The sequence below is a fragment of the Hibiscus syriacus genome, unplaced genomic scaffold (genome assembly GCF_006381635.1).
Source record: "Hibiscus syriacus cultivar Baekdansim isolate YM2019G1 unplaced genomic scaffold, ASM638163v2 tig00111837_pilon, whole genome shotgun sequence".
NCBI lineage: Eukaryota > Viridiplantae > Streptophyta > Magnoliopsida > Malvales > Malvaceae > Hibiscus > Hibiscus syriacus.
The window spans coordinates 4,916,080-4,988,168 of NW_024063194.1; the positions used below are offsets into that span (position 1 = coordinate 4,916,080).

At 32.7% G+C, this 72,089-nt stretch overlaps 1 pseudogene; it reads right to left on the reverse strand.

Annotated features, from left to right (window-relative positions):
- Positions 1-24,360: 24,360 nt before the first annotated feature.
- LOC120171938 lies at positions 24,361-57,542 on the reverse strand (annotated as a pseudogene).
- Between the last annotated feature and the right edge of the window lie 14,547 nt (positions 57,543-72,089).

Genomic DNA, 72,089 nt, shown 5'->3' on the forward strand with positions numbered 1-72,089 from the left:
AAAAATATAAAATACACTCTTATTATACTTACTAACATTTATACAAAATAATAATACTAAAAAATACTATTATTTTTGAATTTTTTTAAAATCCATCCTAACTTTTTCCTTTTTATTCATAATGGGCCCTTGTTATAAATTCTTCAATTAAAGCCCAAATAATCCCAATAATTTTCTAGCATTAAACTTACAATCAAATATCTTAACAATACCAAAATTACCACTTAAGCCATTAACTTACTTAAACTTTACCAACTTTCCAAAATGGCTTAATTTCACATTCTAACTTCAATTTTAGCCCTCAAACAGTAATTTCCAGTAATGTACATTAAATATTAACAAATTTCACAACCATTCACAAATTTTACAAAATTAACGAATTGGTCCCCTAACTTTTCAAAAAATTTAGAATGGTCCAAAAAATTTTCTAAGGCTCGTAACATACTTCCTACATCATTCCCAGCCCTTAAATAATTTTCCATAATTTTTCTCACTCAAATATACCATGGTTGAATGCTTTAACCTTCAAATATAGGTTTTCATGATTTTGCTCGATTTTGATTCGATTCAAGCATGAAATCAACTTCCATACAACTTACAACATCTCTATAATCAAAGCCATAATCAACTCTCATCAAAACACAGAGCTATATAATTTTCTCCATTGGCTGAAAATCATAGAATAATTTCTTGGAAGTTTTAATAGGTTTTAATCATAAATCAAGCTTGAAAATGAATCTACAACCTCAAAAACATCAAGATTCATCATTAATTTCATGAACCCCAATGTGAACACAAACCCTAAGATTTGGGATCTTTGAAATCAAGCTAGTTGAGCAAGCATAATTGGTACCAAAATATAGCGTTTTTCGAATAGATCACTTTTCTATTTCATGGTATAATCTGAAATCCAAATAAAATTGCTCAAAAATGGAAACCAAATTTTTTTATCTTACCTTTGGAAGCTCACGGAAAACTTGGAGAAGATGATAACAATTTGGCATGAATTTTAGATAATTTCATGTTAAATTTATCTTTAATTTAACTTTAATGAATATTTAATTCATTAAATTGGGAAAAAGACCAATTTACCTTTAATGAAACTTCATATTTACCATCCAACCAAGACACCTAAACCTTATCATCTTCTTAAAGTCAAATATGAACAAACAAAATCTTACTTTACCGATTTACCCTTGTCTTTTTCCAAAAATTACAATTTTGCCACTATAATCCAATAATCCAAATTAAACATGAAATTAAATTCTAAAATCCAAAGATTTATATTATTTTCCAACATTTAAAAAATGTGGAAATAATATTTTGAGGTCTAATTTACCATGCTTCATATTTTCCTGAAATTTCTATTCGATCTAATTTACCGAATTTTTCATCAACTTTATTGCTTTATAACTTTTAATACAAAACTCATACTAAAATTATGGTTCCCACAAAAATGTTATTCTTGAGATAAACTATTTATTTATGAGTCCAAAATGTAACTTTTTTAAAATTATAATTTTGGTATCTGATATTTTCTAAAGTTTATATTTTGGTCACTAAACTTTCAAATTTTACATTTTGGTCACTAAACTTTCAAATTTTACATTTTGGTCATTAATAAAATCCATTTATAGAACAAAATTCTTATTGATAAAAATTAACACTTAGGTCTTTAAACTTTCCCAATTTTCTACTTTGACCATCAAACTTTCAAAATTTATATTTTGGCCACTATCTAAAAATTTGGGGGTATTACAACTTTCCCCCTAAATAAAATTTGTCCTCGAATTTTAAGACTATACTTTTTTTCAAAGCACTTTAACTGGAGGAATCTTCTTGCTACGTAATTTTTTGATTTCTCGAGTCAAGATACATACTGGTCTTCTTCATAAGTCAAATCTGGTCTAATCTCAATTTCCTTCGATGCAATGACATGTGAAGGATCCACTCGATATTTTCTAAGCATCGACACATGAAAAACATTATGAACTTTGTCTAACTCCAGAGGTAATGCTAACTGATAAGCTACCAGTCCAAGTCTCTTTAAGATCTCATAAAGTCCAATGAATCTTGGACTAAATTTTCCTTTGTGCCCCAAAATGCAATATCTTTTTCCAAGGTGATACTTTAAAAAAAAACTTTATTGCTTTCTTGAAATTCAATTTCCTTTCGCTTCATGTCTACAAAAGACTTCTGTTGATCATATGCCATATTGAGATTATCTTAATTATCTTCACTTTATCCTCAAACCTCTTTCAATAAATCAGGGCCAACCAGATTCCAATCTTTTAACTCAAACCAATTTAATAGTGTTCGGCATTTTCTCCCATATAAAGCTTCATATGGATCCATCTTGATGCTCGATTGATAACTTTCGTTATAGGCAAATTCTGCTCAAGGCAAATATTTTTCCCATGATCCCTTGAAATCAATCACACATCCCCTCAGTGCATCTTCTAATATCTTAATAGTACTGTCTGACTGACCATCCATCTGTGAATGAAAGATCGTACTGAAATTCAATCTAGTACCCAAAACTTTATGCAATTATTTCCAAAATCTTGAAGTGAACCTTGGGTCTCTGTCAGATATAATCGATACTAGCACTCCATGTAGCCGAACTATCTCCTTTATATAAAACTATGTATATTTATCCAATGCATAGTACATTTGCACTGAAATGAAATTTGTCTACTTAGTTAACCGATCAACTATCACCCAAATGGAATCCTTCTTATATGATGTCAAAGGTAGCCTTGTAATAAAATCCATAATGACTTTTTACATCATGATACATCTTGCTCCCACCTGGATGGAAAGTTAGCGGACTAAAATCTACCTCAGAAAGAATATCTTTCTTCAACTCATTATCGTGTGGAATGCAGATTCTTCCATGGTAATACAAGCATCCATTAAGCTTGACTTCAAAGTCTTTAGTCTCACCTTTTTCCACAAGTGTAAACTTTTCCAAGTATCTTCCATCTTTATTTTGTATCTCTTATATCCGATCTAGGAGCATCAACTATGATTAAGTTCATCTGCTACAACATTTTCCTTCACTGGATGATAATCAATGATCAAATCATAGTCCTTTAAAAGTTCTATCCATCTCCTCTGACTCAAGTTTAGCTCATTCTGAGTCAATAAGTACTTCAGACTCTTATGATCTGTGTAGATGTGGCATCGCTCACTGTACAAATAATGATGCCAAATCTTTAGAGCAAAAGCCATCGCTGCTAACTCAAGATCATGAGTGGGATAATTTCTCTTGTGTGTCCTTAGTTGTCGAGAAGAATAAGCTACAAATTTACCTTCTTGCATAAGTACATAGCATAAACCATTATGAGATACATCATTATACACCATATACTTTTTGCCTGATTCAGTTTTACCAGCAATGGTGCTTCCGTCAAAATCTTCTTTAGAGCTTCAAAATTCTCTTGACACTTATCATTCTAAGTAAATGAAACATTTTTTTTCTCAAGAGCTTGGTCAATGAAGAAGTAATCATCAAAACAAATTTCACAAACCTTCGATAATAATCAGCTAGTCCCAAGAAACTTCGAACCTCTGAAACATTATTTGGAGGTTTCCACTCCACTATTGCTTGAACTTTCTTAGGATCAACTCTTATGCCTTCTTCTGTGACCACATGACCTAGACAAACAACCTTTTACAACCAAAACTCATACTTTGATAGTTTAGCATATAACTTTTTATCCTTAATTATCTCGAGCACAATATAGAGATGAGCGTTATGCTCTATCTTTGTTTTCGAGTATACCATAATATCAACAATAGATACCACTACAAACTAATCTAAGTAAGGCTGAAATACTCTGTCAATTGAATCCTCGATCTAGCAGATATTACCATTGAGCCTTTATTCTCTTAACTCAATTGCATCCGTTTGATACTAACCCATAGAAACATAATCAATGCCCTGAGAACCATAATTCTTGAATTTCACCTATCAGTATGGAGGTAACCCAAATAATTAATCTAAAAAGGCATACAAAAAATCTGGAGTTATGGGAACATCATACGATCTTACTTCAGATACTTGAGTATCTATCAACTTATCTACAAAAGCTATGAACAATCTTATATTATTTTAATCATAACCATTGCTGATATCAAATTAGTAATGATTTTTCTCTTTATCAATCACTAAAATTTCCAATTTCTCCGCATCTTTCCAGATTAATCACTTATTGCGACCATAAACCCAACCATCATGCAGAAACAACCAATCCTTGCTCAAAATGATCTAAAACTTATTAAATGGCAATTCCATCAGATTCATCAGGAACATATGCTCTTGAATGTTTATCGGACATTTAATATATGCCCGACTAACACTTGCATCATGACCCATAGGTCTTCATCCATAATAACACTTGTTATCAAGTCGAATTGAATATATTTACTTTAGAATTCCTTATTTCATTCCTAATGTAATATGTATAACTTTTACAGATCCATATAAATTATTCTCGAGCAGTTGAAACATTTTCCATCTCAAATGAAAGCCTAAATATCCACATCGTTCAATAAGAAAACTTGACAAATTTGTAGCAATAACTTTATAGTAGTTAATGCTAAAATCACACTAGTAAACAAATTTACTCTTTTTCCCATCATTACGAACATGACATGATACAAGCATGCCCTACTCCACTTGGTGAGGTAAGACTTGCACTTTTATTGTACGACTTAGGAAGGCAGCAAGTGTTCCTGAAATAAGAAGACTTCAAAGAAAATGGTTAAGTATGAATGAATAAGTTGGTAAGATAAAAATGGAAACGAAATAAATGAAGATGATGATATTTTTGAAAGGATTTAGAGAAGTATTTTGTACGGTGGAATGCTGATATGGTTATGGTTGAGTTCATGAAAGATAATGGAAGATGATGGATAGTATCTTAGAAAGACCAATAAAGAACCAGTGCTACAATGAGAAAAGGCCCATCCTTACAAATCTCTATAAGAGGTGGTAAAAAATACTTGGACCCACTATCTATAAAGAGATAGGAACCACAAGTATCAAGGTGGATAGAAGATAGGTGACGCCACAAGCACAAGAGCGATATAGTTCTTAAAGAACTAGAAAGAGAGAAAATCTCACAAGTTTTGATTAACCAAAGTTGGTAGATTTACAAAATGAAAGCTAAACTATTTATAGGCCTAAGGATTCCTAGGATACACATATAAGCTTTAATGAGTGAACATTCATGGATCAATGTTCATACTTTAAGTAGATACAAAGCATGGCTTAGGTGAATAAATTTGATGAATGGATGTTCATCTTTTAATGGAATGCATCCTTTGGCTGAATTCATCCCACCTTGTGTGAACTTGTTGATTTGTCCTTTTCTATGGATGAATGTATCTTGGCTAAAATTCTTCCCCCTTGTGTCAACATGACTTTTTGGCTTCTTGCATGAATATGCATGAATGGATGAACTTAAAAGCCTTTGAATAAATCCTTGAACCTCCTTACAAATGTGTTGATTCATTTTAATATACTTTTCTCGTCCATACATGTCTTCATTAATTACTCCCATGCATAAGTCATTTGAAGCAGATGAATGGTTTCAAATCCCGTATTTATTTTCAACCTGCACTTTCTTCAGTAACCTGAGCATATCTAGAGATTCCAATATCGTATTGATACGATTCAAAATGTGTTGGAACGATACGAGATAGGGGATTAAATGTGAAGAGACTTCATCACCCAAATATTCTTGGAACGTGTTCAAAAGTGGAAATCAATCTGACTGACGTACACTGTCCATTAGATTGCCTTGAATGTACCTTGTACTAAATACAAAATGTATATAAGTTACAATTCTCAAGGTAATGAAAAAGTAATAAGTAACATTCTAATGTAACACATGATTCCATGGCTAATATAATAATGCAATTGATATGACAACATAAGTAAGGAATGTGTAACATATGCATGAAACAAGCTAATTAAAGATTTGACATGCATGAATATCATATATGATGCAAACATATGACAATATATGAATATTCAAGCATAGTTTAGAATATCAAATCATTCTTATAACACATATAAAGAATAAATGAGTAAATAAATAATAAAATAAGGTAAGACTCCCTTAGAATAAACAAGGCAGAACGTCCATGAAGTGATCATGTGTTGAAGAAGTTTGGTCCTTGGCATGATCGCATCATCCCCCCTTCTTTAGAGCAATTTGTCCTCAAATCGAAGGATTTTTTCATTGATTGATCCATTGGTGTAAAAAAGGATGAATGAAGATCATTATGCCTATTATGGTATGCATGAATTTCTTTGCATCCTTCGAGTAGGTAAGTCACACCAACTTTAGTCTTTGTACCCTTCCACATTATGAATCTTGAATAGTTGGATAATGCTCTTTTCTTTTCCTTGAATTGATGATCACAAGCAAGAATACTTCCACATAAATGATTCAATGTGCTACAAAATAGAAATAAGTTAGAACATGAAACATCATTAACAATAATGAACGTAAAAGATTCATTAAGGTTCATGAATGTAATTTGGTTCATTGAAACTTCCCTTTCATAAGGTTCATTGGATCTTGAATATGAAGTGAATGTACTTCAAATGTCAAAGAGCACATGCTTTGGAATACCAAATGTTACAACCTTTGGAACTTTAATGGACAAATTTGATTCATCAATTTGCAATGGTATGGAATTTGGAATAACCTGCAAATCAAACGAAAGAATAGGAATAAAATATTGATTAGTAAAAAGTAAAACATCCTTCTCCTCACATTCTTTTCTCTCATGTTCATGTCCTTTTTGAAATTTCTCTTCTCCATACTCCTCTCGTATGCTCTCTTTGCATTCCTATTTTTTTAGTTCCACTCTCACACTCATGTTTTACAACACACTCAACTTCACTCTAAACTCTCTTACTCTCATTTTTGATTACTCCAATGGCCTTCTCACGAAAAATCACACTCTCATTTTCAACTCTAAATGTCTTAGTTTTCTCACGATGTTCTTCAATGTTTTTCTTCAATTGAGTTTGGTCTTCATGCACTTGATTTGGAAACATTGATACCAACTTGATTCTTCTTCCTTGATGTTGGAATGAAAACTCATTGGAAAACCCATTGTAAGTAGCCTTCTTGTCAAATTGCCAAGGTCGTCCAAAAAGAAAATGGCTTGAATTTATGGAAACAACATCACATAATACTTCATCTTTGTATCTTTCGATTGAGAATGTTATAAGTACTTGTTTAGTGGCCTTTAACTCTTCTTCGTTGTTTAACCATTGCAATTCATATGAGCTGGAGTGTTTGATAATTATAAGCCCCAACTTTTCTACCATATATGTGATAGTAAGGTTTGCACAACTTCCACTATCAATGGCTACAAGACATACTTTACCATTTACATGGAAACGAGTATGAAATGCATTCTCTCTTTGCTAAATGTTCTCCATTTCTTGGGAAGAGGAAAGATCAAGTAACATTGTTAGTAAAAAAATTGAAATGTGAAAAAATAGGACCTTACCAAATTCACACAACAAAACCTCACGGTTAATTCAAAATAAATTGTGATGTCACTCCACTCAAGCATATATGAATATTCAAGCATAGTTTAGAATGTCAAAGCATTCTTATAACACAAATAAAACATAAATGAAATAAGATAAGACTCCCTTAGAATTAGCAAGGTAGAACGTCCATGAAGTGATTATGTGTTAAAGAAGCTTGGTCTTTGGCATGATTGCATCATGACACTTTTTAAGTTATTGAGAATCAGTCTCAATCTAAGTAATAATTCATTGTAGCATGAAATGGTTAGACAATCCATTTTTCGCAAATTTACCTTCAAAAGGTAACTCTATCAAGTCCATAAAACTTAATAACTATTATCAATCAAACTCATAGTCATTTGATTCACTAATAACTCAGTTTTCTTTAAACTTTTAGAGGATAACTTACTTACCGCTTACTTATTTCCTCTTACTCAAATCAACAATGATTTAAACAATTTAATGCTTAACTTAAATATTTCTAAATTATTTAAGCTTACTTGAAGAAACCTCAGAGTAATCACTAGATTCAGAAATCTCCTCTGGATCCTCATACGATTCAACTTCTCTTGTAAGCATTCAAACTTTTTAATGGATTCCATAAATGCAGAAACTTCGTTAAATGCTAGGGCATTTCTTTCACAAAAGGGAGGAAAATCCCTAACAACTTAAACTCTTCTAGTACGTGATACTGAGGTCATGTCGGATTCTTTTGGGTCGATTTCGATCTTTACCTTGTTTTCAACATTATCAACTTTCTTGCCTTTGTCTTTAGTTTCCGACATCTGAACACAATCAAAATAATCGTACATTATTAAAGAGTAACTTTACTCCCTAATAAGCATCATCACATTATATATACAACTATCAGAAAAATTTTGATATCATAGTGGCATGTATACATTCTTAACTTAATATATACTCATTCTATGTCTAGAAACAACTAAACATGTATCTCTGATACCAATAAATGTAACATCCATTTCCCGTATACATCCCCATACACAAGTCACAGATGTCACATGACTTTCAAAACAATTCTGTACTTGAAAGCTAATAAATTTTATTTCTTTAAATAAAATAATTTAATAATATAGTTTATAAAACATTCTTAAAATACATATATATAGATATATATAATAATGTTAAAATCCATCAAACAGTAGTTTAAGTTCGAACATAATATATATTAACTTAAATTAATAATAATGGTTCATATTATCCATATTTAAAATAGCATAAAATGATTTACTTTATCCATTACAAACCAGTTTCCAAAATACTTAAACAGAGCTAATAGGACATTTGTATGTACATGCCACTAAACTAAGTCAAAATTACATCATAGGATGTCTTACTGATATTGTAGTATAATCCTTTATGCTTGCAGTTGCTCTATACTTTTTACTTCTAATCTTGGCTTTTACCTACGCGTGAAAATCATCACACACTAAGTATATACTTAGTGATACATAATAATATAAATTAGGCATAATAAAAAATAAGCATATCATAAAATACCAAAATATAAATTTAATCGTATAAATAATAGTAATACATAAAACTGATTTGATAAACCAAATTTATTTCACATAACCAGAGAAACAATATTTAGAATGCCCTGTATATCTATCAATCAATAATTTTCCAAAGTATCCATTTATTTTCCCAATGTATCTCGAATGAGAATGCAAGGTACATGAGTTGCACATAAGTGTTAAACGAAAGCATAGGTTATGTGGTGATAGCAACACTATACTAATGTAACGAAATGATAATTCACAAACTCATTATGAATACCATGGGTGCACACATAGTGCCGAAATGGTAATCCACAAACTCATTATGAATACCATAGATGCACACATAGTGCCGAAAGCACACAAAGTACTGATAAGAAATTGCAACAAATGCATTAAACAAAATCGATCGATAACCATCATACACAAAGTTTGTCGAAATGAACCAACGACTCTCAATTCACATACAATAGGCCTTTAAATCAAATTTTCAAACTAAACATTTATTATGAAACATTGATAGCTATTAAAACAATATAAAATTCATCCATCTATTTGAGGGTAGTTCATACCCTAAAATTTATTCTTAAAATCATTTTCAGGAACTTTATGAAAATATTTAAAAATACGATAAAAAATAATTTTATAAAAACATTCGAGGTTACTCATTGCATGTTGTCCTCATATCATATAAGTACATAATAAATGCAAGTCGTCCTCGTATGTCTCACTATTATGCCTTACTGTAGCCAGACTATTCTGAAACTTTTTCCTTCCCTTTTTGTTTGTTTGTCTCACGAATTTGATTACAATCTTCCCAGCCATCCATATTCACACATACATATATAAAATACAATGTTAGTATACTTACTAACATTTATACAAAATAATTAATACTGAAAAATACTATTATTTTCGAATTATTTTAAAATTCATCCCAACTTTTTCCTTTTTATTTATAATGGGCCATTGTCATAAATTATTCAATTAAAGCCCAAATAATCCCAATAAGTTTCCAGAATTAAACTTACATCCCAATATCTCAACAATACCAAAATTACCACTTAAGCCATTAATTTTCTCAATATTCACCATTTTGTACTTAAACTTTACCAACTTTCTAAAATGGCTTAATTTCACATTCTAACTTCAATTTCAGCCATCAAATAGTAATTTATAGTAGTTTACATTAATTATTAACAAATTTCACAACCACTCACAACTTTTCTAGAATTATTGAATTGGTCCCCAAACTTTTTAAAAATTATAAAATAATCCCCATTTTTTTCTAAGGCTCATAACATACTTTCTGCATCATTTCCAGCCCTTAAATAAATTTTCCATAATTTTTCTCATTCAAATATACCATGGTTGAATGTTTTAACCTTTAAATCTAGGTTTTCATTATTTTGCTCGATTTTGGTTCAATTCAAGCATGAAATCAACTTCCAAACAACTTTACAACATCTCTATAATCAAAGCCCTAATCAACTCTCATCAAAACACAAAGTTGTACAATTTCCTCTTTTGGTTGAAAATCATAGAATAATTTCAAGGAAGTTTGAACAGGTTTTAATCATAAATCAAGCTTGAAAATGAATATACAACCTCAAGAACATCAAGATTCATCATCAATTTCATTAACCCTAGTGTGAACACAAACCCTAAGATTTGGGATCTTTGAAATCAAGCTAGTTATGCAAGCATAATTGGTACCAAAAGATAGCGTTTTTCGAATAGACCACTTTTCTATTTCATAGTATAACTTGAAATCCAAATAAAATAGCTCAAAAATGGAAACTAATTTTTTTTCTCTTACCTTTAGAAGCTTATGGAAAACTTGGAGAAGATGATAACAATTTGGCATGAATTTTAAATAATTTCATGTTAAATTTATCTTTAATTTATCTTTAATGAATATTAAATTCATTAAATTGGGAAAAGACCAATTTACACTTAATGAAACTTCATATTTACCATCGAACCAAGACACCTCAACCTTCATCTTCTTGAAGTTAAAATGGACAAACAAAATCTTACATTACTGATTTGCCATTGTTTTTTTCCAAAAATTACAATCTTGTCACATTAATCCAACGGTCCAAATTAAACATGAAATTAAATTCTAAAATACAAAGATTTATATAATTTTCCAACATTTAAAAATGTGGAAATAATATTTTGAGGTCTAATTTACCATTCTTCAGATTTTCCAAAATTTTTATTCAATCCGATTTACCGAATTTTTCATCAACATCATTGCTTTATAACTTTTAATACAAAACCCATATTAAAATTATTATTCCCACAGAAACATTATTCTTGAGATAAAGAATTTATTTACGTGGCCAAAATGTAACATTTTTAAAAATTATCATTTTGGTCCTTAAACTTTTCCAAAGTTTATACTTTGGTCACTAAAGTTTCAAAATTTGCATTTTGGTCATTAACCAAATCCATTTATGAAAAAAAAAACTATATTGAGAAATATTACCACTTAGGTCCTTAACTTTCTCAATTTTCTACTTTGATCATCAAACTTTCAAAATTTACATTTTGGTCACAATCCAAAATTTTGGGGTATTACAATACCTTGGTAAATTAAATTTGTTAGACTCTTAGGTTGAATGAAACAACCTTAAAAGAAAAAAAATGAGTTGGTGACTTTTCTTGAAATGAACTTTTATGCAATTGTTTTCTTTTGGTGCAAAATTCTTGATTAATGTGTTGATTTGTGTTATAGAGCATGTTACACCTTTGTTTAGACATGTATGAAGTGGTTGAATAGTGTCCAAGCATGTTCCTAGTCCATGATTAATTTTATGTGGGTGATTAGTTAAAAATATATGCATGTTCATAGCAAATCTACAGTTTTTCAGAAAAAATGTCTATCCATTTGGGGAAATGATCGATCCCAAACTTTCTGTTTTGCAAAGAATCGATCCCTTTTCAAAAGGATTGATCCCCCATGAAAAAGGATGAATCCCTTCACTATTTTACTCGAATGAAAAAGGTGGAATTGCATTCGTTAAAGGTTTGAAGTATTATTAAATTCTAATTTGACCCCTTATTGATTTTATGAGTTCAAGTTAACCCATGAATTGATTTGCTTAATTACTTAAACTATTAAATTGGAATTTGATGATATTTGAGTGATCACTTATTTAACACACTTAATTACATAACGTAACCTTAATTGGGTGATTTGACTTGTTGATTTATTATGTATATGTGAAATGACCAAAATACCCCTAAATGTTTAAATGTAAAGTTTGCATGTTGAATTGAGATTCAATTGCACGTTAGATACACTGAACGTTGTATTTTTTGAATAATAAGAGATTTTAATTTGTTTACTTCCACAAAATATTCGTAATGTGGATCCTGATCTGTCTAACACGATCGCAACCTAATGTACGCCAAGTTATCCGGCTTAGACTCTTAGACCGGGTATGGGGCGTTACATCTTCTTCTTGTTGATGATACTCTAAAGACAGAATTAGAGCCTAGAAAAGTAAAAGAAAAAGGGTATTTACAACCTTTGGTCCAGATTTACTAACTTCATTTATCTCTAAGATAAGTGATGTAAACTATATTTATGTTCCTATAGCGCATGTTTTCCTATAGTCAATAATGTCTAATCAAACGACGGAGTTAGTAGATTTGCCCAGATGGTTTAAATTAAAAAAGAAAATTAGAATAGATGGATTAAGCCATAGATATAAGGCAAAACTAGTAGTCAAAGGATTCACTCTGAAATTTGGTATAAACTTCTTCGATGCATACTCTTAAATCATGAAAATCTCAACAATTTGGGCCTTGTTTTTGATAGCTTCCATTCATAAGTTACACGTACATTAGGCGGATGTAAAGACTGTTTTCTAATAAAGATCTAGACGAGGAGATCTATATGGAGTAACCACCGGGTTTTGAAGCACCTGGTTCAAAAGGAAAATTATGTACGCTTAAAAAGTCACTTTATGGCCTTAAACAATGTCCATAATAGTGGTATAAGAAATTTCACAAAACCATTTTAAGTTATGGTTTTATTATAAATGGAGTATATCCAAACGAGTATTCAAGAATATTTCGGACTATTTGTGTCATCATAAGTTTGTATGTTGGTGACATGTTGTTATTCAGTACTAACATCGAATCCAGTAACAAAACTAAAAATTTCTTATCCACTAAATTTGAGATGAATGAATTAGGAGAGGTTGATATTATCTTAGCAGTTAAGATTACCAAAACTGATCAGGGATTTTCTTCAAATCAAACACCATATATTGAGAAGGTGTTAAAGAAATGTGACAGTTTTGATGTCACCCCTATTATAACTCCTTATGAATCTAGTATACGACTCCTTACAAATAAAGTAAGTATTGTTTCCCAACAAGAGTATGTTAAAAACATCGAAAGCCTTATGTTCTTAATGAACTACACTCAGCCATATATTGCATATGTTGTGAGTAAGTTAAGTAGATATACTCATAATCCTAGTGGTGAACATAAATGCTTAATTAAGTATCTTAAAGGTACTATAGATTGAAAACTTTGTTTTTGTTTGATATGCTTCTGTTTTAGAGATATTATGACGCCAACTAGGTTGTCGATAATAGTGAAGTAAACTTTATGAATGGGTATGTTTTCACCTTAGGTGGCGCAACAATCTCGCGGAAGTCTGCTAAGCAAACTTGTATTGCTCGTTCTACTATAGAGTTAGAGTTCATTGCTCTTGAATTAGATGGGCAAGAAGCTGGGTGGTTTAGAAACCTGTTAGAAAAATACCCTTACAGGGAAAACCGAATCCTCTAGTTTCCTTGTTGTGTGATTCAAAAGTTGTTATATGTGTGGCTCAAAACCAAACTTACATTGGTAAGAAGAGACATATTCACATTAGACATAAATCAATGAGACATTTAATAAGGAATGGAGTACTCTCTTTAGAGTATGTGAAGTCAGAGAGGAACATAGTTGATCTACTTACCAATGGGTTAAATTAGAAATTTGTTCTGTAAAGCCTATTGGTTGAGGAATTCATGGTGGATACCCAACTTGGCTATTTAAGTTCAATGTAGTTAAACAAAACCATGGAAAGACTCATAGTGTACATTTTATTACATATCCCTGTGACGAATAATGTACATGCACAGGATGAGCTTAATTCCTCTTAATAAATTAGTAGTCCATTCTTTAGGGGCTTTGGGTGGTCTTATTGAGAAAGACTTGATGAATTTACTAATGTTTTCCTGAATACATATTTTTAATAAGTTCATAACCCAGTGTTAAGTGGGTAGTCCTAATTGCGAAGGACTAGATGAACTTACTGCTAGAGAGGATGAGTTTTATTAAAACTTCTAATGAATTAAAACCCAATAGTTTGGGTTTTCCTATTGAGAAGAACATACTGAATTCACTCATTAATGAGATTTAATATTTATTTTAAATATTTTTTATCCCAGAGTTTAGGTGGTTCATTTAAAATTAACTTCAAGAAATTCAACTTACCTATTGTGAGGATTAGATGTTGAAAAAGATCTTAATTATTTTATAGCCCAATTTTTTATGGTTTATATTGAGATAAACCTGGTGAAATAACCTACGTAAGTGAGAATGACTAGCCACTTTCTATGAAACACATTAGGTCATTTTTCTAATACAGTTACTATAATCCTGAGTAAAGAGAGCTACAAATATATACATTTGTATATATTATTTGTAGACACATCGAGGACATCAGTGGATGAAGAGGTTAGCTGTGTGTTATGAGTTAACCCTAATCTTAGAAAGTTCAAGATTCGTTCACTTATATAAGAGAAGAATTACTCATTATCACTATGTATTAGTTCTAGATACGTTCAGTAGTGCTTAAGCAACTAATCTGGCTATTGCGCTTTTCAAGTTTTAAACTCAAAACCTTTTATTCTTTCGCATTAGTGGGGGAATGTCAGTAATGCTCATGACAGTTTGGGCATAGTATCCCACATTGGTAGAAAATATCCCTTGTGAAGGGTATTTAAAGAGTCTCCTCTTCTCTCATGTGTTGAATATGAATAAGACATCTCCCTTGCGTAATCGGTCACTATCGTCATCGTTGTCCATTTGGTCGACTCGACTCGTGGTCGTGGTAACAAAACTTTAACGCACTTTCTATTCATTTTGGAGAAAATTCGTAAGAATTTACTCATGTTTTCTAAAAGAAACGAAAGGTTTAAAATTTTTATTTTATAGATCAAATAAATATGTTAAATATGAAAGGTCTATTTATTCTTAATAGTATATTTCTCGCTAATGAAATCATTGTAATTGATAGCTAATTAGAGAGAAGTGGTCTGGCTGTTAATAAGGATGTATCTATACCATTTTACAATCTTATATGTTTGTTTAATAATGACAGTTAAAGGCACTTAATCACAACCTTAATCTCTATTGATTAAATAGTTGTTTCAACAGCTAATTTGACTTTGTAACTGGACAGCTTTGAGGGCTAATTTATTTGGTCATAGTAGAGAAATTATAGCTATTAAATTAGCTATTTTTGAAAAAAAATTAAAATCATATTTTATTCCATATTTTTTAATTTAACGATTTTACCCCATTTGAATACTATAAATAACTAATTCAATGCAGCATTTTAAAGCATCCAAAACGAAATTTGTTTTATACTCTCTAAGCTCTTCGCCCTCTTTACATTTCTCTTAAATCCTTATGTTTTATCTATGGTGCTAAGAGAATAACAATACCACCACAGTCCACTCTGATCTTCAGGTGTACGATTATCAAAAGATATCATGTTAACCTTAGGGACGACTGCCTACTGCAACGATTACACACTTCAAAGGGAAATTGTTTTTAATGCAATGATTTCATGCCCTGGTACCATTTATTCCTTGCTATTTATTTTATTTTTATTATTATCCAATCAGAGCTGACGGTCTGATTTTGCATTATTCATTACCAACAACATTAAAGTTTTAACATACGTAATACCAGAATGTGAATGAAAACCAAAAACTAACAAGCAAAAAATAGGAAAAAAATCTTACCAAATAATTGGAGAAGCGACTTGTTAAGAAGATCCATCTCAAAGAGAGCATTTGTTGATTGATTGGTGATGACAGCTTGATTGAGATTCTAGAGTTGCAATATAGTTACATGATGTTGGACCGCTACTTGATGTTTGCAGTAATTCTTCTATTGTTAATTCAAATGTAATTATTGTTTCAAGCTATAAGAGTAGTATTGATATGATCTCGATTATGTGTACCGAGTCATATACGATGTTGACCGATCGTGATTCTAGTAAGAATTTCGTAGTGCTTTGATTGAAGACTTAAAAATGCACAAACAACGTTATAAGAAGGGAAATATGTATATATAAATATGTGTATGAAAGTAATGGAAATGATAGAATGAAGTTTAAGTGAATTGTAAATGAAAGAAGTGTGGTGTTGATAGTGGTTGAATGGATGTAACGAAAATGGTGAAGGATGTTTGTGGTTGGCATGGAGAATGATAGTAATTCAAAGGATGGATTATGACCCTCTAACAATATATGAGTTAGGAACCAACAATATAATAAAGATGGAATCAAAGTGATAGAGAGTGGAATGTGACCCACTAACTATAGTAGAGCTAGGAACCAACGCTATAACAAGATGAAATGGATGAAGGCTTTAAGACCGACAAGAAACCGATAGAGTTCTAATCCAAGAACTAAAATGAAAGCAATCTTTCAAAGTATTTTCATAAATCAAATTTTGTGTACAAATGATCCCAAATGTGCCTATTTATAGTGTTTCTAAGCAGCATATGAAAATACTCAAAAGATGAAAACATTCTCATCAATTTAGCAATAAAATGCACTTTAATGTTGTGTCTTCTTATCTTCAAAGTTGGAAGAATATTCTAGATCATTTTGGGGATGAATATAGACAATTTGAAGCTAAATTTGGCCTTAATTTCGTCCAAGGGGTGGAAGACTCTTGGGCTGCCTTGCTTTGCTTGCAAATGGAAGGAAAGAAGTTAAATGAAGTCATAGGATGAATGTGGACATCCTACATGTCCAAATCAGCTTGTCTCTTCAAATTCCTTGCTTGTTTTATCACTTAATTTGGTGGTTAAATGAAATAATATTAGCCTTGATTGCTTGTTCCCTTAAAGAATATGATCAGCCTTCAAAAGATGATAAAGGCCTTGAATACTAAATTTTGAATGATGGTTATTTGCATGTCCCCTTGCTTGAACATAAATGGCCTTCAATCGGTGATAACATCAACCTTGAATGCCTTGAATTGGTGAATTAAAATGGCCATCAATTGTTTGTCTCTTGTTAGAAGATGAAAGGACTCTTCCTTGGCTCAAACTCATCAAAATCATCCATGCATAAAATTCTCGTAACAAAATTCCAGCCTGCACTGTCTTTAATAAATCGATCATATTTCAAGCTCCTGATATCGGATTGAGGTGATTCAAAAGGCGTTGGAAAGCTAATAGATAGACAAATAATTTCCGATTGGTTTCTGGACCCAAAAATTTCTGTATAGATTCTTGAATTAGAAGACATTCTGCTGATATTCTTACATCTGTTGAGACTGTTCAGCTTCCCTCTTGCTCCTAAACACAAAGATAAACTTTATTCAATCATAATATGTAAATATGCATGGGATAATTAAGAGTTAGTTTGATTAATGAAATAACATTATTTAATGAACTAACTTTATTCAATGAACTAAATGCATGAATGAAGTAGTTTATTAAATAACTAGATGCATAAATGAACTACTTCCCTAAATGAAATACCATCTTAAATGCAATGCATGCTTTAATGAAAAGAAAACTTATTAAATGCAATGAATGTCATGGAAATTCATGCAATGAATGATATCATATGATAAGCATATCCTAAGAGGTAAATACAAACATATGATAAAATATAGTGCATAAATGAGCAGGTATGGGATGAAGTAAGGTATAACTCCCTTTTAATCAGCCTTGGTGAACTTCAATGATTTAATCGGATCAAGAAGAAATTTAGAGCTAATTGGGATCACATCATTCCCTCCCTATTTAAAGCTATTTGTCCCAAAATCGACGCTTGCTACAAAAAGAAACAATCTCGACTTCTTTTTAGCTGAGAACTTCTTCATTATTTTTTTGCACAAACACCATTATTTGGAATTAAGTTTTTCTTTCTTGTGCACTTCATTTCCATGTTGTTTATCAAAATATGTATATGTTCTTTGCACTCCTTATTTTTGTTCCTTTGAATCATCATGAGGGTGGATGGAGAGTCTTGACCTTTGAACTCCTTCAAGTTGGTAGGTTACACCATCTTCTTTAATCTTTTTTCCCTTCCACATTATGAACCTTGAATAGATTAATAATGTTCGTTTCATCTCCTTGAATCGATCATTACAAGCAATAGAAATTCCATGAATCAATGTTCTACAAAATAAATCTAATTTATAACATGGAACATCATTAATAAAATGAATGAACATAGAAAATTCACGAAAGTTCATGAATGGAATTTGGCCCTTGACATTCTCAAGAATCAAATTCATTGAAACTTCCCTTTTATGAGGTTCTTTGAATGGATGGAGTAAACTTGGAATGTTAACGAACACGTCTCTTAGAATTTCAAGCGATTCAACCTTTGAAACTTCAAGTGTCACTCTTTTTGGAACTTCAATGGACATGTTTCTTGAATCATCATTTTGTAAAGGTATGACACTTGGAATATCCTGTAAATCAAGAGGATGAGTAGGAAGAAAAGATTGGTTAGTAGAAAACAAATTTTCCAACTGTTCACTTTATTTTCTCTCACTTTCATACTTCTTTTGAACTATCTCTTCAATACCACACTCTTGTTTTTCAATGTGATCATTTTCACTCTCAATTCTCTTTTCAATGCTCTCAATGTATTTTTCAACTCTCATTTATTCTTCTTTTTTGCAAACACTTTCTTTTTTGTACTTGTTCATGAAATTGTGTTTCTTTGACAAAATTATCAAAACACACTTGAAGATGAGCTAGACTTTCTGGATTGAAAGATGCAAAATTCCTTGGCTCACTTCGCGTTGAACTTTTGACAATGCTTCTTGTTAGAAAATTGGGACCCTCCTTGTAAGATCTTTTGCTCCAATTGGATGTAAAATTAGAAATGGGTCAAGTGCGTCTCTCCTCTTTACTTGCCTTTTGATCTTTGGTGGAGGTGTTTGTGAACAATAGCCTTTTTCGATTATACGATCCAACTTCTTTGAGATTGGGTTGAGATACTTTTTGAGCAAACTCCTCATTTCTTGATTGAAATCTTGAAATTGAGAATTTGATGAAAACTCTCATACGTTGTCTATTGTATAATTATTTGGTCTTATATATTTTGAGACATAATGAAAAGAAAAGATTAATAAGGATGGAAATAAACCTTACCAACACAAAAAAAAACTCACCAATATTCTCCAAAGAAAAATAACTCCCACTCGTGTTTTCACTCAGGATGGCTTTTACCCTTAATGTGCTCTCGTGCCTTTTTCCTCTCTTGCTTTTCTTTTCAAGTTCTTTGAGAACTCCCTCAAGCTTTCAAATGTTCTTGTGGCCTTTTGGCTGAAACAAGTGTGGCTAGGTAGCAAGGATAGTGAAAAGAAATTACCTTCAGGGAAAAGAGATGGTAAATAAAGGTAACAAAATTGAATAATGAAATATAAAGATGAAGTAATATTTTTTTCTTTAAAGATGAAAATAATTACTCCCTCCCTCTTTAAACATTTTTTTCTTTCTTTTGTTGTTTTTTTTATTTTTATTTTATTATTTTACTAACCCGGGAGAGAGAAAATGAAATGATACGCTTACTGAATCAGCTAGTTCTGATACCAAATGATATGATCTCTGTTATGAATTCCGAGTCATATACGATGTTGCCCGATCGTGATTCTAGTAAGAATTTCGCAGTGCTTTGATTGAAGACTGAAAATGCACAAACAACGTTATAAGAAGGGAAATATGTATATATAAATATGTGTATGAAAGTAATGCAAAAGATTGAATGAAGTTGAAGTGGATTGTAAATGAAAGAAGTGTGGTGTTGATAGTGGTTGAATGGATGTAACGAAAATGGTGAAGGATGTTTGTGGTTGGCATGGAGAATGATAGTAATTCAAAGGATGGATTGTGACCCTCTAACTATATATGAGTTAGGAACCAACAATATAATAAAGATGGAATCGAAGTGATAGAGGGTGGAACGTGACCCACTAACTATAGTAGAGCTAGGAACCAACGCTATAACAAGATGAAATGGATGAAGGCTTTAAGACCGACAAGAAACCGATAGAGTTCTAATCCAAGAACTAAAATGAAAGCAATCTTTCAAAGTATTTTCATAAATCAAATTGTGTGTACAAATGATCCCAAATGTGCCTATTTATAGTGTTTCTAAGCAGCATATGAAAAGATTCAAAAGATGAAAACATTCTCATCAATTTAGCAATAAAATGCACTTCAATGCTTTGTCTTCTTATCTTCAAAGTTGGATGAATATTCTAGATCATTTTGGGAATGAATATAGACAATTTGAAGCTGAATTTGGCCTTAATCTCGTCCAAGGGGTGGAAGACTCTTGGGCTGCCTTGCTTTGCTTGCAAATGGAAGGAAAGAGGTTAAATAAAGTTATAGGATGAATGTGGACATCCTATATGTCCAAATCAGCTTGTCTCTTCAAATTCCTTGCTTGTTTTATCACTTAGTTTGGTGGTTAAATGAAATAATATCAGCCTTGATTGCTTGTTCCCTTAAAGAATATGATCAGCCTTCAAAAGATGATAAAGGCCTTGAATACTAAATTTTGAATGATGGTTATTTGCATGTCCCCTTGCTTGAACATAAATGGCCTTCAATGGGTGATAACGTCAACCTTGAATGCCTTGAATTGGTGAATTAATATCGCCATCAATTGTTTGTCTCTTGTTAGAAGATGAAAGGACTCTTCTTTGGCTCAAACTCATCAAAATCATCCATGCATAAAATTCTCGTAACAAAATTCCTGTCTGCACTGTCTTCAATAAATCAATCATATGTCAAGCTCCCGATATCGGATTGAGGTGATTCAAAAGGCTTTGGAAAGCTAAGAGATAGAAGAATAATGTCCAATTGGTTTCTGGACCCAAAATTGTCTGTATATATTCCAGAATTAGAGGACATTTTGACTGATATTCTTACATCTGTTGAGACTGTTCAGCTTCCCTCTTGCACCTAAACACAAAGACAAACATTATTCAATCATAACATGTAAATATGCATAGGATAATTAAGAGTTAGTTTGATTAATGAAATAACATTATTCAATGAACTAAATGCATGAATGAAGTAGTTTATTAAATAACTAGATGCATAAATGAATTGATTTCCTAAATGGAATACCAGCTTAAATGCAATGCAGGCTTTAATGAAAAGCAAACTTATTAAATGCAATGAATGTCATGCAAATTCATGCAATGGATGATATCATATGATAAGCATATCCTATTAGGTAAATAAAAATATATGATAAAATATAGTGCATAAATGAGAAGGTATAGGATGAAGTAAGGTAGAACTCCCTTTGAATCAACCTTGGTGAACTTCAATTATTTAGTCAGATCAAGACGGAATTTAGGGCTAATTGGGATCACATCAAGTATACGGGTATTTCAGGTTAGTTGGGTTCCAAAATCGGACAATTTTATAAAATTGAATACTGATGGAGCAATTTAGTTTCAAGAAACCTGCCTGCTGCTTGAGGTGTCATAAGTGTTGTCGTTGGTTATGGGAAAAAGGGGCAAAATCAAAATTATTTGGTTGGGGCGTTGATATAGTTCATGTGGCTTCTGAGTTAATTTCATGAAGATCTGAACCTAAAGACTAAAAAGGGAGAGAAGAAGTTTTTTATTCAACATTTGTATCAACACAAATAGTGTTCGGAGAAACATGATAGAGGAAAGCTATGTTGCACTGAAACGGATACGGGGACAGGAACGGAGACAAGAAATGACAAATTTTAAAATTATAGGGTACATGGACGGTAAGGGTACGACATATGAAATAATTTTAAAATTATAAATAGATGTAAAAAATTATAAATAAAGTCAAATGTCAACACTCAAACCACAATATTAAGTTTAGAACAATAAAATCCACAAACAAATCACAATATTAAAATGTCAAATCTCAATATTCAAACCACAATATTAACTCTAGAATAATAAAATCCATAAAATCAAACCAATAAAACCATATTATATTAAATTGTCAAATCTTAAGACTGAAACCATAATATTAAGTATAGAAAAATATTAAACAACACAAATCAAACATTGTTAACATCTTCCTAGATTAACCCGCTCTCTAAATCTGCCTTATCAAGTGAGAGTTCGGCAAACTCTAAATATCCAACATCTCCCAATGAATCAAAAGCATCTCCACCAACATCCCACATCTTGGTTTTCTCATCCTCATATTGACTAGAACTCTTTGATAAAAGACGAAGATTGTAGTGGATGTAACCTAAATCTTCGGCACGAATCGGATTAACTTATTCCACTGTATGTTTAGGGTGAACTCGTGTTAACAGTGAAATCCAAATTTTTTTCATATCATTTACTCATTTTATTAACAGTGTCCATTCTGAAATTATATTTACAACCATCCATGCAAAAAATTGCGATATTAACATATATATATATATATATATGTATGTGTGTGTGTATATATATATATATATATCATACTAAAAAATATATTTTTGGTTCAGTCACTACCTGGGTTTTGTGAGAGTGGATTGTCCATGACAAGCTCAGGGGAATTACTTCCTCCATTATTGGGAACATGTAGATCCAGTAGCAGCCGCCTCCTCAATCCAGCATATCTAGATTTCAATAGAAAAAAAGAACATAGATTTGAATCCATAATAGTAAGTTTTTAGTTCATAAAGAGGTGAAGAAAGAAGAAAAACAATCAATTGCAAGTTAATGAAAATTTTTCAGAAATTGACATTAAAAACAGAAGTTTATTATTACCTTCAGCTAGAATCAGCAGTTTCCCTGCGAAGATCATCAAGTGAAGGAGAAGGAGGTTAAATACCCATATTAAGACGCCATCGGACGCTTTTCTGAGAACCAAGGGTACGATTCTCCGCCGAGACAACAGAGGTCAACGACGGCAAAATGGCATCCCGGGGACGCATGTGCTAGTCACATGTTGTCCCCAAAACGTCCCCTGCGAGAATCGAAACGTCCCCCGTAGCGTTCGACCATACCCTGCCATCGTGGCACATCCCGGATACGTACCCCAGTCGTCCTCGTACCGTCCCCGTGCTAGGGACCTTTCAGGTAATTGAAACGGCCTTCCTCTGCCGTCCCCGAGCTAGGGACATTTCGGGTACTTGAAACGGCCTTCCTCTGTCGTCCCCGTGCAACATAGGTGTAAAGCAGTAATGATATCCATGCTAGATCTATAGATTTTGGGGTGACTTTTTGGCTAAATGGACATCGAATTTGCGTATAGAATGATGAGATGCATTCGATGAGAAATTTTGGGAGTCATTGGCGTCCAACAACGATGACCAATGGTGGCCAGAATGACGACCGACTTGATTGTTAGAATCTAGGTTTGTCGAGGTTGACAAAAGGAAATGGAAGAATGAAAAAAAGATGAAAAATGAGAAAATAAAGAAAAATATAATAAATATATATATATACTTTTAGACCAAAACTACATTGTTTTGATCAAAGATACAAAACTATGTCATTTTTGGTGTTAATTATCGACATAACACCGTTAATTATTTTACGACGGATCAACCAAAATAAGAACAATTCAAAAGTTAAATGATTAAATTAAAAACTTTTAAACTTCAATGATTAAAATAAGAATGAGAAGATAATTGAGTAGTTAATGATGTAATTTACCCTAACTATATTCAATATCTTTCTACTAATTTCAAATTACGAATCATCATACTCTGCATATTTTATTAGAGTAGTTTATTTTTATTTTAAATTCATTTATTTAACCGTTGAATCATTCCATTTATTAAGAATCAATAAATTATGATATTAAAAAAAACCAAAATTTTGTGATTTCTAATAAAGATAAAGAACTTCCCTGAATTCTATAACAGGCGGAACATAGAGAAAAGGCAACGAAAATTGCAAAATTCTTAGTGTTGAAAATGTATGGAATTATGATCCTTTTGCATGCATCTAAAGGATAATTTACAAAACTTCCAAAATGAAACTAAACCATGCTAGGCCTTTGTGGAAGTAGAAGATTGTAGAACTTATCCTGCAAAAAGAAGTTCCTTTCCCTTGCTATCCACAGATTTTTTCCATCCACACCGTCCACCATTTACGATCTTCTTAACGTCATTGCTTCCAGTATAGTGTGGATCTAATATTAGAAATGCACACTCTCCAATTGCTTCATTGTAATCAACTCCTAGAAGGGTGTATGCAAGAACACCACCACCTACATCCAACAACAATCATGCTCTCTTACCAAAGACAACAATTCCTATTTTTATTTTTCGAAAAATCTTATTCACTAATTACAGATCATAATCGGTGTTCCTTGAGTTTCGAAATGTAATGCCAGTTCTCGACATCTTTAGGAAACTCAGATCCTGACCTAATGTTTATGACTTTGCAGCTAACCTGTTAAACAAGCATCTTGTCAAATCATATGAACCAAAGTAGTCCCAAAAAGCATAATTAACATGATTCAACTATTCTGAAACACCAACAGTATACTTACACCCAGAAGTTTATCCAACACAAAGCTCAATTCAATTCCACCAATCCATTGACGAGCCAATGAAAGCGGGAACCTTGTCACCAATATCTACAGAGACTGTTGTATTTCCCTAATAAAAATGTGCTATGTTTATTCATAAAATTACATCTCCCGCATTCTAAAGGTATGCAACGATTCCTATAACTTGTCTATAACCGGTCCACACGAAATATAACCATGGCTTCTACTCAGATGCTAATGAGCAAAAAGTCAAAATATGTGAATTGGGACTACCAAAAAGAAAATGGAAATAAAGCTTTAGAATAGAAACCTTAGCTTGCTACCCGCTTCCTACCTGTGTGAAGGAACATCTACGGATGAATAATGTTGTAGTCTGAACCATGAAATGATAGTCTGAAGTGAGCGGTAAGCGCAACCCCATCCCTATGAAGTCATCCATATAAGTCAGTTGAGAACCATGGAACAAATGTGAACCACCATCAAAATCAAAACAAATTTTAATTTAGAACTAAGAATGAACATCATTGATGATGAAATGATTCTTCAAACCAGGAAAACTTATTCACAGCTTGTTGACAACCCTAGAAAATCTAGAAACCATTGAAGAAACATAACTTCTGCTTGCACGACCATGTATGAATTTTCTACATAAGAATTATACTTCTTAGTATGCATATCGTACAATGTTGACTGAATATTCTTACAGCATGGATCCCTAACAGATAACTCAGATGCATGGTAACTCTGTAAGTATATCAACTTGTTGAAGCCATAAAGAGAATTATAAATAGATTCTAAAACAAAGAAGATAGTCTCATACTGAATCATCAAAGCCATCTTGAAGATAATGATAGTATTCATAAGAACCTTGAACTAGAGAGACAACGCCTCCTGATACTGTACGAAAAAAGGAAAAAAGAAATCATCTTTTCTCCAAAATAAAAAAGCTAACCATGATAAAAAGAGGTAAAATGTTTTTTTAAAGAAAAAGACAGATTATAGCCACTAACCCCCACTCCTTGGAATCCCAATATGAACGTCTTTAAGCAAAGAAGAGCCCGTGTTACCCAAAATATTAACTGACAACACTAACACCAGAGGAAACGTAAAGAAAGAAGAAAGGTGGAATAAAAGATGTCCTATATCCATTACGTACTCTATTTCAACAATTACCTTTTATTGTTGAACACCTACTTGAGTTGTCTTTTATTGACAAATCCAGCGAATTGGCAATTCTTAGGAGAGGACGATCAAACGGCAACCCCAGTCTCAGATGTAGGGATCTTCTGGCATCAACTGCCAAACATAAATTACAACTATCAAAAGCAAGATATAAAATAGTAGCGTTGTTTCTCATGAAAAACTTTCTGCAAAATAGTTTACTTTTATATAAGAAAAAAGAAAAAATATTTGATTATACAACAATATTTGTTCCTGTGCAAGGTTGAGAAGGTCAGGGCCAACATCCCATATTTGCAAGAGATTGTAACAACGTACAGTCTTACCTCTCAAGAGATATTGGTTTTATTAAGCGTTATATACACATATAAAGATCCCAAATAATTCAAAATGTACGAGAAATGAAGTAGCTTTATTTGCAGATATGATACTAGATGAGAAAAGGTAATAGTTGTGCTATTTGACAGTACTGAATCTTACATCCTCTGAATAATTATTTCCCAGTGGTAAAGAATTTCTGCTATCTCACATGCAATACACGGATACTTCAATAGAAACGAAAGTTAATATTTATCAAGTACCTTGCTTCATTTCAGTCTCCCCATAATTCAGTTCATAGATAACAGTTATTGGATGTGCTATCCCAGGCGGATTAAAATGATATGGATGTAGCTGCAAAATGCAATTAGTTTCAAGTTATTTGTAGAACAAGGTCAAGTTAAAGAATAAAGATCTCTTTGATAAAAATCTGAAGAACTAAAAAATAAACATTGCAGTAACCCTAATCAATAATTAAAATATAAATTGAATACTCAATCAAAGAGCCTTGCCAACATGAAACTATGTCCTAGCTTTCCCTAAGTTTTATCAAGTACCAGAGCTAAATAGGAAATTTTGCATGTCTTCAGTACAAGATAATGACTTAATATATGATTCTGAGAATGAATACCAAGCTAATATACGAGTTAGCCCGTTGATTGAGGACCTCTTCGATTGTACCGGATCTAGAACGAAGTAAGCAATTCCTCTGCAGCAAACTTACTTGAAAACAAGGGTGATAATGGGGTTGTAGGGTTAATGTTATGGACGAAAATGGCTTAAGAAATGATGAATAAAAAGGATAGGTAAAGAAGGAATTCAAGGTGATGGAAATTTAAGATAACAACAAAGAACAAGGAAGAACCTATACTAACAAGTATAATCCCGAACCTTATATGTTCAATGTTCAAGGACTTGGACCCGTTAGATAGCAATCTAAGAACCTGAAGTATCTAAGGTTTAACACAACAAGATCATACTTGAAATGTCAAGAAAATAGTTCTAAGAAGAACCAAATTGAGAGAAAACCTCACAATAGTTTTAATTCATGAAAATTCTGATTACAAAATGAAATATGAAAACCTATTAATAAAACTTGAAAAGATATGATCCTGCCAGCCCCTTGTGTCTCCTAAAAGACATAACTTAATATATAATTAACATGAAATGCTGGTTTGGTGGTATATGCACTATCTTGGACGTGTATAAGCTTGCTTGAATGGATAATTAGTTTGCAAAACTGATGTAAGGCACTTGTACCTTATCAATTGATTGTGGCTCTAGGAAGGAAGCAAAACAACCTGCATAAGTGAATGGCTCAATACAGATGGTTAAGCGTGGTAAACGTATGAGTGAATAGGTATGTTGTTTAATAAATGAGAGATGAAAGTGGAAGATGATTGATATGGCTATGGGTTTGGTTAACGAAATAATAGGATGGTTTTGAGGATATTATCTTAAAGAAGACTCAAAGAAGAACCAATGCTATAGAGAGAAAAGACCCAGACTTTATATTACTTCTTTAAGGGGTGGTATAAAGGACTTTGACCCACTAGTTATAAGAACTAGAAACCAGAAGTATCAAGGGGAAAGGGGTTGACGCCACAAGTATTAAAAATATTTGATAAGTCGATAAAAGTCACCGGGACTTAAGAAAGAAAATGATCTCACTTATATTAATAAAAAAGGTCTAGTTACAAATGAATTATGCTTTCCGATCTATAGGAAATGGATAGGCATGGCCGAATGATTACAAGGGTTTTCAGCCAGGCCTTGTGCCTTTGTAAAATGAAATAATTTAATGCTAAATAGAGATTAAGGTTCGGTTTAAATGGAGGGTAATAACCCTTGCCCGAATAGCTCTTGTGTCCCTTCAAGTTGGCACCAATTTGGATGGGAAATGATGCTTGGCCAAATAGTGAGAGGGCTCTTTATATTGGCACCTAAATGATACCACATGCAAGGAACACAGGGTTGGTCATATTGCATGCACATGGGAGTTCTAGGGAGACTTGTGGTGCATCCTTGTGCATGAGATGATGGCTGGTCATGTGCTCCATCTTGGTTGTGCATGTGTCTCCTTTAAGCTAGCTTGAGTGTGGAGCTAGCTAGCAAGCATGGGGGCTATTTGTGAACAAGCTACCTAGCCAAGTCCTTGTAAGCTCCATAACAGCATGTTCAGTTACATTCATCTACCATTGATATCACTTTTGGCAACTCAGCTCAAAATAGTCCAACTAGTTGATTTTAGCTAGCCTTGAGCTCCTCCAGCTGAATTGAGCTTTCCTTGGTGTTCCATGAGCTTCCATGTACTTTGTGAGCTTTTTGTGAGCTGCATATGATGTCCAAATAATCTTCCAAACTACCCCAACATGTCTCATACTCCAGTGTACCTACATGTGTAAGGAAACAAGGTAAGTCCATGATATTGAGCTGATATGAGCTAAATACCTTGCTGCCATGTATGATTATGGTAATGTGAGCTATGAGTGAAGGTTATGAGCTAATTATATCATCTCATAATATGTGTGAGCTAATGCATAAAGCCTAAGAGCTAATATGAATGCATATGAACTAATGAAAAGAATTATAAATATGCTGCCTTGATGTATATATGATAATTGTGCTTAATATGATTATAAGATTATTCTAACATGCTTAACATATTAAAATAACAATGTGTATAATGTGTTCATACTAAGTTATTTTTTAATTGCATAACTATTATTCTTATCATGAAATATATTATAATAGCATATAGTATAAAGCTAGTATAAAGTAAATTCAATATAAAGGTGTTCAAGAGTACTCCCTCTCTAGATGAAAACGTGCTTGCATCATCCCCCTTCTTTAGGGCGATTTGTCCTCAAATCGAGTTCATTCTGTCGTTGTATAGCTTAATGGCTTTTTACTAATAGAAGCATCCTTTAAACGTTTGTGTTCTTCCAGTAGGTACCATTTCGTAAGATTTCCCTTTAGGCCTTTCTTTGGAATATGATTTACCAACATGTACCTTTTGGGAGTGATCTTCTTTTAAGGATATCCCTTTTGGAAGTGACCTTTCACATGGTTGGTCCTGAAAAGTGAGGATATAATAGGTTTCAAGTGAAGGGTTACTTACCTTTTGAAGTTTAAGACCCTTGGTGATGAGTTGTGACTTTTAATTCCAACTATCACCATTTATCGTAGGAGACCCTTTATTTTTCAGAAATGAACCATCATATTGCTTCATGAAGAAGTTGGATTTCATGTTTTGTCCTTCTTCACTCTTCATTGATGGTTTGTCTTTGCGCCATGCTTTTATACTCTTTTGCATATGCAATTGATCTTGTTGTACTTCTTTAGGCATCAAAGACATCAAGGTTACCTTGAGTCCATCATGCTAAAAAGTGTATTGATTGTGATAACAATCATGAATGGCTCTTTTGAAATACTGCCATGATCTTCCGAGTAAGATATGGCTAGCATGCATAGGGACAATGTCACAAAGCACCTTGTCCTTGTACCTACCAACTGAAAAAGGAATTAGAACCTGTTTGGTAACATTTAACTCACCTCTTTCATTGAGCCATTGGAGTGTATATGGAGTGGGATGCTTTGAGGTTGCCAAACAAGTTTTTCAACCATAAGAGTGCTAGCTACATTTGTGCAACTCCCTCCATCGATAATCATTGTGCAAACATTGTCCTTGACATGGCACCTTGTATGGAAAATATTGTTTCTTTGAAGATCCTCTTGAGATGTTTGTGATTGTAGGCACCTTTTCGAAACAAGCATCTCGCCATGGTCTGCATTTTCTTCAGTTTCTCCGTCTTGTATTGTTTCAGGTTCCTCATCAAAAATAGGCTTGTCAGAATCTGAGACAATATCTCCATTGTCAAGTACTATCATGGCATTTCGATTAGGACATTGACTAATAACATGTCATTTTCCAAAACACTTGAAACATTTGATTTCTCTGGACCTCTCGAAAGTACTACTTTGCTTCTCTTTACCCTTGCTAGATTCTCCCACTTGTTTAGTCTTGGTAACTTCTATAGGATCCTTTACTTGGGTTGGAATTGGCTTCCGGAAGGTAATAGGCTCTTGCTTCCATTTGGTCGCCGAATTTGGAGTGCTTCGATTGTAGGTTTTCCTTTTAAGTTATCGTTTAATTTGCATGGCCACATGTACCATCTCTTCAATCTCTACATAATATTGAAGTTCAACAAGGTTAGCAATATCAGGATTTAGGCCAGATAAAAACCTTGCTATGGTTGTTTCTCTGTCTTCATCAATATTGGCTTGAATCATGTCTATCTACATTTCCTTGAAATAATCTTCAACGCTCTTGCTTTACTGTTTAAGATTTTGTTACTTATGATAAAGATCTCGGTGATAGTTAGTAGGCATGAACCTTTTTCTCATAATGGCTTTCATTTCATCCCACGTAGTGATGGGGCGTTCACCATTTCCTCTTCTTGAACTCACCAATTGATCCCACCAAACTAGGGCATAGTCCATAAATTCCATAACATCAAGCCTGACCTTATTTTTCTCTGTATAATTTTGACATTCAAAAATGTGTTCGATCTTGATTACCCAGTCAAGATAGGATTCATGATCAGTTCATCCTTGAAATGGAAGAATGGTCACCTTAATGTTGCTGAAGTTGTCATTTTGATTTCGATGAACATCTCTTCTTGATACTGATGTTACTTTAGCCTCCTCTTCCTCGAATTCTTCTTCCATTATAGGGCGATTTACTCTCCGATTTCCTAAAGGATGCTTCAAATTGATCCATACGATCATGCAAAGGTTCCAACTCTAATTTCAATAATCTTGCCATTTCATGCATGATTGCTTGAGTTTGTAAATTAGGGGCTTCTCTTTCAGGGGTTCGTCCTGGACTTCAAGACATGGTTAGTGAAATAAGAAAAGAATAAGATGTGTAAAAGACCTTACCAGAATATACTCTCACAAAGCCTCATAGTCACTCTAAGGAAACTTGAATGTCACTCAATCCGCTCGTGTTTGCACACTAGAACTTTAATGGCTTTTACTTGTCCTCTTCTGTTCTCACACACACTCTAGCCTTTTTCCTCTCAATTCTCTTATCCCAAGTTCTAGAGGACTTTACTCAAAACCGTATTAAGTAAATTTTTACTTGTTTGGTATCGGCTGCAAAAGGGTTAGTAGGAATGGAAAACAAAATATAATTGAAAAAGGTGGCTTAGAAAATAGAAAGAAGAGAACAAAAAGGGTTACTTACACAAGTCACTTCATAACCTTCTATCACCACAATCAATTTAAAAGGCTTACTTGAATGGCTTGGTGATGAGAATTATTGATGAGTGCTTCAACTTTTCTTTTCTTTTTCATTTCTTTTCTTTTTCTTCCTTTTTGAGTGCTTTCAATTTCTTCTTTTGAGTGCTTTGATTTTCTTTGCTGGATTTTTTCTTGATTTCTTTCACTTTGCACTTTACTTGCACTTCTTTTTGTATTTCTGTTTTGTTGTTGTTGCATGTTGATTTCTTCCACCAAAGCTCTGATTACCGCTTGATGTAAGACACTTGTACCTTATCAATTGATTGTGGATCTAGGAAGGAATCAAAAACAACCAGCATAATTGAATGGGTCAATACAGATGATTAAGGGTGGTAAATGTATGGGTGAATAGGTAGGTTATTTAATAAATGATAGATAGAAGCGAAAGATGATTGATATTACTATGGGTTTGGTTAATGAAACAATGGGATGGTTGTGAGGATAGTATCTTAAAGAAGACTTAAATAAGAACTAATGCTATAGAGAACAAAGACCTAGACTTTATATTGCTTCTTTAAGGGGTGGTATAAAGGACTTTGACCCACTAGTTATAAGAACTAGGAACCAAAAGTATCAAGGGGAAAGGGGTTGACACCGCAAGTATTAAAAATACTTGATAAGTCGATAAAAGTCACCAAGACTTAAGAAAGAGAATGATCTCACTTATATTAATCAAAAAGGTCTAGTTACAAATGAATTATGCTTTCCTATTTATAGGAAATTGATGGGCATGGCCGAATGATTTCAAGGGTTTTCAGCCATGCCTTGTGCCTTTGTAAAATGACATAATTTAATGCTAAATATTGATGATGGTTTGGTTTAAATGGAGGGTAATAACCTTTGGCCGAATAGCTCTTGTGTCCCTTCAAGTTGGCGCCAATTTGGATGGGAAATGATGCTTAGACGAATAGTGAGAGGGCTCTTCATCTTAGCGCCTAAATGATACCACATACAAGGCTCATGGGGGCTGGTAATATGGCATGCACATGGGAATTCTAGGGAGCCTTGTGGTGCAGCCTTGTGAATGAGATGATGGCTGGTCATGTGCTCCATCTTGGGTGTGCATGTGTCTCCTTCAAGCTAGCTTGAGTGTGGAGCTAGCTAGCAAGCATGGGGGCTGTTTGTGAACAAGCTTCCTAGCCGAGTCCTTGTAAGCTCCATAACAGCATGTTTAGCTATCACTTTTGGAAACTCAGCTCCAAATAGTCCAACTAGCTGAGTTTAGCTAGCCTTGAGCTCCTCCTGATGAATTGATCTTTCCTTAGTGTTCCACGAGCTGCCATGTACTTTGTAAGATGCATATGATGTCCAAATAATCTTCCAAGCTACCCCAACGTGTTTCATACTCCAATGTACCTACAGGTGCAAGGAAATAAGGTAGGTCCATGATATTGAGCTGATATGAGCTAAATACCTTGCTTCCATGTATGATTATGGTAATGTGAGCTATGATTGAATGTTATGAGCTAATTATATCATCTCATAATATGTGTGAGCGAATGCATAAAGCCTAAGAGCTAATATGAATGCATATGAACTTATGAAATGAATTATAAGTATGTTGCCTTGATGTATATGTGATAATCATGCGTAATATGATTATAAGTTTATTCTAACATGCTTAACATATTAAAATAACAATGTGCATAATGTGTTCATACTAAGTTATTTTTTAATTACATAACTAGTATTCTTATCATGAAATGTATTATAATAGCATATAGTATAAAGCTAGTATAAAGTAAATTGAATATAAAGATGTTCAAGAATACTCTCTTTGTAGATGAAAACGTTCTTGCATAAAAACAAGGGCTGGTGGTGATTAGCAAGCCTTGAGTTCATCCTTAGTGTTCCACCAGCTGGCCAGATTCGTGTGAGCTGTTTGTGAGCTGCTTGTATCTCCCAAATGCTCCCCCAAGCTATTTGTATTCCAAAAATGCTCCACTAAGATGTTTTGGTCTTAAAAATGCTTCATCAAGCTGTCCCAAATGTGTATCATGTCTCCAATAATGCCTCTCATGCATAAGTTCTTGAAGGAGATGAATGGCTACAATCCCATACTTATTTCCAGCCTGCACTATCTTCAGTAATTTAGCCATATCTCGAGCTCCAAAAATCAGATTGATTTGATTCAAAGTGCGTTGTAAAGCTAAGAGATATTGGAATAAATGTTAAGAGACTTCAGAACCCAAAGCTTCCTGGAACATGTTAAAAAGTGGTGATAATTCTGACTGACATGAACTATCCAGTGGACTGCCTGGAATGTACCTTGCACCAAATACAAAAATGTATATAAATTACAATGCTCAAGTTCATGAATATATAATAAGTAACATTATAATGTAACACATGATGCCATGGCTAATATAACAATGCAATTGATATAATAACATAAGTAAGGAATGTGTAACACATTCATGAAACAAGCTACTTAAATATGTGACATGAATGAATGAATACATGCTAATTATTAATGCAAGACTATTCTAATATGCTTAACATATTAAATAGAAATATGCATAAAATAACTTAGTATAACTAAGTTGGCGTTACACATCAGTATGTAACATATTAAAATGCTTCGTTTCTAAGGCATAAACATTATGAAATGATTCAGTAACTTGTAAACACTTAAGAGAAAGAACTTCCCTGAATTGTTTTGCCTTAGAACGTGTGATAGGTCCTATTGGTAAGACCTCCAAATCAGCTTCCTTTGTTGGAGTAAATATACTCACATCATCCTCCCTTCTTGAAAAAGATTTGACCTCAAATCTGCAGAAACATCATAAAGGGATAAATCAGAAGCGTTAAATGTAGCACTTACGTTGAATTCACCCGGTAAGTCCAACTTATAAGCATTTTTGTTCACTTTCTCCAACACTTGAAATGGACCATCTCCTCGTGGTAACAACTTAGAACGTCGTTGGGATAGAAAATGTTCCTTTCTAAAATGAACCCAAACCCAATCTCCAACATCGAAGGTAACTCGCTTACGTCCTTTATTTGCTTGCTTCTCGTACTGTTGAGTCCTTCGCTCTAGATTTTCCTTAACCTGCTGATGCAACCTTTTCACATAGTCTGCCTTGGACTTTTTGTCCCTGTTCATAATTTGTTCTTGAGGTAAGAGCAACAAATCCATTGGAGTTAAAGGATTAAAGCCATAAACAATCTCAAATGGTGGAAAATTAGTAGCAGAATGAACAAAATGATTATAGGCAAACTCAACATGAGGTAAACAATCTTTCCATGTCTTAATGTTCTTTTTAATGATTGAGCACAATAAAGTAGATAAAACTCAATTTACAACCTCAGTTTGTCCATCAGTTTGAGGATGACAAGTAGTGGAAAACATCAGTTTCGTTCCCAATTTGCAGCAAAGAGTCCTCCAGAAATGACTCAAGAACTTAACATCCCTGTCAGAAACAATAGACCTAGGAATTCCATGTAAACGAACAACCTCCCGTTGGCCATATTAATAACACCATCAGTTTTATGGCACGCAATGAAATGTGCCATCTTCGAAAACCTATCAACCACAACAAAAATACTCTATCTACCTGTCCTAGTTATAGGCAATCCCAACAAAAAATCCATCGAAATGTCAAGCCAAGGAGAATCAGGAATAGGTAAAGGAAAATACATATCATGTGGTAGAATCTTCGATTTTTCTTTCTTACATGTTACACAACGTTCACATATTCTTTCAACGTCTCTATGCATCTTACGCTAAAATAGATGCTCCTTCAGAATGTGCAACGTCTTAGTAACTCCAGAATGTCCCATAAGTCCACCTTCATGTGCTTCTCGAATAAGGACTTCTCGAATTGACCCTTGAGGAATGCATATTCTTCCTTCTATGAAAAGATATCCATCATGCCGATAAAAATTCTTATATGCACCTTTCTCGCATGACATATATCTTTCTCCAAAATCGGGGTCAGTGGCATATAAGTCTTTAATATAAGCAAAACCGATCAAATGAGAGTCCAAATAATTCAGAAGTACATACCCACTTAGTGTAACACCCGTAACCCGTATATTTATGCCTATACATATTACAGATGTCACCGGAATTTCTACAACCATTTCCCAATTTAAAAATGATTTAAAATTTATTTTCTTAAAATGGTAATTGATATTTTAAAAATATCATATCATATAATTTATATTTTGTTATAGCAATTTTAATTCAAAAGATTTTTTTATGAATAGTGAATAGTACCCGTGAACAGTGGGGGAATTGGTTCCATGTATGGGGGAATCGGTACCCCAAATGCATTCTGGAAAATTTTCATAATTCGTGGTTATTGTTCATGATACATTAACTACTAAAGTAACTTTCGAAAATTTACATATAAAACTCATAAAAATTAACCCTTCATCACAATCAAGTTACCAATTTGTTTCCAAATTAATTCAACAAAAAAAATTTAACATTATCAAATTACATGCCACTATCTAAATCAAAATTCATCGTAGGATGTCTTACTGATATTGAAATATACCTCTCGATGCTTGATGTCACTTTGAACTCTTTATTCTTATTCTTTACTTTTTACCTACGCGTGAAAATCATCACACGCTAAGTATAAACTTAGTGAGGCAATTAAAACAATATACAATGCAATACAATTCATGCATGAATTTAGATTTCAAATCCAATGCCATAAAACCATGCTAATAGCATCTTCAATATTTTACCATGACAAAAATAATATAAAATTTCTTACCATTTATTCCATAAGCTCATAAGCTTATTTTTACCAAAATACTTACCATTTAAATTCCATAAGCTCGTAAGCTTATTTTTCCAATATACTTGCCATTATTCCGAAAGCTCATAAGCTTATTTGCATGGTTACATTATTAACCAATAAAACATCCATAGCCAATAGCCCAATATTAAACCTTCAGGACCCTGGGTATTCGAGTAATATTTGAACCGTAGTGCTACACATAAGGTCGTGCCCACCATATACACAAGTGTATACAGTGTACACATAAGTGCCCACCATATACACCGAAGTGTATTACACATAAGGTCGTGCCCACCATATACACCGAAGTGTATTACACATAAGGTCGTGCCCACCATATACACCGAAGTGCATTACACATAAGGTCGTGCCCACCATATACATCGAAGTGTATTATAAACCTTCAGCTGTTATACTCTATGTCATGCCAACTATACCCTGTCCCTCAATGACTTATTTGGGCATATAGTCTACGTTATTCGATCCATCCATGGCAAAGTATATTATCAAATTTAACATTGGGCAGTTCATACCCGAAAACATTCATGGTAAAATATCACAATTTTGTTTTCATTATCAATGCATTTTAATTCCATACTCTGACATATCAATGTCAATTTATAAAAATGATATAAAATCATGCCAATATAAACAAGGTTGACTTATCGCAAGTCTTCCTTATGATATAAATCCAGTATATTTCATGCATGTTTGCACTCACCTGACACTTTATATCTTCAAAATATTTGTGCCTCTCTTTTGTCCACATATACCCCTTAATAATTCCTTTAACATTGGAATCAACTTTTCCAATTTACACAAAATGGTCCATCACCATTTTATCACTTAGAATTTCAATACAAAAATTCCAGTATTGAAATTATTATAAACCAAGTACCCATACCAAGGCACAATTACAATAAACACTCCCAACAATTCGAAATTTGTATTACAATCACCAAACTTTCTAAAATTTCCATATTCCGACAACTTGCACGGCCTTTAAAGAATCAGTATTCTGTATTGATATACACACTGGAATTTAATTTTGTTTCTTCCATTGAAAACTACACTCGAATATAAATCTATCCATATAAATAACTTATTCTAATTTATTCTGTACAATTTATGGTGAATTTTCAAAGTTGACTAACAGAATCTGTTTTGCAGAATCTGCTGTCCGATTTTTCTGACCTTTCCTTGGTTAAAAATTTATATCTCTTTGTATACACCTTGAAATTGATCCCCGTTTGTTTGTCCGATTTTCTGACCTTTCCTTGGTTAAAAATTTATATCTCTTTGTATACACCTTGAAATTGATCCCCGTTTGTTTTAAACGAAACTATATCAATATATGAACAAAATATATAAAAAAATCTCGAAATTATTTTTATATAATTTCTGGTGAATTTTCGAACCTACTGCCAAATTCAACAAACTGTTTTCTTTAACTTCATCTAGGCACTTCATCAATTCTTACAACCAATTTTTTAAAATCACTTAACTCTTCAAACAACCTCTAAAACATCAAGATTACTCATCAATTTCATGATCCCTTATATGAACACAAACCCTTAGATTTAGGATCTTTGAAATCCAAAAAAATTAGAAAGCAATATTGGTACCAAATGATAGCGTTTTTCACTTAGATCACTTTCCTATCTCACAACATAACTCAAATTCCAAAGGAATTAGCTCAAAATTGAAAATGAAATATTTCTTACCTTCAAGCTTCTCATGTTCTTGTGCTGGGAAGAAGATGAGCGAAAATCTCACCATCATTCATATTCTAATGTTAATGAATCTAACACATGGCTAATATAATAAAATGGAATTTTTATTCAATTCAATAAGAATTCCATTTTTGCCATTAATGAATCTCCATATTCACCATAAAACCAAGCCATCAATGAATCTCCATATTCACCATAAAACCAAGCCATCTGATCATTATCATATTACAAAGTCAAACATGAATTATTTTAACTTTTATTTCTAAAATTCACCTTGAATTTTCAAATCTTGCATTTTAGTCACTAAATTCCACGGTTTCGGTTAAATCTGGAAAATTGCACAATTCCAAGCCAAATTTCTGTGATCCAAAATATTAAAATAACATTTTCAACCATTTTATAACATCCTTCAAATTTTTGTAAAATTCTATTTCAATCGGAATTACCAATTCCTTATCGGACTTTAACCCTTTCTAATTTTTCTTTACTAAAATTCCAAATCCATAAATGTGATTTCTATAAAACCCCACTCTCAAGAGTAAACCATCTATTTATGGAATAAAATTCTCTTTAGGAAATTATCACTTAATTCCCTAAACGTTTTTCCCAAATTTCTACTTTGACCATCAAACTTTCAAAATTTGCATTTTGGTCATTATCTAAATTTTTGGGGTATTACACTTAGCATGCCTTTTATTCAATTTATGCTGACTTGTAATGTGTTTCAAGGCCTCATGATCGGTTTGAATCACAAACTCTTTCGAAAAAAGATAGTGCTGCCACGTCTCAAGTGCTCGAACTAATGCATACATCTCTTTATCATAAACCAGATAGTTTAAGGTGTCACCACTGAACTTCTCACTGAAATATTCAATAGGTCGATTTTCCTGTGACAAGACTGCTCCAATTCCTATACCTGAAGCATCACACTCAATCTCGAACATTTTATCAAAATTAGGTAAGGCTAACACTAGTGCCATAGTCAAATAATCCTTTATTTTTTAGAAGGCTTCCTCCTGTTCATTATCCCAATTGAAGATTAAATTCTTCTTTAAAATCTCGATTAAGGGTGCGGTAAGGAACTGAAGTTGGGTACGAATCGACGATAAAAACTAGCTAAACCATGAAAAGATCTAACTTGACTTATCGACGTCGGTCGAGGCCATTCCTGAATTACCTTCACTTTTTCAGGATTGACTTCTACACCCTGGGCAATAACAATGAAACTAAGAAAGGTAACATTGTCAGTACAAAATACACATTTCCGTAAATTACCGAACAACCTTTCTTTTCTCAACGTGCCTAGAACATTTGTAAAATGCTCCTCATGTTCCTGCAACGACTTGTTATAGATAATAATGTCATCAAAATACAGAACACAGTACTTTCCAATATAAGGTCGCAAAACATGATTCATTAGCCGCATGAATGTACTAGGTGAATTAGTTAAACCAAAAGGCATCACTAATTATTCATACAAACCTAATTTCATTTTGAAGGTTATCTTCTATTCATCACCTTCTCGCATTCAAATCTGATGATATCCACTCTTTAAATCCACCATGGAGAAGATACTCGCACCACATAATTCATCAAGGCAAGGAATAGGATGTCGATACTTGATAGTAATCTAATTCACAGCTCGACAATCCACACACATTTTCCACGTTCCATCCTTCTTTGGTACCAACAACACTAGTACAACACACGGACTCAAGCTTTCTCGAATGTAACCCTTGTCTATTAACTCATTGATTTGCTTCTGAATTTCTTTTGTTTCTTCAGGATTACTTCGATATGCTGGCCTATTTGGAATAGTGGCTCCCAGAATAAAATCAATATGGTGTTCAATGCCCCGAATAGATGGCAATCCACTCGGTGTCTCATCCGGAAACACATCTTCAAATTCCTATAAAAGAGATGCAATAGACATAGGCAAATCAGGGGGAATTTCATCCAATAAACAATGCTCCTTATACATTAAAATAAGTAAAGACTGTTGAGAGGAAAGACATTTCCTAATTTCACTTCTGCTTGCATACACGTTGACTTTTTTCTTCCCTTTTGCTTCTTCACTGTTCTTTTTCAAACGAACTTGATCTTCTTTCACTTGACTTGGTGTCAAACGTGCTAAGGTAATTTTCTTACATGAATTCATAAAATAATATCTATTTATGAAACCATCATGCATCACCTTTTTATCAAATTGCCACAGACGTCCCAACAACAAATTAGTGGCATCCATTGACACAACATCACACAACACTTCATCCTTGTACTTTCCAATGGAAAATGGCACAAGAACTTGTTTAGTGACCCTTAACTCTCCAGCATCATTCAACCACTGTAGCTTGTATGGATTGGGATGCTTTGTCATTTTCAGTCCTAATTTGTCAGCCATAACAGTACTTGCAATGTTAGTACAACTATCACTATCAATAATCACAACACATACCTTATCATTTACAAGACATCTTGTATGAAATACGTTCTCGCGCTGCTACTCATCTCAAATCAGTTGTGCATTCAATCTTCTCTTTACTACAAGTGCTTCACTTGTTGCATAAGTATGTACTTGGTCATCATCTTCATCATCGTCCACTAAAGGGGTATCTTGCTCATCATCTTCAGATTCATACTCTATATCCCCATTCACACATGTCATCATTGTCCTTTGGTTAGGACACTGACTTGCAACATGCCCTCTGCCAAGGCATTTGAAATATTGGATGTCTCTTGTGCTTTCTGGTTATATATGTTTCTTTCCACATCCATCTTCAACAACTGGAGGCTTTGGACTACTCATTTCTGTTCTTTTCTTAATCTTAAGTGATGCTTGCTTCCTGGTATTGTTAGGAGTAACTAATGGATTAAAGAAAACTTTTAAAGGAGTATTACCACGGTAAGAAGATTTTCTACGTTGTTGTCTTTCTATTTTGATCGCCATATGCACCATGTCATCCAACTCGACATAATGCTGCAACTCAACAACGTTAGCAACTTCAAAATTCAAACCTGCAAGAAATCGTGCCATAGTTGCTTATTTATCTTCCTCGATATTTGCACGCATTCTATTACCCTGTTTCAAGTTTTGTAATTTCTGAAATAAATCACGTTGATAATTAAATGGAACAAACCATTTCCTCATGATTCGCTTCATTTCTACCCACATGTTCACTGGATCCTCACCGGTTCTTCGTCTACAAATCAACAATTGATCCCACTAAATGAAAGCGTAATCAACAAACTCCATTACTGCCAAATGAACCTTCTTTTATTCCGAGTAATTATAACACTCGAAAACATGCTCAACTTTACTCTCCCACGCCGAATATGTATATGGATCTGTTCTTCCCTGAAAAGATGGAATTGTAACTTTAATGTTACCCAAATTATCATCAAGTGCACTTCTATGTCTCTGATTCAGTCTTAGAGGTTGGTCAATTTCGTTTTCATCATTAATCTCTTCATTATGATGAGATTGGGATCCTCTATCGATTTTATATATTCTAGAATGTAAAGCCTTAAGTTCAGCCCTTAACATCCTTTGTATCTCATGGGTAATGGCTTGTATTTGCAAATTTGGTGGTTGGTCACCCGGATTGCTATTACTAGAACTTGCCATATTAATGAAATAAAACAAGACAACACACAAATAAAATAATTAATGTTTATAGGGCCTCACAATATACACAACAAAGATTCTCACAATTTCGCTCCAAAGAAATCAGAATTGACACTCAATCACTCAACACTCGTGTTTTACTCGGGAGAAACTTTTAATGGCTCTTTTCTGTCTCCCCTTATGATCTCACACGCTCAATGTGCCTTTTCCACTCGTTCTCTTGTAATCAGTTCTTTTATGAACTAAATTTGATCTTTCAAAATCTGTTAAGTGTGTCGGCTATAGGAAACAACAAAGGTTAATATCGAATGGAAAATGATGAAATAAAAGGCTACAAATTTAAAGGACAAACAAAGAACTGAGAGAAAAAAAGAAATCAGTAAAATTTACTAAAAAGAAATGCTTACAATGAGACTGTCACCAATAAAACCAAAGATGTTGTAGTTTGGGTTGAATTAAAGCATTTTAATGTTAAAGGACAAGGTAATTGCATTTCTCTTAAGACCATAACTTTTCTTTTCTTTACTTTTCTTTTTTTTTTAATTTTCAAAATAGTTTTTTTTACTTTCAAGATGAATTTCTTACTTGGTTCCAACCTTTGCGCTGATACCATATGATACGAGTCAGCCCATTGATTGAGGACCTCTTCGATTGTACCGGATCTAGAATGAAGTAAGCAATTTCTCTACAGCGCTTCCTTTGTTGGTGAAAATGTGCTCACATCAATATTACTAGTCAAGATTCCCTAGTGTCTGATGTTCTTAGTGTCAAAACATATTGTGGCTTGGATTTCCATTCAGTTGTAGAGAGTTGGGGTATTATCTTATAGCCTATCGAGGCTAAGCTTTCTTTGGTTTTTAACAGTTGATCTTCAGAAGTTTAGATGGTATATAGGATGTAGACTATAGAGATATAGAAACATATTTTAGAGTGAATTAGTGAATGCTTTAAGAAAGATAGTGACACTGGAAAGTTGCAGCCAAGTTGATCAACCAGACGGTAGAGCTGATGAACCAAAATTTCACAATCTATCAATAATGGCTAAACCGCAACACCCATTAATGGAGGACAAACAAGGAAACAATGATGGGTGTTAAGCTAAAAGAATACCCAATGCATATCTCATTCTGAACAAGATTTAATGAGTAGCAAAGTCCCTATGATAATATGATATGTGAAAGATTACCTCCGGATGTTGTGTTAATAAATTTGGCAAGGTCATTTGCTTCATAGAAATTAATTGGTCAATTAACCCAGGAACATTAATTTTGAAATGGCATGCATTAGTGGTACACCCTGGAGTGCATAGCAGAGTACTTCTAGCTTGAAATCCACAATCAAAAGTCTAGTTTCTTCCATAGCTGATAGAAGAAATTACATTTGGTAAGGAAAAAAAACATAACAAGGACCTTGGAAGTATAAAACAAACTTACATGAAATAAGAAAACATAGTAGCAACATTTGTGAAATTGAAGGCAATACCTGGGATGTATTCTACACTAGGTGCACTGCATTTTGGAGACTTTTCAAATCTATTAAGCATAACACTTACTTGGAGTATATCTGCATTCTAAGAAGAAACACATTTCACAAAAACTAATGCTAAATGCCACAAAAATAGATATATTGTAATACAATATACAATAAGCTACCGAAAACAATAGACACTAACAACCCTATTAATATAAGTATGCATCTGATAGTTCTTGGCAATTTTCTTTACCTCGGTAGAAAACATATGTAGGGTGGATTTTCTTTTCAAACAAAATTGTTCACGTGGTAAAAGCTTTTTCTCAGAACTCTGAGCAGCTTCATCCAAATGTTCAATGTTTAGGGCAGCAGTTGTGTCAAAATCCAAATCTGCATCACGAAGAACAATAGGTTGAACCACATCTAAAGAGGCTTTATTTGATGCTTCCACTATATACACAACATTTGGATCCTACAACTTAGCAATGACTGCTTCAATTGCACTTGAGAAGATACTCTCCACATCTGAAGTACATTAATAACCTTATCGAATTAAAATGAGAAAATAAAATAACCCAAGTCCCATCATAAAATTTAATTACAGAGATATTTCCAAGAAGCACATATACATAATGTATGAAGCATTTCATGTCCAGACCTGCAACCAACATGGTAGAAAAACCAAGCTCAATAAATCATTTCAAATTAAGGGGTTCACTAACAAAACCTGTACCTCTAATCTTAGTGACTAAATGCTTAAGTTATGTTGCTCAGACTAGGGTGCGTGTTAGATATGACAATGTGTTCAAAACAGACATGTTTAACATTTTTAAAGTTTTCATGTTTATTTAGAGGGTCATATCCTCATATCCTTCTCTTGATTATTAGAATTGGGTACTTCGAGAAAAATGAAATCATAGAAATATAGCTTATGTGTATAGAAACATAAAATATCCACCTAAAAATCACTAGCCGCCTTGAATTTTGACAAACATTTAACTAGCCCCAAATACTTTGATAATATGGTCTGTGCTAATTAAATTTCCCATTCCATAAGAAACAAATATAAAATCATCAATGGTCAATTATAAAAAATTCTAAGGACGTTCTTAACAATTTCAGAAACTACCAAAGTCCCCATGGCAATAGACTTTCAAACCACCATAAACTACTTAGCTGATTTGACAAGCATTCAAATACCGTAAAGTAGTACATAATAATATCAACTATAAAAGAATGACTAATTCAAATGTGAGTTAAACATGGATAAATCCAATAAAGAAAAGAAGGTACCAAAGGGCTTGTTTACTGGAAAATAGACGGGCAACTTAATTGGAAGTTGACAGAGTAAACAACCACTTTCCTATAATAATTTCTCAGGATTATCATCATACGAACACAATTGATACGATCCAAACTAGCTACAACTTTCTCCATGACTTGATCACACCATGAATGTTATTCAAAGCTGATTCTAATGGTGTTCTTCCTTACTTTATCCTTTATTATCATCTATATGCATCACTTAATGTTATAAGCAAGCTTTTCTCCTTAAACTATGCTTAGATAATCATATGTTATAATTCACTTGCATACTATATGATTTTCATGCATAATATATGTTTCCACATCTTTAATTAGCTTTATATTATGTTTTACATATGTTTTAGATTAATTTATTATGTTTGCATAACACTTACATATCATGGCAGCATGTATTCATTCATTCATTAACTAATGTCATGTTATTCTATCTCATGTTATGTTTACATTAGCTCAATAGCTTTAAATCCATGTTTATATAGCTCATTTGCATGTATGGATCTCTTTTCTAGATCATATATGTTTTCTTAAAGGTCATGAACGTCCTATACCTTCTATATATCTTATATACATGTTATCTTAGCTTCTAGATGATCATTCATAGCTCATATCACTCAAACACTTCATGGTAGCATGCATTTTACCTTAAATGAGCTCACACATTGCTTACTTTATTTGTTTATTGATTCCTATAGGTGAAACACAAAGCAAGGCATATTATGGTAGCTTGGTTATCTAAAAGGACAAGAATAGTAGCTCATACTAGCTCATGAATGTTATGACAACTCATTTCATCTCGTAAGGAGCTTCAACTTAGCTGGAGGAGTTAGCTTGTAGCTGAACTTATCTGGAGGAGTGCTTTCTACCAAATTGCTTAAAAGTGGACTAGAGGTAGCTAGAAGTAGCTGGGAGAGTAGCTGACGAGCTGAGAAGACCAAAGCTAACTAGCTTGAGGTCATCAAGCTATAGCTCACCTAATTAGCTACCAAGACACTCACCTATCTTACCATTGAAGCTAGTTAATCTCTAGGCTGCCCATTGACTTCAATACATCATCCTATGGTTGCAACCTCACCAAAGCATTTCAAGAATACCCATGTGCATTCAAGTAGGCTTCCATGTGCATCATTCAATAATGTTCACTCTATGTGATATCAAATAGGCGCCAAAACACCAAGGAAAGCTTACTATTCGGCCAAAGGCTCATTCCTCTTCATTTTTGGTCCTAGTAACTTCCAAATGCATTCAAAACATAGTTAGGGCTGAACCAGTACCTTACCATTCGACCAAAAGCATGTATTTTCATTAATAATCATTTATTTTCAAAGGGGTTTAAACCTTAGCCGATCATCATGTATTTATTCGGCCTAAACCCTTTGAAAACTATAAATAGGCTATTGCATTTCATTTGTATACAGACCTTTTATTTAAAATAAGTGAGATTATTCTCTTTTCTCAAGTCCTTGTAACCTTTATTGACTTATCAAGTAATTTAATTACTTGTGGTGTTAACCCCCTATTGATTGATACTTGTGGTTTCTATCTCCTTATAGATAGTGGGTCCAAGTCATTTGTTACCACCCCTTAGAGAGATTTGTATGGTTGGGTCTTTGCTCATTGTAGTAGTGGTTCTTCATTGGTCTTTCTACGATACTATCCTCACCAACCATCCTTTGTTTTATCGTCTATACCTTAGCTATATCAACATACTTCTGCTACCAACTTCGTAACATAAATAGCCCTCCAATTTACCTTTACATCTACCACCAAGCCATCTCTTTGAGCCATTCACTTATGTAGGTTATTTTCCTTCTTTTATAGATACACAATCAATTTAAGGTAGGAGTACTTTACATCAAGCGGTATTCAGAGCTTTGGTGGAAGAAGCAACATGCAACAACAACAACAAAAATACAAAAAGAAGTGTTAGTGAAGTGCAAGTGAAAGAATAAAAAATTAGAAAAGAAATTGCAAGCAGTCAAAAAAAAAGAAGAAAAGAAAAGAAAATTCCAAAGAAAAGTTGAAAGCACAAACAACTAGTTCATCACCAAGTCATTCAAGTAAGCATCTAAAATTGATTGTGGTGATAGAAGGGTTGTGAAGTGACTTTGTGTAAGTAACCCTTTATTCTCTCTTCTTTCTTATTTCTAAGCCACCCTTTTCATTCTATTTTGCTTTCCATTCCTACTAACCCTTTTGTAGCTGACACACAACAAGTAAACTTTACTTGGTATAGTTTTGAGTAAAGTTACATATAACTCGAGATAAAGAGATTGAGAGGAAAAATGCTTGAGCGTGGGAGACTAGAAGAGGACTAATGAAAGCCTTGAAGTCCTAGAGTGAAAACATGAGCGGATTGAGTGATATTCAAGTTTCCTTGGAGTGAACTCCTGAGGCTTTGTGAGATCATTATTTGGTAAGGTCCTATACACATTTACTTTTTTTACTTTGCTAACATGCCTCTTCCATCATATATATTTGTAGTTAAAAGAACTTTGAACATTCAATGTCAAGAAGATGAACAAAGAGACAATATCTTCCATACAAAATGTCATGTGGGAGATAAAGTCTGTGTAGTGATCATCGATGGAGGAAGTTGTACAAATGTAGCAAGCAATCACATGGTGGGAAAGTTGGGCTTAAAGACTTCCAAACATCCTCATCCTTACAAACTTCAGTGGCTCAATGATGCAGGGAACCAAAGGTAACCAGACAAGTCGTTGTTCCTTTCTCCATTGGAAGATATAAGGATGAAGTTCTTTATGTTGTGGTGCCCATGAGTACAAGCCACATTATACTTGGGCGACCTTGGCAATTTGACAAGAAGGCTACTTATGATGGATTTTCCAATGAGTATTCCTTCCAACATCAAGGAAGGAAAATCATATTGGCACGTATGCTTCCAAGTCAAGTCCATAAATGCCAAGTGACCCTTAAGTCACGTATAGAGGAATGGGAGAAAACTAAAGCCATGAAGAAAGATGAAAGAGAAGTTTTGCAAGAGCAACAAGTAGAACAAGTGGAAAATCATATTGATGTTAGAGTTAAAGAATATAGAAAAAAAAGGATAAAAGAGAGCAAGACTCACCTAACATCTTTATCCCTCCAATTCTTTCTTTTGTTTTGTAGGATAATCCAAGAGACATGTCACTTCAAGTTAAAGATTTGAGAAACATGTCTTTTGAATAACCAATAGGTATGACCTTTGGTAATCCACAATACATGTCCTTTGACGTTCCAATAGTTATTCCACTTGAAGTTTAAAAAAGTGCTTCACTTAAAGTGCCACGAGTTGTGATCAATAAGGCTCTAAGTACATTACAACTATTGAAGAGAATTCAACAACCAATGGAGTTTTCCATCATCAAGCAACCAACACCCATTAAACATCCTCCATGGTATGCTATTTCCATTAATCTTGTTAATAGTTTTTTATTTACTAACTTTGATTTGTTATGCAACAACTTGTTTCATTGTTATGGTGAAATCCTACCAACCTTAAAGGCAATCATTTGGAGAGGAAAAAAGGTGAAAGGACATGATTATTTAAATCAGCACCAAGGAGTCATTCAAAGAACAATTATCTTCTCCAAACGAAGTGATGACTCCAACCAAGAGACAAACCTTTCCACCAACAAGCATGGTAAATTAAAAGGATTAATTGAAGAGAAAGAGGTCCTTTCCCAACATTGTAATGATTCAAATAATAAAGAAAAAGGATCAAGCTGGTTCGTGAAGGGATATGTCTCTCCCTCTCAAAAGACACGCGATGGTTCCCAAACATTGTGTCCTACCATCCGAGGACGTTAAGTTACCAGATTTGAAACCAAGAGGTTGAACATTTTTTATGAATCATTTATTGGAAGAAAGCATAACAATTTAATTCTTTCTACGTCAATAAGGTCTTCAATGAGAAACTACTTCGTTTTTAGGATAAATAGCCTAAAAGAAGGGGGTGATGATACGATCCAAACTAGCTCCAACTTTCTCCATAACTTGATCACACCATGGATGTTATTCAAAGCTGATTCTAAGGGAGTTCTTCCTTACTTTATCCTTTATTATTTTCTATATGCATCACTTAATGTTATAAGAATGCTTTTTCTCCTTAAAGTATGCATGAATAATCATATGTTATCATTCACTTGCATACTATATGATTTTCATGCATAACATATGTTTCCAAATCTTTGCTTAGCTTTATACTATATTTTACATATGTTTTAGATTCATTTATTATGATTGCATATCATTTACGTATCATGGTTGTATGTATTCATTCATTCATTAACTCATGTCATGTTATTCTAGCTCGTGTTATGGCTCAAAAGCTTTAAATCCATATTTCATTAGCACATTTGCATGTATGCATCTCTTTTCTAGCTCATATATGTTTTCTTAAAGTCATGAACATCCTATACCATCTATCTAGCTTATATTCATATTATCTTAGCTTCTAGACAATCATTCATAGCTCATATCACTCAAACACTTCACGGCAGCATGCATTTTACCTTAAACGAGCTCACAAATTGCTTTCTTTATTTGTTTGTTGATTCATATAGGTGAAACACAAAGCAAGGCATATTATGGTAGCTTGGTTAGCTAAAAGGACAAGCATAGCAGCTCACTATCTCATGAACGTTATGGCAACTCATTTAATCACATAAGGATCTTTAACTTAGCTGGAGGAGCTAGCATATAGCTGAACTTAGCTGGAGGAGAGCTTTGGACCAAATTTATAAAAAGTGGACTAAAAGTAGCTCGAAGTAGCTGGGAGAGTAGCTGAGGAGTTGAGAAGATGAAAGCTAACTATCTTGAGTTCATCAAGCTATAAATCACCTAATTAGCTACCAAGACACTCACCTAGCTTTCCATTGAAGTTAGTTCGTCTCTAGGCTGCCTATGGACTTCAAGAAATCATCCTATGGTTGCAACCTCACCAAAGCAATTCAATAATACCCATGTGCATTCGAGTATAATACCATGTGCATCATTCAAGCATGTGCACTCTATGTGACATCAAATAGGTGCCAATACACCAAAGAAAGCTTCCTATTCGGCCAAAGGCTCATTCCTCTTCATTTTTAGAAATACTTTAAAAACACCTTACCATTCAGCCAAATTCTTGTATTTTCATTAAAATCATGTATTTTCATTAATAATCATATATTTTCAAAGGGGTCTAAACCTTAGCCGACCATCATGTATCTATTAGGCCTAAACCCTTTGAAAACTATAAATAGGCTATTGCATTTCATTTGTATACAGACCTTTCATTTAATATAAGTGAGATTATTCTCTTTTCTCAAGTCCTTGTAACTTTTATCGACTTATCAAGTAATTTAATTACTTGTGGTGTCAACCCCTATTCATTGATACTTGTGGTTCCTATCTCCTTATAGATAGTGGGTCCAATTCCTTTGTTACCACTCCTTAGAGAGATTTGTATGGTTGGGTCTTTGCTCATTGTAGTAGTGGTTCTTCATTGGACTTTCTAAGATACTATCCTCACCAACCATCCTTTGTTTTATCGTCCATACCTTAGCCATATCAACATACTTCCACTGCCAACTTCATAACATAAATAGCCCTCGAATTCACCTTTACATCTACCACCAAGCCATCTCTTTGAGCCATTCACTTATGTAGGTTATTTGTCTTCCTTTATAGATCCACAATCAATTTAAGGTAGGAGTACCTTACATCAAGCGGTATTCAGAGCTTTGGTGGAAGAAGTTACATGCAATAACAACAACAAAAATACAAAAAGAAGTGCTAGTAAAGTGCAAGTGAAAGAATAAAAAATCAGAAAAGAAATTGCAAGCACTCAAAAAAAAAAAAAAAATTCCAAAGAAAAGTTGAAAGCACAAACAACAAGTTCTTTGTGTAAGTAACCCTTTATTCTCTTCTTTCTTATTTCTAAGCCACCCTTTTCATTCTATTTTGCTTTCCATTCCTACTAACCCTTTTGTAGCCGACGCACAACAAGTAAACTTTACTTGGTATAGTTTTGAGTAAAGTTACTTAGAACTTGAGATAAAGAGATTGAGAGGAAAAATGCTTGAGTGTGGGAGACTAGAAGAGGACTAGTAAAAGCCTTGAAGTCCTAGAGTGAAAACATGAGCGGATTGAATGATATTCAAGTTTCCTTAGAGTGAACTCGTGAGGCTTTCTGACATCATTATTTGGTAAGGTCCTATACACATTTACTTTTCTTACTTTGCTAACATGCCTCTTCCATCCTACATATTTGTAGTTAAAAGGACTTTGAACATTCAAAGTCAAGAAGATGAACAAAGAGACAATATCTTCCATACAAAATGTCATGTGGGAGATAAAGTCTGTGTAGTGATCATCGATTGAGGAAGTTGTACAAATGTAGCAAGCACTCACATGGTGGAAATGTTGGGCCTAATGACTTCCAAACATCCTCATCCTTACAAACTTCAATGGCGCAATGATGCGGGGAACCAAAGGTAACCAAACAAGTCGTTGTTCCTTTCTCCATTGGAAGATATAAGGATGAAGTTCTTTATGTTGTGGTGCCCATGAGTACAAGCCACATTATACTTGGACGACCTTGGCAATTTGACAAGAAGGCTACTTATGATGGATTTTCCAATGAGTATTCCTTCCAACATCAAGGAAGGAAAATCATATTGGCACGTATGCTTCCAAGTCAAGTCCATAAATGCCAAGTGACCCTTAAGTCACGTATAGAGAAATGGGAGAAAACTAAAGCCATGAAGAAAGTTGAAAGAGAAGTTTTGCAAGAGCAACAAGTGGAACAAGTGGAAAATCATATTTATGTTAGAGTTAAAGAATATAGAAAAAAAGAAGAAAAGAGAGCAAGTCTCACCTAACATCTTTATCCCTCCAATTCTTTCTTTTGTTTTGCTGGATAATCCAAGAGACATGTCACTTCAAGTTAAAGATTCAAGAAACATGTCTTTTGAATAACCAATAGGTGTGACCTTTGGTAATCCACAATACATGTCCTTTGATGTTCCAATAGTTATGCCACTTGAATTTCAAAAAAATGTTTCACTTGAAGTGCCACGAGTTTTCCATCATCAAGCAACCAACACCCATTAAACATCCTCCATGTTATGCTATTTCTATTAATCTTGTTCATAGTTTTTCATTTACTAACTTGGATTTGTTATGCAACAACTTGTTTCATCTTTATGATGAAATCCTACCAACCTTAAAGGAAATCATTTGGAGAGGCAAAAAGGTGAAAGTACATGATTATTTAAATCAGCACCAAGGAGTTATTCAAATAACAATTATCTTCACCAAACGACGTGATGACTCCAACCAAGAGACAAACCTTTCCACCAACAAGCATGGTAAATTAAAAGGATTAATTGAAGAGATAGAGGTCCTTTCCCAGCATTGTAATGATTCAAATAATAAAGAAAAAGGATCAAGTTGGTTCATGAAGGGATATGTCTCTACCTCTCAAAAGACACGCGATGGTTCCCAAACAATGTGTCCTCCCATCCGAGGACGTAAGTTACCAGATTTGAAACCAATAGGTTGAACTTTTTTTGTGAATCATTTATTGGAAGAAAGCATAAGAATTCAATTCTTTCTACATCAATAAGGTCTTCAATGAGAAACTACTTCGTTTTTAGGATAAATAGCCTAAAAGAAGGGGATGATGATACGATCCAAACTAGCTCCAACTTTCTCCATGACTTGATCACACCATGGATGTTATTCAAAGCTGATTCTAAGGGAGTTCTTCCTTACTTTATCCTTTATTGTATTCTATATGCATCACTTAATGTTATAAGAATGTTTTTTCTCCTTAAAGTATGCATGAATAATCATATGTTATCATTCACTTGCATACTATATGATTTTCATGCATAACATATGTTTCCACATCTTTGCTTAGCTTTATATTAAATTTTACATATGTTTTAGATTCATTTATTATGATTGCATATTATTTACGTATCATGGCTGTATGTATTCATTCATTCATTAACTCATGTCATGTTATTCTAGCTCGTGGTATGGTTCAATAGCTTTAAATCCATATTTCTTTATCACATTTGCATGTATGCATCTATTTTCTAGCTCATATATGTTTTCTTAAAGTCCTGAACATCCTATACCATCTATCTAGCTTATATTCATGTTATTTTAGCTTCTAGACGATCATTCATTGCTCATATCACTCAAACACTTCACGGCAGCATGCATTTTACCTTAAATGAGCTCACAAATTGCTTTCTTTATTTGTTTGTTGATTCTTATAGGTGAAACACAAAGCAAGGAAAATTATGGTAGCTTGGTTAGCTAAAAGGAAAAGCATAGCAGCTCACTAGCTCATGAACGTTATGGCAACTCATTTCATCACATAAGGTGCTTCAACTTAGCTGGAGGAGCTAGCATATTGTTGAACTTAGCTGGAGGAGAGCTTTGGACCAAATTTATAAAAAGTGGACTAGAGGTAGCTCGAAGTAGCTGGGAGAGTAGCTGAGGAGTTGAGAAGAGGAAAGCTAACTAGCTTGAGTTCATCAAGCTATAGATCACCTAATTAGCTACCAAGACACTCACCTAGCTTTCCATTGAAGTTAGTTCGTCTCTAGGCTGCCTATGGACTTCAAGACATCATCCTATGGTTGCAACCTCACCAAAGTAATTCAATAAGGCCCATGTGCATTCAAGTATAATACCATGTGCATCATTCAAGAGTGTGCACTCTATCTGACATCAAATAGGTGCCAATACACCAAAGAAAGCTTCCTATTCGGCTAAAGGCTCATTCATCTTCTTTTTTGGAAATACATTAAAAACACCTTACCATTCAGCCAAATTCTTGTAATTTCATTAAAATCATGTATTTTCATTATTAATCATTTATTTTCAAAGGGGTTTAACCCTTAGCCGACCATCATGTATCTATTCGGCCTAAACCCTTTGAAAACTATAAATAGGCTATTGCATTTCATTTGTAAATAGACCTTTCATTTAATATAAGTGAGATTATTCTCTTTTCTCAAGTCCTTGTGACTTTTATCGACTTATCAAGTAATTTATTTACTTGTGGAGTCAACCCTTATTCATTGATACTTGTGGTTCCTATCTCCTTATAGATAGTAGGTCCAAGTCCTTTGTTACCACCCCTTAGAGAGATTTGTATGGTAGGGTCTTTGCTCATTGTTGTAGCAGTGGTTCTTCATAGGTCTTTCTAAGATACTATTCTCACCAACCATCCTTTATTTTACCGTCCATACCTTAGCCATATCAACATACTTCCGCTACCAACTTCATAACATAAATAGCCCTCCAATTTACCTTTACATCTACCACCAAACCATCTCTTTAAGCCAGCCACTTATGAAGGTTTTTTGGCTTTCTTCCTAGATTCACAATCAATTTATGGTAGGAGTGCCTTACATCAAGAATTAACCAAGTCAAGGCTAGCCAAACTCTCATTCTCCAATGTAAAGAAATGAATATCCCCTATATCTGGATCAGCAACGACTCTGTTCATCTCTTCATTTTCCAAATATTTCTTTCCAAGTTAAACTTTCCTCAAATTTTGAGCAGCTTAAATAGCTCTAGCCACTATCTTTTGAAGAACAAATTTTCCAACGGTTAATGCTCCAATTACATCGAAGCCTTTCAATAGTAGTGTCCTGATTTCATTTGTTCCAGTTGGAATAAAATAAGTGAAATTTTGGGGAAAATCAAATTAAAATTGAATTTTAGATTTTTTAGAAACTGGGTTTTGATGTTAACCTGATTCCTTGAGAAAATCCGAATCGGAGGAACCAAAATGGATACATCTGAAGGTGGGGATGATAGTCAACGGATGAAAAAGTAAGGATCCAATTAGCCATTGGAGATCCGATTCTTTTTGGGTGATCAACAACTTAGGGCACTCGATTCGTATTCTATTGTTCTTCTCTAAGGACTAGACTGCCCAAATCAGGCATGCATTCAATTTCAAAACCGTGGTTGAATGTGATGGTATAATATTTTTAGGCATAACGTAAACAAATATCTAATGTTTGATAGTATATGTAAATTTGCCCCTATTGATTTTTTGGAACATTTGACCCCACAATGTTTTATTTTGATTTAAAATTCACCACGTTGGATGGAAACCGTTAGTCAACTAATGGTCTACGCCTCCAGCTGACTAAGCAAGCACATGTGGCATATGCCACATCACTAAAGTATGCTAATGTGGAATTAACACTTCATATTTTATTTTTTGTTAAAAAATTAATATTTTTATTAGAATTTTTTACCAATAAGAGAGTGAGATGTGTCACTCTTCTATTAATGCATATTTAGAGGAATGAAGAAAACTCATTTTGCATGGAAGGGGACTCGAATCTGGGGAAAAGGCGTGATATGGTATGCCTCTTGCCACCAGGCCAAGCTGACTACTCAGTTATATAATGAAACAAAACCTTATTTAACCCATAATTTCTGTTCAATTTAATTAAACAAAATAAACCAGGCCAAGAGGACTACTCAGTTTTGGGGATTTCTCGATAACACTCTAAAATAATAAGGTTGATTTATTTATTCTTTTTTTGTTGTTTCTGATCTTTTATTTTGCAGCGACTATCCTTGTAGACCCAAATACTCCATCGTAGTTGTTATCGAGAAATCCCCAAAATTGAGTAGTCTGCTTGGCCTGGTTTATTTTGTTTAATTAAATTGAAAAGAAAATATGGGTTAAATAAGGTTTTGTTTCATTATATAACCGAGTAGTTCGTTTTTCCTGGTGGTAAGAGGCACACCATTTCACACCCTTGCCACAGGTTCGAGTCCCCTTCCACGCAAATTGGATTTTTCTTCATTCCTCTAAATATGCACTAATAAGAGAATGACACATGTCTCTCTCTCATTGGTAAAAAAATTCTCATAAAAATATTAACTTTTTAACAAAAAATAAATTTTGACGTGTCAATTCCATGTCAGCATACTTTAGTGACGTAGACACCTACATCATCATTTGTGTCCACATGTTCTTGCTTAGTCAATTGGAGGCGTTGACCATCAGTTGACTAACGATTTCTGTCCAACAGGAGTAACTTTTGAATCAAAATAAAACGTTGTGGGGTCAAATGTTCTAAAAAATCAATAGGGGCAAAGTTCCATACACTGTCAAACGTTAAGGGTATTTGTTATCATTATGCCATATTTTTATATATAACAATCAATATATAATGTATTGTATTATATTATAATAAAAAAATTATTGATAAAGTACACAAATAGTCTTCGACTATATAATATTATCTTGTTAAGTCTATTAATTATTAAAAATTACAAAATTTTCTCCTGACTATATGGAGTTGCTTTATTGAGTCGCTTGACTACTAAAAGTTATAAAGTGATCACTTAACTATTCATTATATTCTAAAATCATCTTTTTTCGTTAAAATTTTGACGAAAGTCTCAGCTGTGTGTTAACTTGCTGATTAAAACATGATAAAATCTGATATTATAATCTCAAACGACTATCATATCTTAGTTAGTATGTTAATGTCTAACTCAAATGATAGTTAATTTTTAATAGAAAATGACGAGTTTGAAATATAATGAATAGTTGAGTGACCATTTTATAAATTTTTTATATTCGAGGGACTCAACAAATTAATTCCCTATAGTTAAAGGATCATTTTATAACTTTCAATAATCAATGAACTTAATAAAATAGTATCACGTAGTCAAGGGATCATTTTTATATTTTGTTCCTTATTTAGTATAACATTAATTTTTTTTAATAACACAAATATGTTTCTAGTTTATATATATATATTATATTAATATATATATATATATATATATATATATATATATATATATATATATATATGGTTAATAATAATCTAGGTAAAGTTGAACAATTCAATTCTAGTGGTTAAAATGTGGTTATACAGGTTTTGAGTTTGAGCACTAATAACTATACGATATTTGAGAGTTCATTATTAAATGATTGAAATAAATATTATCACTTCTAATTACCCTATATTAATCAAATAATAATAACAATTCATGTAAATTATTTAACTTTACGTAAGAAAAAATCCTAATTTTTCTCTCTTTTGTTTGTTTGTGATCGTTAACTTTTTGTGACCGACAATATTATTAATTTTGGTGTTGATTGTCAGTTGTTAATATTCACTATTTTATTTATTTTATTATATTGTATATTTTGATTTATTTATTTTATTTTTAATAACTCTATAATTTTAAGGTAAAGTATATAAATGGTCATCAATTATGGGGTGATTTTTTTTAGTCCCCGACTATAGGATGATGTTTTTAGTCCCTAGATTATTAAAAATTACAAAGTGGTCCTTCAATTATAGAATGTTCCTTTATTGAGTCTCTCAATTATTAAAAGTTACAAAATACTCATTTGTTCCAAAATTTTCTATTTTCATTAAAATTTGAAAGCAGTCTGAGCTGAACGTTGACATGTTATCATTGATATGATAAATTTGATCTTAGAATCTTAAACGACTATCGTATCCATCGTGTTAATGTTCAACTTAGATGACCGCTAATTTTTTAATGGAAAAGGACGAGTTTAGAACATAATGAATAGTCAGATGGTCATTTTGTAACCTTTAATTGTCGAGTGACTCAATAAAGCGACACTCTACAATTGAAGGACTATTTTATAACTTTTAATATTCAAGGGACTTAATAAAGCAGTACCCTGTAGTCTGTGGACCATTTGTATACTTTACTCTTGATTTTATTTCAATGTTCTCGTGATATTCCCTTGAATTTAAAGGAATAAAACACTGTAAGAGTTACTCCAAACCCTTGGCTTCAAACGTTGTTTCTCCAATTCATTTCCAACATTGACCTCTTGAAATTCTCATAAGGATCCTCAAATTTTGTTACCATAGTCACGCTTTCGCTCACCTTCTTTTCCGCCGCACGTTGCTCTACCATCACTGAACCCCTTGCATATGTTTCTTATTGATAGTGCTCCTCTCTGTCTTTGAACCATATTGGAAGGCTTTTTCTGTAAAGATGGTATAACACTAGAAATTTTGAGGTTGAAACGATTATTCACACTTTTGTTTGTAAATTTTAGGATCAAAGATCATTATAAATTAGATATATGTCTCTAGTAAAAACTCTATGATATAAATCAAATTTTATATGTTAAAATTTGAAAAAAAAAACCAAATTGGGTGATCAAAATGAAATAAAAACTTAACTTTAATAGTGATTTTTGGAAAAAAATAATTGAATGACAAAAATGAAACCATATGAATAGTTGATTGATTAAATATGTAATTTACCCGTGTGAGTTTTGATTAAGTTAATGATTTGTTTGAACTTTAGGAGATAAAACGTCCTGAAAAATATTTTAGGGACAATTGAAAAAATTTTAGGGGTAATGATCCATTTAATTAAAAGAAGGATTAATATGAAAAGTACTTAAATTATACCTCCTTTTCTATTTATATGCTTAAACTCTTTTTTTTGGTCAGTTTAAATGTCTTGGCCATAATAGTTGTTTAACAAATCCGCTAAATGATGGATTTGGTAGAGTGCCAGTCACAACAGTAGAACCAAGTTAGGTGAGCTTGAAGGCATCGGTTGAAGCCCTTAGTTGCAAGGTCTTTAACTTTCATTTATATAATTTTAAAAAATAAAATAAAAATGCAAAATTATATATATTTTTAAAAGAACCCGAAAATTTTCTTAAATCTTAAAAAACCATAAAACCCTAAAAATCTAATTTCAATCCCTATGCCTACACTTATCATCATTTTTTGCCTCCTTTACCGTCGATCGAACCTCAACCCAACGATAAGGTGAACCCAACTACCAATAATCTAGAACCCAACAAAACCTGACATCTTAATGAACTCTATGTACCCCAAAACTTTCATCCAATTACGACACCCACGCGATCCAACTACAAATGTGACAATAAGAGAGACGACAACCATTAAGAGACATGACAAGGGTAGCATCAGGGACGATGATCGTGGCTGGCAATGGAGATGGTTAGGTTAGGTTAGGTTTAGGGATTTTAGGGATGATTTTAGGAATTTTTAGAAATTTATGTTTTTTATAATTTTAGAGAAATTAGTTTTTTTTAGATATAATAATATTTTTAATTTTTAAGGCTTAATATAAAAAAGTGGCCAAAATATACAAAAGTTAACTTTAGATGCCTAAAGAATATTTTATTTAAAATGCCTAACATTTTTCCTAAGCATTTTTAAGTCATATCGTTAAACAAATTGTTAAGTGACACGCATCACTACTATATTTAAAACAATTAAACATTCATAAAAAAGCGTAAATTCTTTGAAATTAAAAAAATCTCAATTCTCTATCCATATTTCTATCATCGATGACTACATTAGAATCAATTGTTTCTATTTTTTTTATATTTCTTTGTCTTTACTTTCTTTTCTAGGAGGTAAGGGATGAAGGTGGGGGATGGGAGGAGGGGGAAGGACAGGGGTTGGAAGAGGGGTAAAAGAGAATAGCTGAGAATAGGGATGAGCAAAATTTGACTCGACCAAAAAAATGATTTTTTTACTCAACATAACTTTAATTGACTTGAAGATGTAATTCATAAACTCGACTAATCTCATAAAAAATTTTAAAGAACATTTCGAGTTATAAAATACAACTCAAATAACTTGAATAAATAAAATTTTTTAGTATCGAATTGATTTCAAGTTTGAGTTGAGTTTATCAACTTTGTATGATATATATAAACCACATATAAAAAATATGAAGAAATATATATGTATTGTATATGATTATAAAAAATAATTTAAATTAGAATCAAGTAATATCATAATGTTATAAATATTTACAATTAGATTTAAACAGAAACTTGAAATCTAGACTCAACTCCACCCAAAAATGTTCAAGTCAATTTCGAGTTATAAAATAATACTCGTCAACTTGAATAACTCAAAAACCTTTACTCGACTAAATCAAAACGCTCATCCTTAGTTAGGAGGGGATGGACGAATGGGGCTAGAAGGGGATGAATGGGGCTACGTGTGTAATAGGGACGAGAGGATACTTGGAGGAGGGAGTGATATGAACACCAATGGCATGGACCTGGAGGAGTTCCCTAGTGGGCCTATTACACGTACAAGGGCCAAGAAGTTCCAAGCAACCATGGAGAACTTATTTTGTCAAGCTTGGGATATGAGGAAAGAAACACCAAGTGTGAGGGAGGACTATCATCTTTTACTTGTTCATAATTTTTCATGAGTATTTAAGTTTGTATGACATAAATTCACATAAATAAATAACATCAATCAAAGTATGTACTTCATTTAACATTAGGTTCATTTAAAACATGTAGTTTCTTTAAACCAAGCTACTTCATTCAAGTATGATATTCATTCAATAAAACAAGTTCACTAATTAAACTAGTTCATAAATTAAACTAGCTTATTTGATGTTGCATGACATGTTTAATTCTCATTTCATTTTAGCATGAAAATTTGCTTGTTTTGTGTCTAGGTACATGGTCAATTATGGATAAGCTAGAACCAAGGATAAACTCTTCAAACTCTACAAGAGAGACAAGTCTTAAAAGCTATCTTTATCACTCATTTGAAGGTCCATTCAAATTCTACATGGGGACTGCTTTCAAGACCACTTTTATCATATTTTAAAGGGACTATTCGAATTCCACAAGGAGATACACAATGAAAGCTTCTTCATGATATTCAAGATTGATAAATGGCTTAAAGATGAGTATGGAATAGTAAGAGGTACTTCCCTTTTGGACGCCTAATTGTCCACATTCATCCTCCATTCTTCTATAAGCGAACAAGTCAAGGAAGTTCAAGAGTATTCCTCCCCTTTGGACGAAAGTAAGTCTTATTTCAACGTCAAAAGTGTCCAAATTCATCCTAGACTCTTTAGAATATTTGGTCACTAAATGAGAAGAGAAGAAACAATGCATTCATGAACATTCATCACCATTAAGATGAACATATAAATAGTCCTCATCCTTGCATTGTAAGTTCTTGAATTAATATTTTCATATAATAATAATTTATAAACTTGATTTTGGACTTAAGTTAATTGATCAAAACTTTATCAAAAATAATTCAAAGTCCAAATTTAATTGAAAAATATGTTTTAAATGTTTTTTAGTTGAACATTTTAAAAAAGCTTACTTGATCATTTTCATGCTTTAAAGTCAAGTTTCCATGCTTTTTTGGATCAAAGGATCGATCCCTTAGAAAAAAAATCGATCTATTTGACCAAAAGATTGATCCCCTTGAGAAAAGATCAATCCCTTGGATTCCAGTAGGTTTGGGATGAATCCCTTTACAAAAAAGGTTCGATCCCTAGAGTAAAAGGATCGATCCCTCGATGAAAAGGATTGATCCCTTTCACAAAAGGATCGATCCCTTGTGGATAAATATTGCTTTTGGTTATAGATAACGGCTATAACGATCTCCAATGGCTCCAAAAGGATAAAATATTTATCTTTTGAGGTTTTCTCTTTGTTTGCTTTATTTTTAATTCCCCTTGTGGAAAAAGTGTAAACAAGGTTTTGGGGTATAAACCTTGTGAGTTGTTGTAAGGTTATACTTATCCTTAAAGGTAAGCAAATCTAGTGGATTTGAGAAATCTTTAGTGTGAGTGCTAAGGTAATGGAGGTAGATTTTGGTTGAGAAAGTTGAACCACTCTAAATCGGTGTAAAAAAAATTATTTTTTTATTAGTTACACCAAAATTCTTAAAAGGTCAATTCACCCCTATTGATATCATTCGGTTAATCTATAAAGATAATAATTGGTATCAGAGTGAGTCACAATCATCGGTTTAACAAACTTGTGAAGATCCTAAAAGAGCTCTATCAACTGATTCATCCAACCGATAAAGATGACTTCAACCTCCAACTCTTACTTCATTAAAGATTCGCAATTGGTCAACAAGCGACCATACTTTAATGGAGAAAATTACTCTTTTTGGAAGAATAGGATGTGTTTGTTCATTCAATCCATTGACCTTGATGTTTGGGATGAAATAATCGACGATTCACATATCCCTCTAAAAAATCGCTTGGAGTGGACAAGCTTAACCAACTCAGTGCAAAAGCCATGAACATTCTCTTTTTTGCACTTGGCCTAGATGAATATAGTAGAGTATCTTCATGCTCTAACGTTAAGGAGATATGAAATAAGTTGGAAGTGACACATGAAGGAACTAACTAAGTTAAGAAGTCCAAGATTGGCATTCTCACTCTCAACTACGAGACCTTCAAGATAAAGCCCGATGAAGATATAAAGAAGATGTCCAATCGGTTCACTTCAATCATCAATGAGTTGAATAACTTTAGGAAAGTGTATCCAAATAAAGAAATGGTGAGAAAGATGCTTACTGCATTGCCTACATCTTAGGAAGGCAAAGCAACCCTATTGAAGAAGCTAAGAACATGGAGTTATACATCCTCAATGAGCTCATCGTTTCTCTACTCACTCATGAGTTGAAACTCCAAAAGAAGAAGTAATAAGAAGAAAAAGAATGAGGTAGGAATGGCATTCAAATCCACCAATGAAAAAGATTCAAGTGAAGAGGTGGATGAAGAAGATGAAGAGATGGCTAAGCTCTTCAAAAGATTTATGTCATTCAAAGATAAAGAAAGAAAACATAAGTCGAGAAAAGAGAAGGATCCCATCATATGCTATAATTGTAAAAAACTGTGGCATGTCAAGTATGATTGTCTAATTTTGAGGAATAAGTAATCAAGTATGTAATACCCCAAAAATTTAGATAATGACCAAAATGAAAATTTTGAATGTTTGATGGTCAAAATAAAAAATTGGGAAAAGTTTGAGGAATTAAGGGATAATTTTCTAAAAAGAATTTTATTCCACAAATAGATGGTTTACTCTTGAGAGTGGGTTTTTATAGAAATCACATTTTTTGATTTGGAATTTTGGTAAAGAAAAATTAGAAAGGGGTAAAGCCGGTAAAAAATCGGTAATTTCAGATCGAATTGGAATTTTACAAAAATTTGAAGGATGTTATAAAATGGTTAGAAATATTATTTTAATATTTAATATCAGATAAATTTGGTTTTTCAGATTTAACCGAAACTGTGGAATTTAGTGACTAAAACACAAGTTTTGAAAATTTCACGGGAAATTTCAGAAATCAAAGTCAAATTAATTCATCTTTGACTTTAAAGATGATAGGGATAAGTTGTAATGGTTTTATGGTGAATAGAAATATTCATTAAGGTTGATTTGATCTTATCCCAATTAAATGAATATTTTATTCATTTAAGTGGAATATAATGTAAACTAATATGAAATGCACCCAACATTTCATCCAAATTGTGCATCTTCTTGTTCAAGCTGCATGGGTTTCTCTAAAGGTGAGAGAAAGCTTCAATTCAATTTTTAAGCAAATTCATTTGGGTTTTGAGTATTCCGTAAAATAAAAATTTCTATATGCGGAAAACACTATCATTTGGTACCAATATTGCATGATAATCTTGTTCGTGTTCAAAGATTCCAAATTCTAAAGTTTGTGTTCATATAAGGGATCATGAAATTAATGATGGATCTTGATGTTTGTGAGGTAGTAGATTCATATTCAAGTATGTATGATGATTAGAACATGTTTAATCTTTCTAGAACTTGTTCTTTAAGTTTCGGCCAGGGATTGCTCGAGTGAGAAAAATTATGGAAAAATTATATAAGGGTTGAAAATGATGAATGAAGTATTCTACAAGCCTTAGAAAAATTGGAGACCATTTCGTAAATTTTTGAACTACTGGGGATCAATTCGTAAATTTGGAAAATTGATAGGTTGTTGTGTAAGTGTTATATAATTGATGTACTATGCTGGAAATTGTTGTTTGGAATTGAAATGAGTGTTAGATGTGAAATATGACTATTTTGGAAGTTTGAAAAGATTTGTGATTTAAGTATAACACTTGCATAGTTGGGGTACTTAAATGTCATTATGCTTTTGTAAAAGCATTTGAATGGGAATAAATTTAATGCTGAAATTATTGGTATTAAGAATCTAAGTGATAAAATGGTGAAGGACCATTTTGTGTAAATAGGAAAAGTTGGTTCCAATATTAAAAAGAAATTATTAAGTATTGAGTATTTTGATAGAAAATGAGTTTCAAGTATATTATGGAGTTATTTTAGGATATGTTTTTGTTAGCTCAATACTAACATGTGTATTCTTATCAATTTGTGATTTATACAGATCATGATTGATTTGCAATTGAATCAAGTCAAGTATAAAAAGGGTATATTGTGGACAATAGCGAGGCACATATTTTGAAAGATATAAAGTGTCAAGGTGAGTGCAATACTTGCATGACATTATACATGAATGTTTTGTACATCATCGAGAAGACTTGTGATAAGTCAACCTTGTTTATATCAGCATGATATTATGTCATATTTTTATAAATTGACATGACATTAATATGTCACAATATGAAATTATAATGCATTGATTATGGAAAATGTGACATTTTACCATGAATGTTATTTCGGGTATGAACTGCCCAATGTTAAATATTGATAATATATTTTGCATGGATGGATCAAATAAAATAGACTGTATGCCCAAGTAAGTCATTGAGTGACAGGGTATAGTTGGCATCCCATAGAGTCCAACAGCTGGCTGTATATTCGAGAATACACTAAATGATACCTAGTTTATATGGTGGGCATGACCTTATGTGTCATATTCGGGGACTGAACTTAAGGATATCTAGTAGAGATGGTGGACACGACCTTATGTGTCATACTCAGGATTGCACTACGGTGCAGGTATTTGACTCTTGTACCTAGGGTCCTCAGGGTGTTATATTGGGCTATTGTCTACAGTTTATTGTCTATGGTATATGGTTTATTTATTAATAAATGGTAAGCATGCAAATAATCTTACGAGCTTATGGAATAAATGGCAAGTGTATTGATAAAATAAGCTTACAGAATAAATGGTAAGTGTATTGGTAAAATAATCTTACGAGCTTATGGAAATAAATGGTAAGTATATTGGTAAAATAAGATAACGAGTTTATGGAATAAATGATAAGTATATTGGTAAAATATGCTTACGAGCTTATGGGATAAATGGTGAGAAATTTTTATATTATTATGATCATGGTAAAATATTGGATATGTTGGTAACATGATTTTATGGCATTTTGAATTTTGACATTGAAATTCATGCATGAATTGTATTGCACTGTATATTGTTTTAATTGCCTCACTAAGTATATACTTAGATTGTGATGATTTTCATGCATAGATAAAAAGCCAGTATTGGAATAAAGAGTTCAACGTCGCATCAAGGAGTATATTCCAATATCAGCAAGACATCCTATGATATTTTGTTCAACGTCACATTTTATATATTTTTCAGAAATTACTGTTATAATGAAGCATAATTAATATGATATGATATTTTATAATATCATTTACCATTTTATGAAAATAAATTTTGAATCACTTTTGAATTGAAAATTGTTTTAGAAATTCGGGTGACAACTATAATCTGTATAAGTATAATTATACGGGTTATGAGTATTATATTTATTGGTATCAGAGCTATAAGTTTAGCCGATTATAGGACTAAACCGAGATTGTTTTGAGTTAAAAAGTGCATACATGCTACTAGGATGTCAAAAGTTACTGATAGTTGTATATATACTGTGATGATGCTTATAGGGAGTAAAGTTACTCTTTATTAATGTATGATGATTTTGACTATGTTCAGATGTTGGAATTAAAGACAAAGGTACAAAATCGAAAAAGTTGAAAAGAAGGTTGAGATTGAAATCAACCAAAAAGGGACCCGACGCGACTTATGTAAAACACCTTAGAAGGGTGGATGTTGTAAGGGATTTTTCTCCATTTTGTGAAAGAAATGCTCCAGTTTTCAATGAAGTTTATAAATTAGAAGAATCGATTAAAAAGTTTGAACGACTTACAAGAAAGGTCGAATCGGATGAGGATCCAGTGGAGATTTCTGAATCTAGTGATGATTATGAGGTTTCTCCAGGTAAGCTTAAATAAGTGAGAAATATTTAATCTAATCATTAAATTATTTAAAATTGTTGATTTGAGTAAGAGAAATAAATAAGCGATATTTAGTTGTCCGCTAAAATTTTAAAGAAAGTTGATTTATTAGTGAATCAAATGGTTATGAGTTGGATTGAGAATATATATTAAATCCAAAAAATTGGATAGAGTTATCTTGTGAAGGTAAATATGCGAAAATGGATTGTTTAGCCATTCCAGGCTGAAATGAATTATTGTTTAGATTGAGATGGATTCTCAAGAACTTGAAAAGTGTCAAGTTCGTAATGATAAGAAAAATAAGTAAATTTGTTTAGTAGTGTGATTTTAGCATTAACTACTATAAAGTTATTACTACAAATTTATCAAGTTTTCTTATTGAATGATGTGAACATTGAGACTTTTATTTGAGATTGAAAATGTTTTAACTGTTCGAAGATATTATATTTGGATATGGAAAAGTTATATAGATTTCCTTGAGAATGAAATAAGGAATTCTAAAGTTGAGATATTTAATTCAACTTGATAAAAAGTGTTAATATGGCGGAAGACCTATGGGTCATGATACAAGTGTTAGACGGACAAATAGTAAATGTTCGATAAAGATTCAGGAGCTTATGTTCCTGATGAATCTGAAGGGATTATCATTAACAAGTTTTAGATCATTTTGATCATGAATTGGTTGTCTCTGCATTAAGGTGGGGTTAATGGTTGCAAGAAGCAATTAATTTAGAAAAATACAGACAAATTAAAATTTTTAATGATGGCTGAAAATCTGAAAGCATCACCAATGTGATATCAACAATGGTTAATGATTATGATGATGTAAAAAGGATGCATAGCTTTTGTAACTAAAGTTATAGATACTCAAGTATCTGAAGCAAGATCGTATGATATTTTCATAACTCGGGAATTTCCATATGTCTTTTTAGATTTATTATTTGGATTACCTCCATATTGAGATGTGGAAATTAATATTGATGGTTATAAAGGCATTAATCTTGTATTTATGGGTTCGTATCGAATGGTTGCGATTGAGTTTAGAGAATAAAGAACCAATTACAAGAACTGCTAGATTCAGGATGCATTAGACCAAGTATTTCACCTTGGGGTGAACCGGTGTTGTTTATAAAATATAATGGATATATGCGATTATGAATAGATTATCGATAATTAACAGAGTAACTATCAAGAACAAATATCCTATTTTAAGGATTGATAATTTGTTTGATCAGCTTAAAGGACTAGATGTTTTCTCTAAGATTGATCTTAGATCAGGATATCACCAGTTAAATATTAATGAGGAAGATGTTCCAAAGATAGTTTTCAAAATACGGTATAGACACTACGAGTTCGTAGTAATATCGTTTGGTTTGAAAAATGCTCTTGCAATATTCATATATTTGATGAATCGAGTATTTCAATTTTACTTGGATTAATTTGAGGTGGTATGTATTGATGACATTCTGTTATACTCGAAGACAAAGATAAAGTATGATGTTTATCTTTGTATTGTGCTCGAGATACTTAAGGGTAAAAAACTATATGCTAAACTATCAAAGTGTGAGTTTTAGCTATCAGAAGTTGATTTTCTTAGTCATGTTGTCTCGGTATATGGCATAAGAGCTAAAAAATATAAGATAAGAAAAAAAGAAACTGAAAAAGAAAAAAAATAGGAAAAGAAAAAAACAGAAAAAGAAAAATAAGAAGGAAAAAAATAAATAGAAAAAGAAAAGAAAAGAAAAGAAAAAGAAAAAAAATGAGACTAAAGACTTTGAAGTTAACTCTGATGGATGTATGTATTATCGAGGAAGAATTTGTATTCCTCATAATGATGAGTTGAAGAAAGATATTCTTTCTCAGGCACATTATTGTCCACTGACTATGCATACAAGTGGGAACAAAATGTATTAGGATGTAAAGAGTCATTTTTGTGGCCTGGTATGATATGAAATATTACTGAGTTTGTTGCTACATGTTTGACATGTCAACAAGTAAAAGATGAGCATAAAGTGTTTTCGGGATTGTTGCAACTGATTTTTATTCAAGAGTGGAAGTGGTAAAAAAATACTATGGATTTTGTTAATGGACTACCTTTGACATCAAATAAAAAGGATTCCATTTTGGTGATAGTGACCGGTTAATTTAATCGGCACATTTCATTCCGATGTGAATGAACTATGCATTGGATAAATATACAGAGTTGTGTATCAAGAAGATAGTTCGATTACAAGGAGTATCGGTATCTATTATATTTGACAGGGATCCAAAATTCACTTTAAGATTTTGGAAATAATTGAATAAAGTTTTGGGTACTTGATTTAATTTCAGTATGATCTTTCATCCATAGACGGATGGTAAGTCAAAAAGTACTATTAAGATATTAGAAGATATGTTCAGTGCATGTGTGATTGATTCCAAGGAATCAGGGAAAAGAATAGTATTTGTTTAGTAGAATTTTCCTACAATAACAATTATTAATTGAGTATCAAGATAATCTCAAAACGACATTTGATCAGAAAAAGTTTTATGTAGACTTGAAGCGAAAGAATTTCATGAAGGTGAATAAGTTTTTTCTTGAAGCAAAAAGGGATTGAATTTCACGAAGGTGATAAATTTTAAATCACTTTTGAATTGGAAATAGTTTTAGAAATTCGGGTGCCATCTATAATCTGTATAGGTATAATTATACAAGTTATGGGTGTTATATTTATTTGTATCAGAGCTACAGGTTAAGCCGATTCTAGGACTAAACCGAGGTTATTTTAAGTTAAAAAGTGTATACATGCCACTAGGATGTCAAAAGTTACTGATAGTTGTATATATACTGTGTCATGCTTATAGGGAGTAAAGTTACTATTTATTAATGTATGATGATTCTGACTATGTTCAGTTGATGGAATTAAAGACAAAGGTAGAAAATTGAAAAAGTTGAAAAGAAGGTTGTGATTGAAATCGACCAAAAAGGATCCGGCGCGACTTATGTAAAACACCTTAGAAGGGTGGATGTTGTAAGGGATTTTTCTCCATTTTGTGGAAGAAATGCTTCAATTTCAATGAATCTTATAAATTAGAAGAATAGATTAAAAAGTTTGAATGCCTTACAAGAAAAGTTGAATCGGATGAGGATCTAGGGGAGATTTTTGAATCTAGTGATGATTATGAGGTTTCTCCAGGTAAGCTTAAATAAGTGAGAAATATTTAAGCTAAGCATTAAATTATTTAAATCATTGTTGATTTGATTAAGAGAAATAAATAAGCGGTAATTAGTTATCCACTAAAAGTTTAAAGAAAGTTGATTTATTATTGAATCAAATGGTTATGAGTTACATTGAGAATAGATATCAAATCCGTAAAATTGGATAGAGTTATCTTGTGAAGTTAAATATGCGAAAATGGATTGTTTAACCATTCCATGCTGAAATGAATTATTGTTTAGTTGATATGGATTCTCAAGAACTTGAAAATTGTCAAGTTTGTAATGATAAGAAAACTGAGTAAATTTGTTTACTAGTGTGACTGTGAAGTTATTGCTACAAATTTATCAAGTTTTCCTATTGAACGATGTGAATATTGAGACTTTCATTTGAGATTGAAAATGTTTCGACTGTTCAAAAATATTATATTTGGATATGGAAAAGTTATATAGATTTTAGTGAGAATGAAATAAGGAATTCTAAAGTTGAGATATTTAATTCAACTTGATAAAAAGTGTTATTATGACGGAAGACCTATGGGTCATGATACAAGTGTTAGACGGAAAAATAGTAAATACTCGATAAAGATTCAGGATCTTATGTTCCTGATGAATCTGAAGGGATTATCATTAATGAGTTTTAGATCATTTTGATCATGAATTGGTTGTCTCTGTATTAAGGTGGGTTAATGGTCGCAAGAAGTGATTAATTTAGAAAAATGCAGAGAAATTAAATTTTTTAATGATGAATGAAAACGTGAAATCATCACCAAAGTGATATCATCAATGGTTATTATTAAGATGATGTTAGAAAGATGCATAACTTTTGTAACTAAAGTTATAGATACTCAAGTATCTGAAGTAAGATCATATGATATTTTCATAACTCGGGAATTTCCATATGTCTTTTTAGATTTATTATTTGGATTACCTCCATATTGAGAGGTGGACATTAATATTGATGGTAATCAAGGTATTAATCATGTATTTATGGGTTCATATCGAATGGTTGTGATTGAGTTTAGAGAATAAAGAACAAATTGCAAGAAATGCTAGATTGAGGATGCATTAGACCATGTATTTTACAATGGGGTGAACCGGTGTTGTTTATAAAATATTTTCATAGATTATCGATAGTTAAATACAGTAACTATCAAGAATAAATATCCTATTTTGAGGATTGATGATTTGTTTGATCAGCTAAAAGGAGCATATGTTTTCTCTAAGATTGATCTTAGATCAAGATATCACCAGTTAAATATTAAAGAGGAAGATGTTCCAAATATATAGTTTTCAGAATACGGTATAGACACAACGAGTTCGTAGTAATATCGCTTGGTTTGAAAAATGCTCTTGCAGCATTCATAGATTTGATGAATCATGTATTTCAATTTTACTTGGAGTATTTTGAGGTGGTCTGTATTGATGACATTCTGTTATACTCGAAGACAAAGATAAAGTATGATGTTTATCTTTGTATTGTGCTCGAGATACTTAAGGGTAAAACGTTATATGCTAAACTGTCAAAGTGTAAGTTTTGGCTATCAAAAGTTGATTTTCTTAGTCATGTTATCTCGGCATATGACATAAGAGCTAAACAAATATAAGATAAGAAAAAAAGAAACAAAAAAAGAAAGAAGAAAAAGAAAAAAACAGAAAAAGAAAAGAATAAAAAGAAAAAGAAAACGAAGAAGAAAAAATAAATAAAAAAAGAAAAGAAAAGAAAAAGAAAAAGAAAAAGAAAAAAATGACACTAAAGACTTTAAAGTCGACTCTTATGGATGTATGTATTATCGAGGAAGAATTTATATTCCTCATAATGATGAGTTGAAGAAATATATTCTTTCTCAGGCACATTATTGTCCACTGACTATGCATACAAGTGGGAATAAAATGTATCAGGATGTAAATAGTCATTTCGGTGGCCAGGTATGAAAAGAAACATTAATGAGTTTGTTGCTACATGTTTGACATGTCAACAAGTAAAAGATTAGCATAAAGTGTTTTCAGGATTGTTGCAACTGATTTTTATTCAAGAGTGGAAGTGGTAAAAAAATCACTATGGATTTTGTTAATCGACTACCTTTGACATTAAATAAAAAGGATTCCATTTTGGTGATAGTGACCGGTTAATTAAATCGGCATATTTCATTCTGATGAATGGACTATGCATTGGATAAAATATACAGAGTTGTATATCAAGAAGATAGTTCGATTACAAGGAGTATCAATATCCATTATATCTGATAGGGATATTGATTCCAATGAATCTGGGAAAAGAAATGTATTTGTTTTTAGTAGAAGTTTCCTACAATAACAATTATTAATTGAGTATCAATATAATCTCAAAATGCGATTTGATCAACAAAAGTTTTATGCAGACTTGAAGCGAAAATATATTGAATTTCATGAAGGTGATAAAGTTTTTTTTAAGTATCACCTTGGGAAAAAGATTTTATGTTTTTGGTACAAAGGAAAACTAAGTCTAAGATTCATTGGACCTTATGAGATATTAAAAAGAGTTAGACTGATTGCTTATCAGTTAACAGAAACTCTGGAGGTAATTGAGATCCAGAGTTGGAAAAAGTACACAAAATATTTTATGTGTCGATGCTTAGAAAGTATCGATTAGATCCTTCGCATGTTATTGCATCAGAGGAAATTGAGATTCGACCAGATTTGACTTATGAAGAAAAATCAATTCGGATCTTGGCTCGAGAAATCAAAGAACTACATAGCATGACGATTCCTCTAGTCAAAATGATTTAGCAAAATCATAATGTCAAGGACGTTACTTGGGAAAGAGAGGATGATATGAAAATGTGTAGATATTTTCATATAAGGTTGAAGAATTGGATTAAACAGGTTCAAAATTTAATGATTTGCATGATCTTCACAAAATTTCCAAATTAAGGAGGAAAAATCAGAATTCAAGAAGTTGGCAAGACCAGAAGAGGTTTTTGCATAAGGAATAGGCACGGCTTATTTATCTTGAGCTATCGTAGAAGAAGTCTATAGTTAAGGTGTTGGCACGTCTTACCAGTCAGTATAACCCTAAATTAGGGTTATGAATTTATAAGGAAAAAACGAGAGTTAGGGTTTTCATAGAAAGTCTTAAAATTCGAGGACAAATTTTATTTAAGGAGGGGAGAATTGTAATACCACAAAAATTTAGATAATGACCAAAATGAAAATTTTGAATGTTTGATGGTTAAAGTAGAAATTGGGAAAAGTT